The sequence below is a fragment of the Panicum virgatum genome, chromosome 2N, assembly GCF_016808335.1.
Source record: "Panicum virgatum strain AP13 chromosome 2N, P.virgatum_v5, whole genome shotgun sequence".
In the NCBI taxonomy this organism is placed as follows: domain Eukaryota; kingdom Viridiplantae; phylum Streptophyta; class Magnoliopsida; order Poales; family Poaceae; genus Panicum; species Panicum virgatum.
This window is the reverse complement of record NC_053146.1, coordinates 1,150,626-1,207,428: the sequence shown is the minus strand read 5'-3', so window position 1 is coordinate 1,207,428 and position 56,803 is coordinate 1,150,626. Positions and strand designations below refer to the sequence as shown.

The following is a 56,803-nucleotide window of genomic DNA, read 5'->3' as shown; positions in this document are numbered from 1 at the left end:
CAACTAAAATTTCATCTCGGGTGCAAACCAATGTAAACGTCACGTGTACAGAGCCATCTCGATCACGTGTTCCATTGATTGAGAAATAAGAAATAAATCGCTTTCGTTTCTTTTTTTGAAATACTGAAATAAATCAATTTCTACATGTTAGTTTCATACTTCTTATGCGCATCTTAATTGTGAGTTTAATTAAGTTATTGTTCTCATGATTTTCAGTGAACACTGTGACGGGCTACCTGAAATCCATTGAGCCCCTGAATGGCACCAACTACCCCAGCTGGTATAAAGATGTTCAGGTGGCCATTGCTGTGTGCGAGTATGATCTCGCCTTACGTCAAGACAAGCCAGCAGAGCCCGCTGATCCCAATGGTGATCGTACTGCCATTGAGAAGTGGGAGAGATCAGACAGGATGGCCAACATGATCATTAAGAACACGATCACTCCGGCCATCTGTGGTGCTACTCCTGATAAGTACAAAGATGGTAATGATCTGAGCGCCAAGGCATACCTTGCCAAGGTGGAGGAGAACTTTAAGAGTTCTTCCAAGACTTATGCTAGCACCCTGATCATGAAGATGCTGACTTCACAGTATGATTGGCAAAGTGGAATCAGGGAGCACATTATGAGCATGTGTGACATGAAAAATAAGCTGAAGACACTGGATATGGCTATCTCTGATGGTTTTCTGGTGCACTTCATCATGACTTCTCTGCCAGTACAGTACAATCCCTTCAAAATAAGCTACAACACTCAGAAGGCGACTTGGAGCATGGCTGAGCTCATTAGCTACTGTGTTGAGGAAGAAGAAAGGCAAAAAGCTGAAAGGATGAAGGATGTTGTCAACATGGTCAGCGAGCGCTTTGGGCGTGTTAGCATGAGCAACACTCCTAAGCATCAGGCTGAGTCTGGCAGCAGCAGGCAACATAAGAGAAAGTTTAAGGGCCATAAGAGCAAGGCCGTGTCACATAAAAGACCTCTAATGAGAGGCTGTGCAAGTTCTGCAAGTCACCTAAACATGAGCAGAAGGATTGCCATGGATTTAAGGAGTGGCTTAAGAACAAAGGTACAATTACTGATTATGTATCTTTTATTGATGAATCATTCTTAGTGAATTTTTCTCCTAATACTTGGTGGATTGACTCAGGTGCCACTGTGCACATTTCCAATTCACTGCAGGTATTCAGTTCGATCCGAACTATAAGAGAGGGGGAGCGAAGCCTAAGAGTGGCTGATGGCAATGAAGTGAAGGTTGAAGGCATTGGGAGCTTCAATTTGGAGTTACCAGGCGGCTTCAACCTTAGTTTGCATGATGTTCTTTATGTTCCCAGTTTGAAGAGAAACCTTATTTCTGTTTCGCGTGTCGGGACATATTTGTGAGTTTGGCAACTCAGTGTGCAACATTAAATTTCATAATTTAAGTGTGGGCCTTGGTCATTTGCAAGGCGCTCTTTATTTGCTCTCTCTTGATAAAGTTTATTCTGCAATGAATGTGGATGATGTATCGCATAAGCGTAAGCGTGATGATGAGACTTCTTCGAAATTGTGGCATTGTCGTTTGGGCCACATTTCAAGGGGGAGAATTGAGTATCTCATAAGAGAAGAGATACTCCATTCATTAGATCTCTCAGACTTAGATCAACAATGCGTTGATTGTATTAAGGGGAAATTCGCTAAGACAATTAAGAAAGGAGCTACTCGGAGTTCGGGCCTATTAGAAATAATTCATACTGATATTTGTGGCACGTTCCCAATAAAGCCTGTTGATGGTTTTGACTCGTTCATTACTTTCACAGATGACTTCTCTCGTTATGGTTATATTTACCCCATTCGTGATCAATCCGAGTCATTAGATAAATTCAAAATATTCAAGGCTGAAGTGGAAAATCAGCATAATGTCACTATTAAATTAGTGAGATCGGATCGAGGTGGTGAATATTATGGGAGACATGCTCCATTCGGCCAAGTACCTGGACCATTCGCCAAGTATCTTGAAGAGAATGGTATAAAGGCCCAGTACAGTATGCCGGGTGAACCACAGCAAAACGGAGTTGCTGAGCGTCGTAATCGTACACTGATGGACATGGTACGCAGCATGCTTAGTTATTCTACTTTGTCTGTGGAGCTGTGGATGGAAGCATTAAAAACAGCTGCACACATATTTAATCGTGTTCCTTCCAAATCCGTGCCAAAAACACCTTATGAGTTGTGGTTTGGGAAGAAACCATCGCTTAATTATTTGCGTGTGTGGGGCTGTCCAGCCGAAGCTAAGTTATTTAATCCACAGCAAAAGAAATTAGATGATAAGACGGTGAGCTGCTATTTCATCGGATACCCTGATAAGTCTAAGGGATACCGATTCTACTGTCCTGATCGTTTCACTAAGTTCGTTGAGACCAGGCAGGCTGTATTCCTAGAGGATGCAGGAATCAGTGGGAGCTTTCCGAGGAGGGAAATAAATCTTGAAGAAATACGGGCTGAGCTTCCCATCCCGGTGATTCAAGAAACAGTAACACCTCAGTTAGTGCCGCTGTTCGTTCCTTCCGTTCAGAGTATACCATCTGTTCAGATTACGCCTCCTGTTCAGAGTACTAGCGCTGCTCCGCCTGTTGAAGTAGCTCCTGAGCCTGTAAGCGAACAACAAGCTGAGCAAATGGCGCCTAATGCTGAAGTTGAGAACCCTGTTGAGGTGCCTCAGACTGCACCTCAACCAGCACCTCAGCCTGTTGAACCATTAAGAAGATCACAGCGGGCTAGGAAACAGATAGTTTTCCCTGATTGTGAGACATACTTAAGTGAAGACATGTATGATATTGGAAAAGCTGATGATCCTAACTCATTTAGAGAGGCAGTATCATGTGAGAACTCTGCCAAATGGGTTGAGGCCATGGAAGAAGAGCTTAAGTCCATGAGTTCCAATGATGTTTGGGATCTGGTAGATATTCCTAATGGAGTCAAACCAATAGGCTGTAAATGGGTCTACAAGACTAAACGTGATTCTAAAGGGAATGTCGAACGATTCAAAGCAAGGCTTGTAGCCAAAGGTTTTACACAAAAGGAAGGGGTTGATTATAATGAAACCTTCTCCCCTGTGTCTAAGAAAGATTCATTCAGAATCGTTATGGCGCTAGTGGCTCATTATGACTTAGAGCTACATCAGATGGATGTCAAAACTGCGTTCCTTAATGGTGACTTGGATGAGACCATCTTCATGGCACAACCGGAAGGTTTTGTTGTGAAGGGCAAGGAACATTTGGGATGCAGACTTAAGAAATCCATTTACGGGCTTAAGCAAGCATCAAGACAGTGGAACCTTAAATTCGATCAAGTGATTAAGAAATTTGGATTTAAGGAGAATGATGTGGATAATTGTATCTACACTAAGATAAAGGGTGGTAAATTTATAATTCTAGTGCTTTATGTGGATGATATCCTATTAGCGAGCAGCGATAAGCGTATGCTGCATGAGACAAAGGGATTTCTTTCATCCAATTTTGATATGAAAGATCTTGGTGAAGCCTCTTATGTTCTGGGCATTGAGATACACCGAGATAGGACCAAAGGAGTACTAGGATTGTCTCAAAAGGCATATATTGAGAAAATGCTTAAGAGATTTAATATGGATAAGAGTAAGGCCACACCTGTTCCATTAGCGAAGGGCGATAAGTTTAGTGAAGCCCAATGTCCTAAGAACCAATTGGAATCAGATGAGATGAAGGACATACCTTATGCTTCAGCTGTCGGAAGCCTGATGTATGCACAAGTCTGTACGCGTCCTGACTTGGCATTTGCTACCGGAATGTTTGGAAGATATAAGAAAAATCCCGGAAAGGTCCACTGGGTTGGTGTCAAGAAGGCATTACGTTACTGCCAAGGCACTAAAGACTTCATGCTCACATACAGAAGATCAGATAACCTTGAAGTTGTAGGTTATACTGATGCTGACTTTGCTGGATGTGTGGATAGTAGGAAATCTACATCAGGATATATCTACACGTTAGCTGGTGGAGCTATATCATGGAAAAGCTCTAAGCAAAGTTTAGTTGCAGCGTCGACGATGCAAGCTGAGTTTGTGGCATGCTATGAAGCAACTGGACAGGCTGTTTGGCTTAAGAATTTTATTCCGGGCCTCAAGGTAATTGACAACATTACGGAACCTATAACGTTATACTGCGATAATCAGTCTGCAGTATTCTTTTCGAGTAACAACAAGTCAAGTGGTGCTTCCAAACACATTGACCTTAAATATCGTGTTGTGAAAGAAAGATGCCAGGATCGAACCATTAAGATTGAGCACATAAGAACTAATTCTATGTTAGCGGATCCGCTCACTAAAGGCTTACCACCGAACGTGTTTAAGCAGCACGTTACTAATATGGGTTTGGTGGATAGTCTTTAGGTCCTGGTTTAGGGCCATTATGAACTCCCAACTAACGAATAAGCGTTCTACCGAGGTGTTTCAGTGAGACTGTGGGTAATGGGGTCCCAATAGTGCATCAAGCTACTGACGACGCATTGGTCCGGTACTTTCTGTTACTACTAAGGGTGAACATTAGTATGATACGAACATTAGCCTTAACCGTTCGATCAAGTGGGAGAATGTTGGAAATAAATTTCAGTTAAGATATTTGTGATCTTCACTATTAAGAAAGCGTTTAAACCATCTAAACGTGATTAAGGAAACCTAATGATAAAACCCTAATGGGCTGTGATCAGCAGGCCCATCAGGCCCGTTTCCAGAGGCCGGCCCCCAGCCCCACAGTGCCTATAAATATAAGGTCGTGGTTCACCTTAATAACCCATTCACGTCATTCTAAAACCCTAGCCACCGCTTGTCTGATCGCTAAAGGCACTGGAGGGGTTTGGAAGGCCAAGCACTCCCGTTTGGCGCCCGAAGGACGCCGATTCGCTGCTGCATCTTCTACACCAACAAGAACGCCTACTTCCTCTACGGATCAGGCGTAAATGGCTGCTGCAACTGCTAACGCTGGTATAATGTTTACCAATTTATTCCGCATTAGATTGATTTGTCATGAACTAGGTTATGTTAAGATCTTGGGTTATTAGCCTCTAATGTTTAAGCCTGGCTAATTGCTAACAGGAAACAGCATAGACTGCTTCAGACAAAAACATAAGGCTTCGAGGGACGCACAGATTGATTTTGTGCCTCATGTCACAGTTCCCCTTTTTCGCTTGGTCAAGTGTGTGCTGAGCAAGTACATGATTTGGCAACAGCTGACCCCTTTGTAGGGTTTCATGACTGGATCTGATTTCCTTCCAAAGGACAGGTAAAACTCTCTTCTCCTGATCAGTAAGCTATCCTCAGCAAGTCACTCACAGTTCTCAGCAGGCTGCTCACCAGTCCAGGAGATGGCGCCACAAGGCTGCGGCAGGACCTGGCAGTGGCGAAGCCAAGATAAGTTTAACCTGGTGCACTCTCCATTGCAATCAAGAAAGCTAGAGGAAAAATATTTTTTTACCATGGTGCACGTGCCCCAGGGAAGCTCCATGTAGCTTCGCCCTGGGACCTGGCGAGCAGCATGGAGGCTGTCAACAACCTGACGGGTATTTTTGAGTCTGACAGCGAAGCTGCCCAGCAACTGCAAGAACAAGCCCAGGAGATCCTGACAGAGTTAGCCTTTGATGATTCTTTCACAAAGACGGGCTCTGGTGAGTCTGCATCTGCATGCATGCTGAACAAGCTTTTTGAGACCCTGCGAAGCATCTTCCTTGAGGAGAAGGAAGGCATGGCAGAAGCAGACAGAGAGAAAGTCATCAGATTGAGGGGAAAAGCAGGAGAAGTGTAACACCCAAGTGTTAATTAATCTTAATTACACTTGACCAGGGTTATTAGTTTCGAGTTAATCCGCAAACCGTGAGATAGAAAAGTTTTTCCTGTCAGTCTGGGTCCGACCGGTCTGACCGGTCTGAGAAACCGGTCTGACCGGTCTAACCGAGATTTCAACGATTGGGTCCCATAGCATTTAAACCTCACTCTCTCCCTCTCACCAACTTCCTCAGTGTTTCCCCCGACGCCCAGCTCCTTCTCACTCTTTCCCGTGCTCTCTCTCTCGCCCCAAACCCTAGAGCCCAAAACCTCCCCTTCCATTTGATTCCAAGGCCTAGAACGGATCAAATCGGCGTGGGGAAGCTTCATCTCCTCGATTTCCTTCCCTAGGGTGCTGCGGATTCAAGCTCTCCTCGAGGAAAAGCCTCTCTCAAGGTATTTTGCTTGGTACGAGTCGATCTCCTTTTCTAGAAGGTGTTAGGTGATATCCTCTGGTCAAAAGCATCCCCATGAAACCATGAACTAGTGCCTAGAAGAGTTTTAGGAGTTGTGGACGATTTTCGCCGCGTTGTGGATTTTAGGTTTGGACTGGGTAGGACCGGTCCGACCGGTCGGGTGTACCGGTCTGACCGGTATGGGCCCGGACAGTCCGGCCATTGGATCGGATACTCCGGGTTTGGGGTGAGCTAAGCATTCCGGGTATAGGTCCGGATTCTCCGGACTTGAGGGGGGGGCGGATACTCCGATAATACGTCCAGATACTCCGGAGTTTGGTCTTGAGTTGCACCCATGCCAGACCGGTCTGACCGGTATGGTCCTGGCTGGGAGGAGTTGATGAGTGGGTGTGGGTGCAAACAATTGGGAGCTAATTTGGGTATGGGTTAGTTATAGTTTTCATAAATCATGCATGCATTCTCATGTCATGTGCATATACACACGTGTAGCAGCCGCGGCGGAGGGGGTCGTTTACGAGGTGGTTGTTGAGCCACAGGAACCCCAGGGCAAGCCCCGCCGCAGGAGGTTCGCGAGGAGTCGGCCCAAGGCCCAACTCACCCCAATGTTGAGCAGCAGACATAAGGCAAGCCCCGGTGCACATCCTTTATTTCAAATTATGACACTTATGATTATGTTTCTATTATTTGTGTATTAGGTTTAGGAAATTGCTTGGAACCCTAGATGCATGACCCCTAGGTTTCCTTGAGTTATACTAGTATATAGAAGACGATAGAAATGCTATGCTTAATAGAACTCGGTAGAAGTCGAGTGATTTCTGTCACTCGCGAGATATAGGTTGTCCTTATATCACAGCATAAGAATTATTACATTTAAGACGGAAGATATGGGTGGGAAGACCGGATGGGAAAATGTGTAGCCCCATCTATGCCGTTTAAGGACCGTTCCGTTGTCGGCTGTGCTGATCGGGGATTGAATTGTACTAACCGCATACCAGGAGTAGGAGGTAGTCGAAACCGGTAAGCCGAGTACTGCTTTGCTTCGAAAGTACAGAACTTCTACCCACCCCTTAGAGCGAGTCGAGTGGCCGCGGAGAATTGGGATGCATAAGTTTACTTTTGATGGTCTCTCGTAGGGCTCGGCTGACTATATGCAGGTGGGGTAGTTCTGTAGTCCGAGGTGGGGAGGGGAAAGGTTGGTGCGTGGGGTCCGACGGGGCTTTTGCGTGCCGTGTTGGTTAGGTCCACCTTGCAAGGTTAAATCGAATCGATTCGCCGTGTCTCGCGGTCATAAGGGCCTTGATCTCTTGGTCACATCGTAGAAAGGAAAATGAGTAGAATGAGAAAAGATGAAATGTGGGTTGTTGATATCAAATCAATGTTTGGATCACCCTGATTGTTGTAGTTTGGCAAATCATAGATGTTTAGAAATTCTAATGATAGAAGGGTGAGCAAAAACTTTGAAAATAAGGACTCACTATTAGTGCATTTTCTGCAAAATAACCACCAGCCAAAAGCCTTGCATGTCTAGATACGTGGGCTAAGTTATATCCACTGGTCGGGTAAGCCTTTCTGAGTATTAGAATACTCAGGGTTTGTTGCCACCAATTTTTGTTACAGGACACCCGGACGTCGATTTCTGCCCCTGCTGCATTAAATTCATCCGCAGAGATGCAGAGGGGTGGGAAGTGGTGGAGAGAGACCCTTCCGGTTAGAGCGTCGTCGGGTTGTACACTCGAGGGCTGAGTGTTCAGCCCCTCTGTTTTGCGCGGACCGGTCTGACCGGCCCATAGGACCGGTCTGACCGATGGAGTCGGCAGGCAGTGCCGACCGGTCCGACCGGTTGGTAGAACCGGTCTGACCGGTCTTGAAGGAGCAGAACTGGTGAAAGATAGAGTAGTTGTAGGATCGTTTATATTTGAACTTTAGTCGTGTCTATTGTAAAGTTAGGTTTGTAAATTATTTATGTATTTGAACTCGGTTTGTAAAACTTGTTGTTTCGTCTTCTCGGAGTTTATATTTTCAAGTATTACGCCGTGCTTGTACCATCTGCGCCCACCTTCGCGTGGGACTACCGGTGTTGTTTCGATCGGGCCGTGGGTTGAGAAAGGATCGCCAAATTAAGCCGTTAAGCTAATGCGCCCGATGTGTTCAAATGACGGCCATTACGCTTAATTAGAGTTTTAATTTGGTGGTTCCGTCACAGCTGGTATCAGAGCCGAAATACACTGGGGGTGGTACGAGCATGACTAATTTTCAGAAAGTACAAATTTAAAAATGAATTTCCGACTTAGGGTGAGAGTGGTTTTCAAATAAGGGTGGGGATTATTCGTACCATGCCCTATATATAGTCTACGTTCTGGTAATGAATAGGTGCTTAGTTTGGTGGAGAGATTTACGTAAGACGATCATGCATCATGTCGTTGTACTTTTAGTGCATTGCCAAGTTGCCATAGGTATTCATGTATTATATCATGCATCATGACATTTATATTTTTCAAACTTGCAATTAAGAGTATTGGTTTAAGGGGGGTTTGTGCACAGTTAGGACTTAGAAGTTTATTTCTGCTGGGGACCGGTCTGACCGATTTCGGCCACCGGTCTGACCGGTTGATCCACGTAGACCCCATGCAGATCCATGCAGACCGGTCTGACCGGTCGGTTGCACCGGTCTGACCGGTTGAGCGCAGACAGAGACCCCTAACTTGTGTTCAAACAATTGATTTTCGGCAATTTCTTCCATGATTTGGGTGTTAGTTGCAGTCGAGATTTTTCTTAAGTAATCAAAAAAATGTAACTAACCCAGTCATGGTTGAATGCAGAATGGGAGAGCCACCAAACCCTCCTGAGTTAGCCCAGGCCATCACGGCCATGCTCACTGGGCGCGATGAGCAGACGGCACTCCTCCGTGAGCTTGTGGCGTAGGGCAGAGCGCCGCAGCCTGAACATCACCACCAGCCGCCTGCTCCTGGTTATCCAGAGTTCCTGGCTACTCAACCACCGCTCTTCCAGAAAGCGGACGAGCCATTGGAGGCGGATAGTTGGCTCCGGACCATAGAGTCCAAGTTCACCCTGCACCCGTACCAGGATGGGGACAAGGCGGGATTTGCAGCCCAGCAGCTCAGGGGTCCCGCACGCACGTGGTGGGACAATCATGTAGCCATGTTTCCTGAGGGCACTCGTTTCTCTTGGGCACAATTTAAGGAGGCTTTCAGAGCGCACCATATTCCGGCAGGGGTGATCAGAAGGAAGCTCACAGAGTTCTTGGCCCTGAAACAGGGCAATAACAGTGTACTACAGTACTCCCAGGCCTTCAACACCTTATCACAGTATGCGGGGTACCATGTAGACACAGATGAGAAGAAGCAGGCGTGTTTCCGGCAGGGGCTTAGCAGCAAGCTCCAAGACCGCCTGGCTATGATTAAGTTTGATACCGTTAGTGAGCTAGTCAATGGGGCTATCATTCAGGAGGACGCCCATCTAGCTCACAAGGTGGAGAAAAAGAGAAAGGCACCGGCTGTGGGATCTTCTAGCAGCACTCCTCAGAGGTTCCGCCTAGTACAGTCGGGCCCACAGAGAGCCCCTTTTCAGCGCCAGACATAGCAGCAGTGGGGATACAGGCCCCCCCAGTACGCTCAGCCATAGGGGACAGTCAGGCCTCCTGCTCCTCAGCAGAATGAGCAGAAGGTCTGGGTGCAGCAGCTGGGGGTGCGCCCCAATCTGTTACCTTGCTACAACTGCGGGTAGCCTGGTCACTTTGCACGGAACTGCCCAATGCCATCAAAGCAGGGCCAGCAGTCCGGTCGGCAGAGTCAGAAGCAGCAAGTGGCTCACTTCAAGCCAGGACAGGTGCACTATACCACTCTCGAGGCCATCCCGGAGGGAGCACCAGTGATGACGGGTACGTTCTCTATCAACGGGCACCCAGTTACTGTACTATTTGATTCCGGGGCATCGCACACATTTATTAGCAAGGAATGTGTAAGCAGGCTGGGGTTAGAAGTTGGGAGCATGTCTAGGCCGTATAATATTCACTCACCCGGGGGGGGCACTTGATTTCAAATCAACTTGTTAGACAAGTTCCCTTGCAGCTACAGGGGAGGGTTTTTGCCACCCAGCTCATAGTGTTGCCAACCCAGAAGATGGATATTATTCTCGGCATGAATTGGCTGGGAGTTCATGGAGTTATTCTTGACACTGTTTCGTCATCTGTGCACATAAATTCTCCCGATCATGGTTCGATGACCTTGTCTCTCATGAGCACTCCGTCGACCCATACGGTGAATCATGTTGAGAACAAGAAGCTTGAGGACACATCAGTAGTATGTGAATACCCGGACGTCTTTTTGGATGATCTGCCAGGAATGCCACCTGACCGTGCTGTGGAATTTGCCATTGAATTGCAACCGGGTACGGCACCGATCTCTAGGAGGCCGTATCGGATGCCACCTAATGAGCTGGCGGAGTTAAAGAAACAATTACAAGAACTACTGGATAAAGGCTATATCCGTCCTAGCACGTCACCTTGGGGTTGTCCTACACTCTTTGTGAAAAAGAAAGATGAAAGCCTCAGGTTGTGTGTGGACTATAGACTTTTGAATGCTGTCACCATCAAGAATAAATACCCACTTCCCCGGATTGATATTCTGTTTGACCAGCTATTCGGGGCCAAGGTATTTTCCAAGATTGATCTCCGCTCTAGCTATTATCAGATAAAGATTAGAGCTGAGGATATTCCCAAGACAGCTTTTTCCACCAGATACGGACTTTTTGAATATCTGGTCATGTCTTTCGGGCTAACGCATGCCCCTGCTCATTTCATGTATCTCATGAACTCGGTGTTCATGCCTGAGCTGAATAAATTTGTTATGATTTTCATTGATGACATTATGATATTTTCCAAGAATGAGGAAGAGCATGCAGAGCATCTCCGCATTGTGCTTCAGCACCTGCGGGAGCACAAGCTGTATGCCAAATTCAGCAAATGCGATTTCTAGCTCAAGGAAGTCCAGTTCCTGGGCCACATCATCTCAAATAAGGGGATTTCTGTTGATCCTAGCAAGATTCAGGATGTCCTGAATTGGAAGACCCCAGAGTCTGTTTCAGAGATCCGGAGTTTCCTTGGGCTAGCAGGTTATTATTGCCGGTTTGTACCGGAGTTCTCAAAAATTGCTAAACCCATGACTGAGCTACTCAAGAAAGGGGTGAGATTTAGTTGGGACGACAAATGTGAGCAGGCTTTTCAGACTTTGAGGAAACTTTTGACGTCTGCCCCTGTCCTTGCTCAACCAGACATTACCCGGCCTTTTGATGTGTATTGTGATGCATCAGGTACGGGCCTAGGCTGCGTCCTTATGCAGGATCAGCGTGTGATTGCCTATGCCTCCAGAGCCCTCAAGCGGCACGAAGGGAATTATGCCACACATGATCTAGAACTAGCAGCGGTCGTGCATGCATTAAAGATCTGGCGCCATTATCTTCTGGGCAACCTTGTTCATATATACTCAGACCACAAGAGTCTTAAGTATATATTCACCCAGAGCGAGCTGAATTTGTGCAAGAGGCGGTGGTTAGAGTTGATTAAGGACTATGATCTGGAGATTCATTATCACCCCGGCAAGGCTAATGTCGTCGCCGATGCACTGAATCGGAAGGCGAGTTGCAGTTGTGTCTCAGCTACACTTCTGCAAGAAACTTTGTGCCAAGAAATGGAGAAGATGAATTTGGCTATTGTGTCTGAAGGCACCATTGCTAATATTACCCTCATCCCTACACTTCGAGATCAGATCACTGTCGCTCAGAAAAGTGATGTGGGCATGGGTAAGATCAGACAGAGGCTCAGTGATAATGATCCCAGAGTTCAGTGTTTTCATCAAGATAATGAGGGGGGTGTTATGGTTCAAGAATCGGTTAGTAGTACCTAAAGATTGGGAGCTTCGGAAGCAGATTCTTGATGAGGCACATCTCTCTAGGTACTCTATCCATCTTGGCAGCAACAAAATGTATCAAGATTTGAAACAGAGGTTTTGGTGGACGAGGATGAAGCGAGAAATTGCAAAATATGTGTCCGAGTGTGACACCTGTAGAAGGGTTAAGGCAAGCCATTTAAAGCCCGCCGGTATACTCCAGCCTTTGAGTATTCCATCAGGGAAATGGGAGGATGTCAGTATGGATTTTATTGTCGGCTTACCCAACACTTCCAAAGGGTATGATTCTATTTGGGTAATAGTTGACCGATTTACAAAGGTAGCTCATTTTCTTCCGGTCAAGACCTCCTATACGGCAAGGCAGTATGCCCAGCTATACCTGGACCGTATAATGAGTCTCCATGGGATTCCTAAGACCATTATTTCTGATCGTGGGGCACAATTTATTGCACGGTTCTGGGAACAATTTCATGCCGCTTTGGGTACACAATTGATCCGCAGCTCAGCGTATCATCCTCAAACTAATGGTCAGACTGAGAGAGTTAATCAAATTTTGGAAGATATGCTACGAGCCTGTGTACTCTCTTATAGTAAGAAATGGGATGAGTGTCTGCCGCTCGCTGAATTTTCCTACAACAACAGCTATCAAGAAAGTATCAAAATGGCTCCCTTTGAAGCCTTGTATGGACGGAGGTGTAGGACTCCACTGAACTGGTCGGAAGCCGGGGAACGGAATTTCTTTGGGCCCGATATGGTTAGCGAGGCTGAGGACCAGGTTCGTCTCATACAGGCAAATTTGAAAGCCGCTCAATACTGCCAAAAGAGCTATGCTGATAAGAGGCGCTGGCCTCTGCTTTTTGATGTTGGTGATCATGTTTATCTTTGGGTGTCTCCGATGAAAGGCGTGCAGCGGTTTGGCATGAGGGGCAAATTAGCACCCCATTATGTTGGGCCTTTTCCTATCACTGAGCGTTGTGGGCCGGTGGCATACCGTGTGGAACTTCCCCCGCATTTGTCGGCGGTCCACAACATCTTTCATGTGTCCCAGCTCAGAAAATGTCTTTGAATTCCAACTGATGTCGTTGAGATGGAGAGATTACAGTTGGAGCCGGATCTCGTTTATCCTGAGCACCCGGTCAGAATTATTGATTTCAAGACTCGGGTTACCCGTAATCAGACTAGCAATTTCTATAAGGTGCAGTGGAGCAACCACTCCGAGCGAGAAGCCACATGGGAAACTGAAGAGTTTCTTGAATCCAAATATCCGGAATTATTACAAACCTATCAAGGTACTCACCAATTTCTGTCTTTTCAAATTAGCACTCCATTAAATCTCGGGACGAGATTTCTTTTAGGGGGTAGGATTGTAACACCCAAGTGTTAATTAATCTTAATTACACTTGACCAGGGTTATTAGTTTCGAGTTAATCCGCAAACCGTGAGATAGAAAAGTTTTTCCTGTCAGTCTGGGTCCGACCGGTCTGACCGGTCTGAGAAACCGGTCTGACCGGTCTAACCGAGATTTCAACGATTGGGTCCCACAGCATTTAAACCTCACTCTCTCCCTCTCACCAACTTCCTCAGTGTTTCCCCCCGACGCCCAGCTCCTTCTCACTCTTTCTCGTGCTCTCTCTCTCTCTCTCTCTCTCTCTCGCCCCAAACCCTAGAGCCCAAAACCTCCCCTTCCATTTGATTCCAAGGCCTAGAACGGATCAAATCGGCGTGGGAAGCTTCATCTCCTCGATTTCCTTCCCTAGGGTGCTGCGGATTCAAGCTCTCCTCGAGGAAAAGCTTCTCTCAAGGTATTTTGCTTGGTACGAGTCGATCTCCTTTTCTAGAAGGTGTTAGGTGATATCCTCTGGTCAAAAGCATCCCCATGAAACCATGAACTAGTGCCTAGAAGAGTTTTAGGAGTTGTGGACGATTTTCGCCGCGTTGTGGATTTTAGGTTTGGACTGGGTAGGACCGGTCCGACCGGTCGGGTGTACCGGTCTGACCGGTATGGGCCCGGACAGTCCGGCCATTGGATCGGATACTCCGGGTTTGGGGTGAGCTAAGCATTCCTGGTATAGGTCCGGATTCTCCGGACTTGGGGGGGCCGAATACTCCGATAATATGTCTAGATACTCCGGAGTTTGGTCTTGAGTTGCACCCATGCCAGACCGGTCTGACCGGTTGTGTATACCGGTCTGACCGGTATGGTCCTGGCTGGGAGGAGTTGATGAGTGGGTGTGGGTGCAAACAGTTGGGAGCTAATTTGGGTATGGGTTAGTTATAGTTTTCATAAATCATGCATGCATTCTCATGTCATGTGCATATACACACGTGTAGCAGCCGCGGCGGAGGGGGTCGTTTACGAGGTGGTTGTTGAGCCACAGGAACCCCAGGGGCAAGCCCCGCCGCAGGAGGTTCGTGAGGAGTCGGCTCAAGGCCCAACTCACCCCAGTGTTGAGCAGCAGACACAAGGCAAGCCCCGGTGCACATCCTTTATTTCAAATTATGACACTTATGATTATGTTTCTATTATTTGTGCATTAGGTTTAGGAAATTGCTTGGAACCCTAGATGCATGACCCCTAGGTTTCCTTGAGTTATACTAGTATATAGAAGACGATAGAAATGCTATGCTTAATAGAACTCGGTAGAAGTCGAGTGATTTCTGTCACTCGCGAGATATAGGTTGTCCTTATATCACAGCATATGAATTATTACATTTAAGACGGAAGATATGGGTGGGAAGACCGGATGGGAAAATGTGTAGCCCCATCTGTGTCATTTAAGGACCGTTCCATTGTCGGCTGTGCTGATCGGGGATTGAATTGTACTAACCGCATACCAGGAGTAGGAGGTAGTCGAAACCGGTAAGCCGAGTACTGCTTTGCTTCGAAAGTACAGAAGTTCTACCCACCCCTTAGGGCGAGTCGAGTGTCCGCGGAGAATTGAGATGCATAAGTTTACTTTTGGTGGTCTCTCGTAGGGCTCGGCTGACTATATGCAGGTGGGGCGGTTCTGTAGTTCGAGGCGGGGAGGGGAAAGGTTGGTGCGTGGGGTCCGACGGGGCTTTTGCGTGCCGTGTTGGTTAGGTCCACCTTGCAAGGTTAAATCGAATCGATTCGCCGTGTCTCGCGGTCATGAGGGCCTTGATCTCTTGGTCACATCGTAGAAAGGAAAATGAGTAGAATGAGAAAAGATGAAATGTGGGTTGTTGATATCAAATCAATGTTTGGATCACCCTGATTGTTGTAGTTTGGCAAATCATAGATGTTTAGAAATTCTAATGATAGAAGGGTGAGCAAAAACTTTGAAAATAAGGACTCACTATTAGTGCATTTTCTGCAAAATAACCACCAGCCGAAAGCCTTACATGTCTAGATACGTGGGCTAAGTTATATCCACTGGTCGGGTAAGCCTTGCTGAGTATTAGAATACTCAGGGTTTGTTGCCACCAATTTTTGTTACAGGACACCCGGACGTCGATTTCTGCCCCTGCTGCGTTAAATTCATCCGCAGAGATGCAGAGGGGTGGGAAGTGGTGGAGAGAGACCCTTCCGGTTAGAGTGTCGTCGGGTTGTACACTCGAGGGCTGAGTGTTCAGCCCCTCTGTTTTGCGCGGACCGGTCTGACCGGCCCATAGGATCGGTCTGACCGATGGAGTCGGCAGGCAGTGCCGACCGGTCCGACCGGTTGGTAGAACCGGTTTGACCAGTCTTGAAGGAGCAGAACTGGTGAAAGATAGAGTAGTTGTAGGATCGTTTATATTTGAACTTTAGTCGTGTCTATTGTAAAGTTAGGTTTGTAAATTATTTATGTATTTGAACTCGATTTGTAAAACTTGTTGTTTCGTGTTCTCGGAGTTTATATTTTCAAGTATTACGCCGTGCTTGTACCATCTGCGCCCACCTTCGCGTGGGACTACCGGTGTTATTTCGATCGGGCCGTGGGTTGAGAAATGATCGTCAAATTAAGCCGTTAAGCTAATGCGCCCGATGTGTTCAAATGACGGTCATTACACTTAATTAGATTTTTAATTTGGCGGTTCCGTCACAAGAAGCACTGGCCAGATTGCTTGCCGTTCATGCTGCGAGAGGTCTGAATGTTGCTGATATACTCTCCAAGCAAGAGGCGATCAAGCTATTGACCAAGGTAATTCGCTACCTCTGCTTGTTTCTCTTTAGAAAATTTTCTTCTTTTTTGAGAACAACTCAGCCCCCTGCCTCTGCATCATGTTCCTTTTTGAGATTTTTCCTAGATCTTGTTCCCAATTTCTCAGATGTAAGTTAATTTCTCTTACTACTGTATGTAGTATACAAAAATTTCCACTGCACCGACAGTCCAGACACATATAGTCGGTCAGCATATAATATCCCTAGCTTCCCTTCTAATCCAAATTATACGTCATTTAGTAAGAGTTTTATAATTGCAATATTATTTTTTCCAGTCAAATTTGTCACAATAACCAAATTAACAAAATTAAACTATGCTCTGTTGTTGCAGGTGCTCGATGAAATAAAATCTAGTAAAATGGGAACAAGTGCAGGTGCAGCAACAAGAGCTGGTGCAAGCAATAGTGATGGTGCAGCAGATAATGTTGCAGGAAGCCAGACCCCAGAGGAAGCTGACAGTGAACAGCCTCGCACTCAGAGAAACGAAAAGCAATCTGACAAAAGAAGATTTGTGGCAGCCATGCTATCCCTCGCCATGGCGATCCGCAATAGCAATGTGATGAGCAAAGAAGATTTTGCTGATGATATCCACGAAGATGCAGAACTGGTGGAGAAGCTCGCTGAGATACTGAAGGTAAACAAGCACAGCAAGGCTGAATGTTTGAGGGCGGTGAAGCTTACCTGCCAGGTGGTGATTGCAATGACTCAAGACGAGCCCAGCTGCATCCAACGTTTCAATGGGCATAGCTTCAAGGAATCACTGACAGAGGTTTCGAAAAACATGGCGGAGGTTGATGGCTGCGTGCTCTTTGCTGGGAACGATCGTGAGGTGATCAAGCCTGCCAGGTCTCTCGCTTCTCTTGTGAGGGAAGCACAGGGACACCTAGGGACAGCACAAGAACAGGGTAACTGATATCTCTGCCTGATCAAGGGGCTATCATTCAGCACGTATACGTTTGTTATTGTTATACTGTATCCTATTATATTTGTGAGAAAAAAGCGTGTATTTCTGCTCTCATTTGAAAACTAGGATTTCCAATTCATGTTAATGGTCCACATAGTCATGTGGTATCAATGTCGCTACTACAAGATAGCCAGTGACTCTGTAATTGTGTTTGGTACTGCAAAAGTCAACTAGGATTGTCTTTGAATTTGATTACACATCTTCATGATAGATGTGTTCAGTTCAGTTTACTCAATAAAGAGTTCGGGGTTCCAATGTTCAGTTCAGTTCAGTTCAATTTCCTTGAGACATTGTTCAGATTTAGAGCTATGTTTTTCAGCAACCGGCTTCCAAGATGCAATACCTGAACTATATGTCTTGGTTGCGCGTCAACGGTATGCCACTGCATCTCAGTTCACTTGTCATTGCAGCTATTCGTCAGAAGTGGGAAGTTTCAGGTACTGAAAATTGGAAAAATGCTCACCCAACAACCCAGAAGGCAGAAGTCGTACCTGTTGAGGTGCCACGACTGAAGCTTGTTCTGCGTGTTCTGGAACACGACCTCGACGAACTCGAGCAAGTTGAGCCTGGTGACGGCCATCCCGGCGTGCGGCGGCGCCCACCGTCGGACCTCGCTGGGAGCTTGAGCAGCATGTTTGGTATGACGAACGGGAAGCCGTTCACGGCACACCGCCGCCGTCCGGCGAGGAGCTCGCAAGCACCAGCATCCTCGACGTCACAATGCTCGGGAGCTCGCCGGAGGCCGACGAGGCAGCGCCGCGGGACGACGACTCGGCGATGGGGCACGGGGAAGTCGCTTCGCTGAAGTCCGAATCGGACATATCCTGGCCATCAGTTCCGGATCGGACGGTCCAAGACTGCCCAGGGGTGGACGGTAAATGAAATACCGTCCAGCCCGGACGGTAATTGGGATGCCGCCCAACCCCTGGTCGTCGTGTCCGGCGACAAGGCCGCCAGCCGGCGAGCCGAGAGCCCGCCCGCGAGGCCGTCAAGGGGATAATGCTCTAGACTGAATGCTAGGAGCGCTGGCGAGGCATCCGCCGGGCGCCGCTAACAGCTAACTGCGTCGGCACCAGGCACCGCAGCTGCTGGCTGCCGTTCGGGGGCTGGTGCAAGTGGCCAGCCGCCATGGCGTCCCGTCGCACGGTGTGCCATATGCCAAACAGCTTCAGGAGGTGTTTAGCATTTAAATCTGCCCCTCTCCATAAACAATGTTTCTTGAACTTGTCAATATGCTTGATAACTGTTTTATGTAGCTTAAAGGTGCACATATAGAAAGTTGGCAAGGCTGAGAAGATTGCATTGGTGAGTTGTAACCTCCCTGCTTGAGATAAAAAAATTGACGTGCTGGCCAATCTTTGTTCACATCTGGAGATTAGTGGCCAGAAATCTATCACCTTTGGTTTGCTCAGACAGAGTGGAAGACACAAATAGGTGAAGGGGAGTGAGCCCAAAGAGCAACCAAATGTCCGAGCCAGCAAATGAGCACTTTTTGTGGTCATGTTTATGGGCACAAGCAGTGATTTAGAGAAATTGACCTTGAGACGAGTGGAAAGTGAAAAAAGCCTGAGGACATCTTTAAGAGCTGCCAACTGATCATATTTTGCTTCCATAATTATCAAAGTATCATCAGCATATTGTAAGATGGGGAAGTCTTGAGAATGATTTAAAGGTATTGGGAGGGAGAGCAGACCATTATTCTTTGCAACACTTAATGTTGACTGAAGCAAATCTGCAGCTAAAACAAATAGGAGTGGTGAAAGTGCATCACCTTGTCTTACACCTCTTTTGCAATGGAAGGTTTTACCAGGTACACTGTTTAGCAAGACAGCAGAAGTACCAGAAGAGAAGATTGATGCCATCCACTGCAGCCATTTTTCACCAAAGCCCAAATGTTCCATGATCCGCAAAATGGCTTGATGTTCCACTTTATCAAAAGCCTTCTCAAAATCCAGTTTGAGGAAAATAATTTCTTTCTTGGAATGATGGCAGAGATGCATGTATTCAAAAGTCTAAGCAACACAATCTTGAATGGTTCTTGTTGATAAAACCATATTGATTTTTATGAATGATATTCTGGATCACTGTCCGCAGGGCAGCTCTGGCCGTGAGGTTACCCGGGACCACTCGTGGCGGTCTGGCTGGCGGCGGCTCTCGCCATTGCGCTGGCGTAGTGGAGCATCCCCACTACCGTGAGAGGTTGCCGGGGGCGAAGCGCGTGGACACGACGACGACGGTGTAGTCCAGTCACCACTGGCTGCTGGTCGATCGAGTGCTCGCCGCGCGCCGCCCCCATGAACAAGCCGAGTGCTCACCTCGCCGTCGCTCCGCGTTAACAGACCGCGCTAACGCCTGAATGCCTGCCTGGTGACGGACGTCCTGGTGCACAAATTGGTGTCAATGGAGGGTAAAACATCTCAGTGGAGGTAAAGGGTTAAAAAAAGAGATGTTGGAGCAATGTTTTTCCCCCACTCAATTCCAAAATAAAAAAGAAGAGAAAAATAATGAAACAATAACATATTGTTTGTGTTTTCTTGCAATTTTTATACCTTTATCTATCTATCTATCTATCTAGCTAGCTAGCTAGCTATCTATACTATAAAAATTAAAAATAATTAAAAATACTTCACATCTATATTGGGTCCGCCATACCCCTCACAAAGATGAAGATTGAAGATGAGGATGTACTAGCAGAAGGTGGACCCTACTAATCTTAGAAAATTGTATGCTTTGCTGAAAACTGAAATTTTCGGTATGCTATTTAGGAATTAGGTTATCCTTCCATATTTTGTTTGCAATGTCTGGAATATATGGAAAATAGTTGATAATAAATTTTGGGAACCATTGCAATAAGTCTTTTTCAGTTCACACGATGAGCTTGATCTCAAATGGTGTTGATGTCTTATTCTCATCCTGCAAATCGAACAATAGTAAAACAGCATAGATGGAATATCAATACCTAAGTCATTAATACTCACAATTTTCATTTCAACATATTGGAAAGTTTGTATGTATGAATCATAGGAGACAAGAGTTGTTTCTGTGCATCTCTAAGCATAGTCTGACTTGTGAGATAAATACTGTCAGTAATACCCTTTTCCATATGTAAAGCTTGATATGCTAAGAGCAAGTATAATAAAACCAACAAGGCGGGCCCTTGGCCCCAGGGGCACCGCCGGCCTGCTGTGGCTGCATCCCCTGGGCGCGCTGGCCGGCGCCGCCCGCGCCGTTGTTGCTGTTGCCGCTACTGCGACGGTTCAAGGACTTGGCACTAGAAGAATTGCCCCCCCCCCCAGCCGGAAGCAGCCTGCTGCTGCTGAGGGGCAGAGGCCGCAGACTTGGTGGAGGCGGTGAGGGCGGCGGCAGGGGTTTGCTGATTCTCCAGAGAGATTTCCTCAAGGACGAGGTCATCACGGGCCTCCAGGAAGCTGGGGAAGGGACGGGCGCGTCGGAGAAGTGTCCCAATGTGGGTGAAGCGCTCGTTGAGGCCTCGGATGACGTTGAGGACGAGTGTCCGATTGGTGACGATCTCACCGGTGACGACGAGGTCGTCAGCCATCTTCTTCATGCGGCGACAGTAGTCGGTGACGGAGAGGTCGCCTTGGACGAAGTTGCGGAACTTCGTCTCCAGTTGGATGGAGCACGCCTCCCGGTTGCCGAGGAAGAGGGACTCGACGGCGAGCCAGGCATCCTTGGCAGAGGCGCCTTGGGAGGAGATGATCTCGGCGAGGTCGTCGGTGAGGGTCCCGAGGATCCAGGACTTGACACCGCAGTCCATGCGTGTCCAGTCCGGGGAGGCAGCAGCAGAGGCGTCGAGGTAGACATGATCCTGGAGGGAGAACTTGCCGAGGGTGAGCAGAAACTGATCACACCAGCGCTTAAAGTTACCGGAGTCGACGTCGAGGATGATTGAGACGAGACTGCGGATGTTGGTGACGGCGACCGCCTGGGCATGCAAATTCAAGAGGGCAGCAGCCTCGTGAAGGAGCATGGCCGCGTGAAGATCGGCGGGGGCGCTGTCGGTGACGAACCGCGACGACTTTGGAGGGACGATCGCGGCCTCGGCGGCGGCGCACTCGAGGGCAGCGTCGCGGGAGCGGGTGGTGGCGGCGGCCTCCTCTTCAGCCTTGAGGGCGCGCGCCAAGGCAGTGTCATGGGCGTCTTGCCGCTCCTTGGCAAGGCGCTGGGCTTCCAGGGCGGCGGCGTTGGTGGCTTCCTGAGCCGTGCGCCGGGCGATCTCGTCGTCCTGGGCAGCCTTGGCAGCGGCGGCTTTGGGAGATGGCGGCGGGGTGCAGGCCATGGGTGCAACGCGACAGAGAGTCGGCGCGCAGGGGTGGGCGCGCACGGCGGGAAGGCTTCGCGCAGGGGAGGTGGGCGTGGCGCGGCGGAGGGCCGACGCGCTAGGGCAGTGGAAGATGGATCCGGGAGAGAACCCGGACTCTTGATACCATGAAAGCAGAGAAAGGCTCGGGAATTGGATGATTGATTAATGAGGGTACAATGTACAATCATTTAGGATTAGGGTTTATAGAACACACCATAATCAACCATGATCCTTGCCTAATACGAATCAATCTATTACAAAGCCCAGCAGCCAGGCCAATAGGCCGGCGCCCCACAGCCCAATAGGGCGGCCCAATTTATCACGCTAACATGTAGGAACATGTCAGCTCCATTTTACATGGCAGAGAGAGAAAGCTAGAGAGAGAAGATAGCAAGCGACTCGCTCATCGCCGACTGGAAGCGGGCGTGTGCACTGTTTGGCAGCTCAAGGCTATCCCCCACCTCCACGTTGCTACTAAATTTGCAGAACATTGATTGCTACGTGGGGTCCGTGGACTCCGTGCTTGCGTGAGACCTAGCGTCCTCTCAGCTAGCAGAGCTGGCGTTTCTATTAGTCTTGCTCAGCTTAAATCATCCTTTTTGCAGACATTGTAGTAAATGGGTTCTTAAAGCGATGCAAACTCCAAGTGAACCCCAGTCAGAAAGTTTCAATTTATGATGTTATTATTCTCTTTAAAATTTATAGCTCTGCTATTCAGGGCAGAATTTGGGTGGGTGCAAACTCTGCAGTGCAGACCAAAATTATCACTGCTTTTCATTCCAGTGACATTGGTGGGCACTCTGGACAACATGCCACTTATCATCGAGCAAAAAGGTTGTTTTCTTGGAAAGGACTTAAACAAGATGTGGCCACGTTCATTTCGCAATGCCCTACTTGTCAGCAAGCTAAGCATTTGCATACTCATCCTCAAGGGCTGCTCCAACCTCTGCCCATTCCTGAGGGGGCCTAGCAAAATATCTCGCTGGATTTCATAGAGGGGCTGCCCAAGTCTGAAGGTTACAATGTTATATTGGTGGTGGTTGATCGTTTCACCAAGTATGCCCATTTCTTACCCCTCAAACACCCTTATACTGCACTGTTTGTGGCTCGGTTGTTGTTTGACACAGTGGTGAAGCTTCATGGCCTTCCTCAGTCTGTGGTGTCAGATAGGGACAAGGTCTTCACCAGCGCTGTATGGAAGGAGTTATTCAGGTTGTTTGGCATCCAACTCCATCTCAGTACAGCATATCATCCCCAGACGGACGGTCAAACTGAGCGAGTAAACCAGTGCTTGGAAATGTATTTACGATGTTCAGTTGGGGACTCTCCTGCTCAATGGAAATCTTGGCTCCCACAAGCCGAATTTTGGTACAATTCCTCTCATCACTCTTCTCTGGGATGTTCTCCATTCAAAGCATTATATGGCCATGATCCTTTTGTGGGTGTTCCTGTGGCTGCCTCTTCGGATACACCGCCATTGGTTGCTGACTTCATCGCTGATCATCAGTTGCATTCAGTCCTTCTGAAGCAACACTTGGAGCGTGCACAGAAGCGCATGAAATTCACAGCTGACCGTTTGAGAACGGATACAGAGTTTACAATCGGTGACAAGGTCCTACTGAAACTATAGCCATATGCACAGTCGTCAGTTGTGAACAGACCTTTTCCTAAATTGGCCATGAAGTACTATGGTCCTTTCACCATCACTCAAAAGATTGGTCAGGCAGCTTATACTCTCGATTTACCTGCTCACAGTTTAATTCATCCTACTTTTCATGTCTCACAGTTGAAGGCTTTTACACCTGATCACACTCCGGTGTTCTCCGACTTGCCCCCGCTGGTCCATCTTGATGGATCCGATGTGCAGCCAGAAGCCATTCTGGACCGACGCTTGGTGAAGAAAGGAAATCGGGCCGTGCCTCATGTGCTGATCAAGTGGACGAAGCTTCCAGCCACGTCTGCAACTTGGGAAGACTTCTATGTTCCGCAGCAGCGCTTTCCGACGGCGCTCGCTTGGGGTCAAGCGACTTCTCCAGGGGCGGCTGATGTTGTGACTCAGGGTCACACCGGCGGCTAAAGACGTCTTCGTGAAGGCAAAGCGTAGTCTAGTGGGTGTGTGGGTCCGGTTGGCCAGTGAGTGCGTGAGGGAGGGATATATTCCCCTAAGCTTGTAACAGAAGTAAGAATGTTTTTATCTGATATCGAATAGAACTCGCGAGGCCAAGGTCCTCTGCCTGGTTCCTCCCTAACTCCGATCCGTTGCTAGTGTATGTCACGTCGCCGGCGATCGCCGCGGCCATGGGGCATTACAAGGGCTTGCTGGCGGCGAGGGAGGGGTGGAGGAGCAAGAGGAGATCGGCGCGGACCTGTAGGTGGCCTCGGAGCGCGAGGAGGTGGTCCGTGGCGGTGGTTCCACGGCGGGCGGCGGGCGGCGGGCGGCGGCAGTACTGTGCCACTGCGGCGGCGTTCCGGCGAGGCGTGGAGGTGATGGCCGGGCCCGGGAGCTTCCCGGGAGCTTCGTTGGGACGAGAGCAAGCGGATTCGGGGGTTGGTGGAGGGCGGGGCGAGCTCGGTCGACGGCTCGGCGTGGAGGTGCGACTGGCGGCCATGGCGAGCGCTCGCAGGCAGGCGGCGTAGGCAGGCTCAGCCGGCGCGGCCTTGGTGGCATCTGCACACGAGAGAGAGGCGATGGAGGGGGAGAGAGGGCAGCGGCAAGTAGCAGCGCGAGACGCGCGGCGCGGGCGTGCGCGAGCGGCGCCGTGGCCAATTTGGCCACGGTGACCACGCACGGGAGAGAGGGAAACGGATCACGTGGGCTTGATATATTTGACCCATTTGTGAGCAATTTGAAACTTCAAATTTTCGTGTGACACTCGCCGCCTCCGCGGTGCCCCTCCGTTACCTCCTCGTCGATGGCCTGCGGGGCGCACCGGCCGGATCCGCTGCGACATGGCTCCCCGCCGCCGCGCGCCGCCTCGCCGGAAATCTCATCCTCGTAGGCGTGGGTCCAGGGGGTTACGCCAGGGGCGATGGCGGCGGAGGGCAGTCCGAGGAGAGGGGCGCCATTGAGCTGCCCTGCTTCGACAAGGCCACCTCCATCTTTCTCCACCTAGGGTTCCTCAGTCTCTCCGTGCCGCCCGCCGGGGTCTTCGCCCGGCTCACCGAGCTCTCCCTGTCTCTTCGCCGCGGTGCCCGTGCCTGCAGAAACTCACAGTAGATGACTCCTGGGGGCTGGACAATCTCGCCATCAATTCCGAGTCTCTCGAGCTGATGGAGCTTGTCAACCTGCGTGCCTTGCGGCAGCTCACCGTCGTGGCGCCGGTGCTCAAAGAGTTAATCATGGTGAGGTGCTTGTCTTATCAGACTCAAACAGCAGGTCGCAAATATCTCGGCTCCTCAGCTGGAATCGCTCTGGTGGGCGAATGCAATTTATCCAAGCTCCGTGCATCTTGGCAAGATAGAGGATCTCAAATCTCTCACCACCATTTTTTCTGTATATGGACCAGAGGGCATTCCACAAAACCTTGCGTGTTTAATGTTCATGTCGTGTGTTAAGGTCATCGAAACTCTTACTCTCACACTGGGCTATCCGCAGGAGAGTTCACTCTGGCTCTTGTTACAAACTGTCATTGTGCGCATTATGTTTGACTTGGATGGCACATATTTGAGAATTGGACAGGATTATTCATCCGACTGTCCTGTGTCTATGTGGCATGGCAGACAAAATTGAATCACTGCTATTAATAAAGTAACTAAGGCAAACTGAATTCTTTATTTTGAAAAATAATAGCTTCACCGTGATATTGAAACAAGTGTTCTAATCAAGTAAGTTGGACTGCTCATCCAAGACAGCATGTGGGGATATACATTTCTCTGGATTATGCTGCTATCTCGGAGTAGCCATGAAACATTCTCAATTGTTTTGTTTTGCTTTAGTCTCTGCAACATTGCTGACCTGACCATATTCAATCTTTCATTATTTTTCCTAAATTCAATGAGATATGAGATCCAGAACATTTTCTACAGAATTACCAGTATACTTCTTCTAAGCTCGCAGTGGCAGGTTTTATTATCATATAAATTTTCAAGTGAGCTTGTTAGCTTAATAACAACCATTCCCTTCGTGCTGGCACCATTAGCCAATTAGATGTTTTAGCCTCTTTCCAGCTGTCATATAGAACACTATTTTTTTATCTGATGTTATACTGGTACACAGGAGATAAATAACTTCCAATACTTGATGGAAGACATGACAATACTCCCTGACATTACATCTTTGCACTTTATTCTTCATGTGCAAGGACATTCCTTTGGGGCCTGCTCATTCCATATTCTCAGGATGTGTTCTGGTATAAAACAGCTGATAATGGACTTATCTAAGCATTTCATCTCAGAGGTATGGCTATCCTTTATCTGTCTAAACTTAGGTTACCAGGGAAGTAGCGAAAAGCTACATGTGTTTCCATTCACCAAGGTGTCATGTGCTAATGGTGCTAACTGTTGGTTACATAATTAGTTTTTTTAGTTCCGAAATTTTTTGTTCTGTGCTAAGTATGGCCAGTATCTCCTAAAAATTCCTAATGACAACACTTTGTTGTATCGTTTTGAGATTGGAGTGTACTTTCTGGGTTACAAATAAATTCTTTGAATTGTTGTCAGCCTTTTTCAAAAGTATGGCTCTGCACAGCAAGTTGACTCAGTTGTTGCATGGGAGGCTCTATCTTGATATAACACCCAGCAGATAATAGCTAGTAATCCCTGGGCATGTAATACATTAAAGGTTACATCCTTCCAATTGATAACCTAAATTTCTAAAAGGCTCCATACTTCGAATCAATAACCGAAGCCCTAAGGTTGATTCAAAATCTTACTGAATATGGTGTATGGATAGCTCAATGCTCAAGGATCTGTGGAATTTTAATAACCAAGGAAATATCTGATGGAAAAGCAATAATCAGTGAACATGTGCACAAACTAATTAGGGGCCATTCGCCTCTTATGCTACAGCTTTGATGGAGAAAATTGGGGAGAAACAGTGTCAGCGATTATAACAAGGAGTAGGCATGTTCAGCAGCGGCCCAATGGCGTGATAGCCTAACAGTCTAACACTAGCTCAGCTTCTTTGTTCCGCAGTGTAGATGTGGGGTTGCACTATGCTGATGAAGAAGCTGGGGCTTTTTTGCAAAACTTATGTGTACTTAAAGCTAGTAAAACATAAAAGGCGGGCTATCGAGACTGCCAATTTAGGATTCAATTGCTTCTACCTTCAGCATCTGATATTTCCCCTTATTGATCAATTCATATATGTTCATTGTACCACTTTCTCTTAGCACAGAATAGTGATATTTCTGCATCAGTAGCTTCCTTATTTCCTGGTAGAATCCTGTAGCTAATGTTGATGTCTTTTTTGAATACCTCTAAGGCTCTGAGTATTCAGGCTATCCTCTCTCTTTGTGTCATCCAACAATATCAGTTAATCTTAAATGAGTTAATTTGCTTCTGGTTTCAGGCACAAGCTGAATGCCCACAGGGCTGCATTTGTGATCAGCCATCAAACTGGAAAACTGAGGAGCTCAAGTTGAATTGTCTCCGTGAAATGGAAATCCGAGAGTTCAGAGGGTCAGATCATGAACTTGTTTTTTTGAAGCGACTATTCACTTGGGCAACAGGCCTAAAAAGAATAGCAGTAGCTTTCAATGTTTCAGTTGCTGAAAGCACGACAAAGGAGTTGTGCAAGATGTTGCGAACCTTCTCCAGGCCAGAAATATGCATGGACTTTTATGTGTACCAGAACATGGTTAAGGTGTTGTATGCATATGAAGACTAAGGCGCTTCTTCAAGACACTTAACGCACTAGACTTTTTTTTTTACTTTCCTGCATGGCATGTACTCGGAATGCTTGAGGACATCAAAATGTTATCGGATCCTTATAAAACTGTTAAGATCCATCATTCTATGTTTTCCATTGCTTTATGTCTGGTTCTTACTCATGAAGGTGTAAGCGAGCATTCTTTTCACGAGCTGAAAGTGCCTAAGATCTTAGTGTTGGTATTCGGAAGAGTGGAAGGGACCATCTTTGTTCGAATGGTCTCTCATGTATCTCTGTTTGCTAATCCATCTTGCCGTTGAATTTAATTACACATCTTCATGATGTGCTCAGTTCAGTTTCCTTGATACAGTGTTCAGATTTAGAGCTATGTTCTTGAGCAATCTGCTTCCAAATTGCAATACCTGAACTGTATGTCTTGCTTGCGCGTCAACCAAGTTGCAATACCTGAACGCTTCCAAATCTGCTTCCACTGCATATCAGTCCACTCTCCATTGCAGATGTTCTTCAGAAATGAAGAGCAGGTGAAGTTTCAGGTACTGCACATACTCTGAAATATTGTATGCGTGCAACTATCTCTCATCTTCCAGCGATGGCTGAGCCAACGATCAGTGTGGAAGCCAATGGCTCTACTGCAGAGTATGGCGTCGAACGGGTTGCCGTACTCGTCGGAGGAGCCCTGCTCCGGCGTCTATACCCTGTGGTAGAGCTGCTGGCCGAGGTATTGGCGAGCCTAGCTCGCAGACCTCTCCTTCCACATCCTCTGATCGCCAACCATCTTTCACAGTTGCACATGATGTTTCACGGTTGCCTGCCAGTGTTATTCAGTCTAGATTTTTCAGCAATGTTCAGAATTCAGAACTTGGACTTCTATCTTGTTTTTTATGGTAGAACTTATGTCTTTTTTTTTGGACGGAACATAAGCGAATTTTTTTAACCTTTTTTTTTAAATAATACAACCGGAATAAAAAAATCAACATAAGCAGATCAGAACAGGTGGCATGGCATATTCCCCTTATCCCCTATTCCTGATTTCAGAACAACTGTAGTGTTTCAATATCTTGGTTTCAAAACTGATGTATGCGTGGAATCTTTTTTGCAATATGATACTCCATTGTTTTTATTCCATTGAAAAGGATCATTTAACCTTACAGGCTAATGTTCGTGCAGATCTGGTTGCATTTTTGGTCATCAATGAACAAACTGCACCAGCGAGGAACTTGTCTGTAAAGCAGGTTACACCTGGATGTTTACTCCTTAACTTCAACTTGCAATGCAGGTGAAGAATCGATGCGATCCCTTTCTTGTTTAGGAAGCAAATGAGAGGGCATTTGAAACTGAAACAGACAAACAGTACAAACCACTAGCCTTTCTTGTTTGCCTAAGCTGAAACCTGCTGACTTATGTTGATAGTATCACACAATCTGGTAAACATGGAAATCTATGTTTGCGAATTCTGAATCAACAATGCATTAATTAGGGAAAAGATCATTGGACAGATTCAGCCTGATACCTCCTTTCTCTCTCTCAGGCAAATCACAAGTAGAAATAAATTACTGACATCGCCATCAAAGAATAGCAAGTTCATCTAAGCTTTTGGCTACAACAAAACACTCTCTCAACTATCATCTTGATTTCAGATATATAAGTAGAATGATTTATCCTATGAGACATTATAAGTAGTACCACGAATCGACCGTGTATGCTCTCTGCATCTCGCTCATCAGTGTGGGAGGCCAGCGGCCCTGCCACAGAGTATGGCGTTGGTCGGGATGCTGTACTCGTTGGAGAAGCTCTGCTGCGGCGTCCAGACCCTGAGGTAGAGCTGCTGGCCGAGGTACTGCCGGTCCCAGATCGCCGACCTCAGGTTCCACATCCCCTTGTTGTCCAGCGACACCAGGATCGCCGACCATCCGTTCGGGTACACCTGATGCCAGCAAACAATTGCCAATGTTCAGTTAATTAAGTTTCCTCAATACAGTGTTCGATCAGGAGTCCAATGTTCAGTTCAGTTCAGTTTCCTTGAGACAATGTTCATGATCCAGAGTCATGTTCTTGAGCAATCTACTTCCAAGTTACTAGTAAGTTACAATACCTGAACCGTATGTCTTGCTTGCGCGTCGACCAAGTTGTAGGTTCGCCGCTGCATCTCAGCCCACTGGCCATCGCCGTAGCTGAACACATTCAGATGATGATCAAGTGTGTGAGTGAGTCTCTGTTTGCAGATGATGATCTTCAGAAGTGAAGCGAAGAGCAGGGCAAGTAGGTTGAGCTGCTGAAAAGGGGCAAATGCTCACCCAACAACCCAGAAGTCGTATCCGTCGAGGTGCCACGACTGCAGCTCGTTCTCGGTGTTCTGGAACACGACCTCGACGAACTCGTGCAGGTTGAGCCTGACGACGGGCGTCCCGGCGCGCGGTGGCGCCCCGCCGGCGGGCCTCGCCGGGAGGCTGTCCCACTCGATGACGTTGGCGATGTTGTAGTTGTCCGCGAGCTTTAGCGGCGTGTCGGGGACGACGAAGGACACACCGTTGACCGCGCACCGCCTCCGGCCGGCGAGGGCCGGCGACGAGCTCGCGAGCACCAGCGTCCTGGACGTCGGGATGGCGCCGTAGTGGAAGGAGCCCTGCGGGTTGGGGCGCGCCGCGCTGGCCGTGAGGTTCCACCGGAACGAACGCGCCTGGTTGACGGACCAGTCGTACTGCCCCGGCGGGCCGGGCGGCAGCGGGCCCGGCGCCCTGGCGGTGGCGCCGGCGTAGTGCAGCGTGGCCACCGCCGTGAGGTTGGCGGGGGCGAAGCGCGTGGACACGACGACGGCGTAGTCGAGCGGCGGCTGGTCGAGCGCGACGAGGAACGCGAGCGACTGGCCGGCGTGGACGTCGAGGGAGTCGTACGCGTTCTGCACGGGGTGGGTGCCCTCCACCTCCACCAGCCGGAGCCGGTGGCCCTGGATCCGGACGTTGACGGAGGCCCTGAGCCCGACGTTGGAGACGCGGAAGAGGTAGGTCCCGCCGCGGGCGCCGACGAACGCCGGCGGCGAGCGGGCGCCATTGATGAGCAGGCCGTCGGGCGGCGGGAGCGGGGCGCCGGCGTCGAGGCTCTGCCTGAGCTGGCGGTGGCCGGCCCTGTACCAGTCCCCGACGAGGAGCGTGAAGTCCCCCGCGGGCGGCGGGTAGGGGACGGGGATGCGGGGGCGCTGGTAGACGTTGAGCGCGCCGAAGCCGCCGGCGGCGCGGTGGAGCGCGAGGGAGGGGAAGTAGGTGAAGGTGCCGATCTGGTCCTTGGCCTGGAACTTGTAGGTGTAGTTGGCGGCGGGCGGGATGGGGCAGTTGGTCCCGGCCACGCCGTCCTGCCACGAGTTCTTGCGCTGCTTGATGCCGTTCCAGGTGAGGAGGAAGGGCTCGTCGAGGTTGTTGACGACGGTGACGAGGAGGTTGTCGTTGGTGACGCAGTCGATGCGCGGGCCCGGGAACTGGCCGTTGATCAGGATGCCCTGCGCGCGACGGTTGCTTGAAGTTGTTGGATTGGATGCTGCTGGAGAATGGAGACAGAGCAGAGATGGCAATGTATACCTGCTGGGTGGTGCCGAGCGGGCTGATGGGGCCGTAGGTGACGGTCCAGGTGAAGTAGCGGTAGGGGTCGTCGGCGCCGGCGAGGGGCGCCGCAACGGCGAGCAGCAGCACCAGCAGCGCTGCCATTGCCGGCATGGCTCCGGCCGGCCGGCGTTCCTCTCGCTCTCTCCAGATAGCAAGCTAGATCTGGGGTGGGGACGGAGGAGCAGCAGTGAGTGAAGAGGGCAGCAGGTGCCTGGCTTTATAGCACGGGCAGGGCAGCTGCGTTTGCTTTCTCTTTTCGCGGCTTCCCTGCGGATAAAGCGGCGGGGACGAGGACGAGAGGACGACCACCCCCACCACCATTCCGCGTCGCCGCCGCACCCGAGTAAAGACAGACACGCCGGGACAGCGCCGGACAACCTGTCTGCTGTCGAGTCTCTCCCTCCGCTCCCGCCACACAGGCACACAGTATTCAAGTTTTGCATAATTTTTGCAAGCACTATGCCTTTGTAGTGCCAAAACTTTTGGCCAATAGTTTTTGTACCAAATCTTTTGGCCCACAAATTTTACATCTTGGTTTAGATGCATAGAAAAATAGCAAAATATTTGGTAAATATTAAAAATTATTCTCTTCACTCGTCCCCCAATGTGTTTATGGTGTTTTTGGGACTCCCGGCTCTCAGAGCAAGTATTATAGTGGGATGTGAGTTAGCTAAATGTTGAGGTGGACGAGAGAGAAAAGGAAAGAAAAAAGAGGTGGGCTAAGCCTGCTTATGTATAAGAATTAAGAAAATTTGTGAGAGTGACAAATGAGTCATGAATTAATAGTGAAGAGCTCAACTACTATATGAATGGGCTGAGAGAAAGTTATAAAGAATCCTTGTAGCCAGCAACTGACTATATTATTAGCCTTGCTTTCAGATGCCAAGAGTTTTGCAATCCAACTTTTGCTACTTTTTGCTCATGGTGTTTAGATCCGTTTTGCCAAAAAAAAAGAAAGAAAAATACAAGTTTTAGCAAAAAATAGAGAACTAAACACACCTTAAAATGAAATGGAAAAATGGTGGTAGACACTCCTACGAAGGGAGGGTGTGATTGGTCATGGGAGAATCTTGCCTCGTGCAGCAGCTACGATACGAGCACAAAACAATGGACGGAGGCCAACCACAAGCAGAGCTGAGAGCCAGAGACAATTGTGTCTGCTATACATTTTGGCAGCGCACGCCGAGACGAGACGCGAAGTAGGCAACTTCACTTCATCTTCACCCAACCATTCTCTGTGTACGCTACGATTTCTGCAACAAAAAAAAAGTGCCCCCATCGTGGCCAGTCAGCCATTCTCGGCCATCGGATAGGCCAGGCGAATGGTTTGGATCATGCAAATATTAGAAAATTTGTGAAAAAAAACTCTCAAATTTTAGATAAATGAACCCCCAGTCTCACATCCTCTCTTAGCTTTTTTTTAAAAAATAAAACCTCTCCCTTCAGCGAAATTAATATGTATTCTGATCTCCTCTCTTATGTAAACTTTTGACAGGGTTTAACCCCCCAAACTAAATTTTGGCTTAATTAACTTCCTCCTTCTACACATACTGAATTAATTTACCCTCTAAGCGGTATTTGCACCTAGTTTTGCCCACTGTCCAACATTCCTGATTCAAAGAAATTTGCAAATAAAATCTTAAGTTTTTGTTGAATCAATCCGCCATCCAGATCCTCTCACAACAAATTTTTAAGAAAAAACCCTTGTATTTCAATTAAATCAAACCCACAACCCGTTCCATTTGTTACTTCTACACAAGCAAAATTATACGTACAATTTTGACACCAAAACATGATGGAATCAAAAGTTGTTCAATATAAAACTTGATCTAATATTCAAAGACTATAACTTTATTATAGAGCAAATTTTAAAATTCAAAATACTTTCACAATTCATTTGCATAAATCTTACATATGACCCGTTGTACCTACAATTTAGATACCAAAACATCTTCAAATAGAAAATAATCAATACAAAAGTTGCTTAAAATTTCAAAATCTACATCCTCACTATATATAGTGAAATTCAATTTTGAAATATTTCTAAAAAATTCAAAAACAAAAATAACTCAAAATTTCAAAACCTAAAACTTTGATATCCAAAATATTTTTGTAATTCGTTCAACATAACATCTCATTTTACTAAAAAAATATAATGTTGTACTAACATTCTATATGGCTTCTCATGCGACCTCCATAATAATGTGAAATATTTTAATACAACCACTACTTCCTTTTAAAAAACCATCATGTCTATTAAATGCCTCGTGATTTCAAAATACATTAAATAAGCAACTAATTATGATGCCCTCCCAAATAAATTATTTTACCTCTTCTTTCACCGCAATAACACACAGCAATAAATGTCATACCTCCATTTCGACACCTAAAATAATTTACTACTTAAATAATAGCGTCAGACTCAAAATATATACAAGCACAATAGCGTGTTGCACATCATGACACCTATGCAAAGATAACGAAATGATAAATTTATTTTAACTATATTGCTTAAAAATTGCATATTTTCATGTGCACTACTACTATAAGTATGGACTAAAGTCCGCAACTACAATGCTACAACGTGGAATACAGATCCACGTAGCAAAACCGCCGACCTTTTTAGCTAGTCCGTGGATGGAGGATCCACCCCGCTCCCCAAATGGACGACGTCGATGGCTTTTTTTTCCCCTCATTGATCGATCCTTCTCCTCCGATTTTTTTCAAAAAATAAAATATAAAATAAAAATAGTGCACCGGTACTTTCGAAAGAAATTTTCATAAGAGCGTGTGCATACTGTTTCTTTGCAGCAGCATTTAAAACTAAAGCTCGGCTGCCGCTCGCAGCACTGTAGCCAGTGTCATGTGAGAGGAGAAAAAGCGGCTGCAGGCTGCAAATATAAGTCTAAGGGTGTGTTTAGTTCACTTTGAATTTTGGATTTTGAAATTTTAGAAGAGAATCTTTCAACATTTGAAGTATTAAATGTAGACTAATCATAAAATTAATTATAAATATCGTCTGTAAACTACGAGACGAATCTAATAAGCCTAATTAATCCATTATTAGCATATGTTTACTGTAGAAATTTAGTGTCTAATCACATCCTAATTAGGCTCATTAGATTCGTCTTGCGATTTACAGTCCATTTATGTAATGCGATTTATTTTTCGAATATATTTAGTACACCATGCAGGCGATTTACAAAAAATTTGGATTTTGAGATTTTGGATTTAAACACGACCTAAGCCTAATTTTTACGTACGGCTGGATATCTAAAATTTTATTTTGTTTGACACTACTATATATATTTAGAAATTTTTTGACAATATGCAGATGTTTTCGTTTTTAATAAAATATATTTTTATTGATGTTACAAGCTAAATTGTCATAACCAAACACTGCATATTTCCGGTGGAGAGAAGCACATGGAAGCACATGTATCTCTACACCTTTTTGGGCTAGTGCGAGATAATTTTCTCGATGACCCTGGGTTCTCCATGTACGTGTCTCGGACCAGGAAACGTACCTTAGCATGGAAGACAATGGACTCAAGAGTGTCCAAGGCATGCATGGATACCCAGCAGCAGTAAAATATAAAAAAAGGGGAACAAATGATTAAAGGCGGATAAAAGAAAAGTGACCCGCCTTATTCACACTCCATTCATGGGCATAACACGTAATCTAAGGAATGAACAACAGTATTTCGTCACAATAGTGATTTTTTTCTTTCCTTTCTTTCTTTCTTTTTAAAGAGAAGACTGATAAATACTGGATTCTTCTTTTTAAATAAAAAGGATAATGCTGAATTCTTCTCTCCCTTTGGTCGACCTTGGAAGTAGTACCGTACCTATATTTGTTCATCTGTCTCATAAGTAGACCTGATCATGGGCCATCCGACCGATAAATCTGACCCAACCCAACCCGACCCAACCAAGTCACGGGTCGGGTATGGACCGAAATATTTGACCCGAAACTCAAAAAACCAGATCCAACTCAAAAATTACACACAAGATTGCGGGCCAACCCGAACTCGACCCGACCCGACCATGTCATGGGCCGGGCATGGGCCAATATTTTTTGACCCGAAACCCAAAGTGACCCGAACCCGCGACCTCCCCCTCGCGCGTAACCTTCTCAACCACTGGACCACACTCTCACTTGTATTTATACTCCATTTTCTTTCCCCTTAAATTATACTAAACTGAGTGTAAATTGGTTGTTTGAGACCCTAAATAAATTCAAATTTAAAATTATCAACTATAAAATTTCATAATTTTTCGAGATCTACAACTTTCATTTTGACTGTCTCCCCATCCGAGATCATTTATAAAATTTAAAATTTACTTTGCCGTGTGCCAAATCAAGGGCACATGGCAAAGCCTAGTTATTTGCCGTGTGCCCTGAATTTGGCACACAGCAAAGTGAATTTCAAGTTTCAAATAACCCATTTTTAGGTGACAGACCGTCCGTCGTTCAAGACGTTCGGACATCCGAACGTCTTGACATGCGGACGACACCATTTGGAGTGGACGTTCCGCCACCTAAAAATGGATAATGACAAATTCAAAGCACATATTAAAGCAGTAAATTAATTCAAATAGAAACATTTTCAACTACAAAGCTATATAACATCTAAAGATCTACAACTTTTATTTTGGTCATTTGTTCATCTGAAATAGTGGTAGTAACAATGTTCATAAATCTTATATATCTTTTTTTTATAGTTTTGGAAAACTATACGAGAGATGTTTCCATTTGTAAGCATCGTACATGACAAAATTGTGAAACACACTTCAATTTTTACCATAACCTCCACGTATGGTATCATGATATATTGACAAATCTCATAATTTTCATACTTCATTTGCTTTTTTAGAATTTTAAAATCGTTTGGACTCATGTACGTGGTCATATTTTCTAGACAAGATATTCGATTTTTTTTCATTTGATACGTAAGGCCTTTCCACTCATTTTATTTTATTATTTGAATCACTTGCCATTCAAATTTGATTTGATGAAAAAAATTGCTTGAAATGCATTTAGTTAGTTAAATATAGAAAATAAATATAGAAATGTATCAAAACTTAACATAGAGTAGCACATGTTGTATGTTGTATGTGAAGAGTAGAAAAAGTTTCAAGATACGAAAAGAATTTTTTTTATTACTTTGCAATCTTCAAAAAGCGCACACAGTAATTTTATTATTTTTCGTGTGCTAGAAAAAAGCACACGGCAAAGTACATGGCAAAGCTTTAAAGCTAAATTTTGTCGTATGTTATATCTTTACCGTGTGTTTTTTTGTCGACACTTGGCAAAGTGTGTTTTACCGTGGGACGAAAAATGACATACGGTAAATAATAAGGCACACGGCTTATAAGCAATTTCTGGTAGTAGCAGCAATGGTTGCCGGCAGGACCTGCAGCGTGGTGAAGCCAAAACCTGCACCGTCAAGAATCGAAGCAGGAGGCAGCCACCCGCAGCGCTAGCCTAGAGTCCAACCGGCAGGTGATTTTTTTTTTTGAGCATAACCGGCAGGTGATCTAACAGGAATCTCGCGAAATGGAAATGTAAGAAAATGCTTAGATTTTTTTTTGCGAATATAAACGCTTCGAGCGTTGACTTGCAGAAGTGTGACAGGCAGGCCTTCAAAAGCATGATTTTGACCTTCAAAAGTCCACTTGCTCGGTGAGCTTGTGTGCTCTCTGTGCAGTTGCACAAGCTGCTGCTGCACTCCCTCCCAGATGCCCGGGCCTGACCAGGGTTTACAAAACCGGTGGGAACCGGTTCGGTTTGACCGGTTACCGGTCCGGCTCGGTTCCGGTTTAGGTCGGTATCAAACTGGTCCAAATTCAAAATTCAAATTTGAATTCAAAAAAATGAAAAAATTTCTAAAAAATTCTTAAAAATACTTCAAGGTGCGACGAATCTAATGGTGTCAAATTTTCTCAAAAAATCGTTCGTTTAACATACTTTTCGGACATTTAAAGTTAACTCAAAAAAGAAAAGGAAAAAATGAGACGGCCCATTATGGCCCACTTGGTAAACCGGTCAAACCGGCCGGTATACCGTTCCAAACCGATTACACATGCGATTTTGAATTTAGATTTGAATTCAAACCGGTCAAACCGGCCGGTATACCGGTCCAAACCGATTACACATGCAATTTTAAATTTGAATTTGAATTCAACCGGTTTCCACCGGTTTCCGGTCAAACCGGTCTAGTAAACCGCTACCGGAGGGCGGCGGTTTGACCGGACTTTAACCCTGGGCCTGACACTGGCCTCCGGAGACAGTATGAAACCAGTGGGCAGTGGCTCATCATCAGCACAAAACTGATGGTTATAATAATATCAGCAGTGTCAAACATATGCATGCATGCATGCATACATCTATAAATATATAATTATATATGTTGCCTTACTAGTTACTGTACTACTACTAGGATGATCATTTCGTTTGCAGCACGCTTTATTTGTTGACTAAACCACCATCATGTGGGCGCTCAACTGCTGCTGCTCGTCGATCCGAATTGAATGCATGAATTAATGCTTGAGAGCTAGCTAGCATATTAGAGAAAATATTATATTTGGCTGTAAGCCGGCTAAATGATGAGGTGGAGAAGAGAAGAGAAGAGAGATAGAAGAAGCGGACTGTAAAGTTATAGCCGGCTTAGACACAAGAATCAAGAAAATCTGTGTGAGAGACATGTGAGCCATGCATTAATTGTGAAGAGCTAACTATTATACAAGTAGGCTGAGAGAAGGCTGCAAGGAACCTTACAGCTAGCTTGTTGGCTGTATTATTAGCCTTGCTCTAACCATGCTAATTAATGCTGTACTCCCTCTGTCTCCGCGTGCTTAATTAGGTAATTAGTTTCATGCTTTTCTTTGGTTTGATTTGTTTTTGGGTGGTTCAGCGCAAACGCCGCCCGCGTGATGAGCCTGAATCTTTATCGCGTCCCCTGGCCATTCGATATATCGATCGTGTGCCTCTTTAATTTACCTCTCCCTCTCCTCGAACAGAACAGATGGGCCGAGTAAACAATGCAAGTTTCACCGTAAGGCCACTCTTAACAGGAGTGTCATAAGCATGGTAGAAAAGAAAGAAGAAGTGTCATCACCGTAACACTCCTCCAGATTGATTATTTAATTAGTTCCCAGCCTAGATAACCACCGATAATATTCCCACTAAAACTAGCCTAATCAAGCAACTAACCGTACGCCGTCCCCGGCCCGGCCAGCCTTTCTCATGATTACGCGCTGCACGCATGCATGTATTATGATGCACGCTCGCTCTTTGGACATACTATATACTAGCATCTATCCGTTAGGCTCCGCTGCCATTTGAAATTTTGCAGCTGCATCAGCTTACCAAATACTCATTACCAAAAAAAATTCTGGCCATATGTATATGGAAGCAAACAGCACCATATGTATATGGGCCTGAGTCATACCATACGTGGGCTTCCCTGATAGGTAGTAGTGTTGATTGGGCTTCCCTGGCCTCACTGACATCCTAGCTATTTTTTTTTTGAGAGGACCGTCTTAGCTAATTCTGACCTGCATGGGCCTGTGTTCCCTTCAAATGCAGCCCGTCTACCCTACACACAGGCAGCACGGACACACATCTTCCTTCCTCCCAAACTTTCAAGAATCAAGATGAAAATAAGACGAAAAGGAAGCACAAGGAAAGGAATATTCAGAGCGCGCGCCCGTTTGGTTTGATGACTAGAAAGGCTGGGGCCAGGTTGCCGCGCCATGACGACCAGTGATTGTTACAAATACTAAAGATGTTTCTAAAAAGTTTTGGACTATGGGTTAATTACTAAAAAATTTAGGGTCTTTTTAGTAAGAATGCAGTGATCGCGGGTTTGTTTTTGCAAAGATGTGGGACTTTTCTATAAAATTTTGAACTGTAGGTAGATTTTAAAAAAGTTTAGGGTCTTTTCCATAAAAAAATATGAACCGCGGGTTAATTTATGTAAATCTTAGGATCTTTTTGTAAAATCTACATACAATCCTATGGCTCAAATCTTACATCGGGTCGATCAGACGCCTCATGTTTTTGGCCAGAGCCCGTTTAGTTACCAAAATTTTTTGTCCAAAATTTTTTGCCTCCCCTTTACACACATGCATGAAGCATTAAATGTAGCTAAAAAATAAAACTAATTGCACAGTTTGGATGTACACGACCAGACGAATCTTTTGAGCCTAATTAGTGCATGATTAGCCATAAATGCTACAGTAATTCACGTGTGGTAATGATGCGTCAAAGGCCTCAAAAGATTCGTCTCGCGGTTTCCAAGCGAGTTCTAAAATTAGTTTTTTAATTAGTGCCTGAAAATCCCTCTCGACATCTAGTCAAACATTCGATGTGACTTTTGGGCCAAAAATTTTCACTAACTAAACGGGCTCATCCCATGGGCCAGCGGTGAGTCACTCTTTTAGCCCATAAGGTTCACGTGGGGACCTAGACACCTCTGCCGCGCCGCGGCAATTATCATTTTTTTTGCTACATTTATTGTGGAAAAGGAAGGGGTAAAACTCTTTTTAATGAGAAAAACCAAAAGATATTATTATAAGCTCATAATTGTTTAATCGACATTTAGATATTATTGTTAGAATGAAATCATTAATTACTGTAATTTAGAAACATAATTGAATAGTGCTCTTGAAATTATGGGTCCGTTATGTAGTGTAATCTTTGTTGTAGCAGAATAACTATATAAATATAGCGTTGCATAATAATTTTTCAGTTTAGTTGTCTCGAAATGGCGCACCGTAAGAAATTAGATATCGGAAATTTAATAATAGTAGTTGGGGCAACTTTATTGCTTGAGGAGTCTAGCAATGTTAATTTGGAGAATGAATGTATTGGTTACATCAAATTACACGATTGATATTCGCACTAAAAAGGTAAATTGACCATTGAAAAAATTGAAACTAAAGCATTGCATCTGGTCTTCATAAATAACCAGGGGCTATATCGTAATAATGTAAAAATATCTGATCTCTATCTCTCTCGAATTCTCTCTGCTTTACCTATCTCTCTATCTCTCGAACTCTCTCTCTGCCTCTCAATCTCTATCGCTCTCTCTGTCTCTCTGCTGCTCCGCCCGGCACGGGAGCGGCCTTCTTGAGGTCCGCGGAGGCGCGCGGGCTGGGCCCGGATCCGGCTGTCTCAACATCGTCGGTAGGTGCGCGGCCGGCGTCAAGCAGGTGACCGGCTACGACTGCAAGGGGGGAGAAGAGAGGAGGGTGCCGCTCTCATGGCCGGGGTGAAGTGAGGCACGACCAACCTGGCCACCGATGGCTCGTGCCGTGACGGACGCTGTCGCAGCGCAGGCAAGGCGGGCCTGGAGGAGATCTGCGGTCCGCCGCTCCCGTCCCTCCTCCGTCGCCATCATAGCTACCCTGTGACGCCGGTTCTGCCCCTTTTCCTCTCCTCTCGGGGGTCATTGGCGGCTCACCGGTGGCGTGTTGCTCAGATCCGACCAGCCGCGATGAGAGAGGCGGAGGAGGGCGACCACAAAGTGGGGGGCCCGGGCATGACGGAAGACAGCAGAGAAGGCAAGGGATGGCGGAGCAACCGTACGATGAAAATCGGACGGTCCTCATTTACTGTAGACGTGGCACAAAATCGCCCCCCATTTAGGTCTTTAGAAGATTAGGTAAAGTTGCACTCGCCAGAGAGCGACAGAAACGAAATTCGACGAATATTCAGAATACCTTTTCGAAAAACAAACGGATATTCAGAATTGCCCCGCGCATCCGAATAACGATTCCCCGCTGCACTGGGCCCTCTCTCCTGCTGTCATTTCATCCTCCGTTTCTTTTTCAATTTTTTTTACAGCTTGCAACAACCCTGGTAAAAAAATAAAAACTGACTGAAAACTGACACTCACACACGTCCTTGCAAGCACTGTACTAGATCCCAACTACCTCGGTTGTGTTTAGTTCCACGAAAAATTTGCAAAATTTTTCACTGACGCACGTCACATCGAATCTTACGATACATGTATGGAGTATTAAATGTAGTTTAAAAATATAACTAATTGCACAATTTGGTTGTAAATAACGAGACGAATCTTTTAAAACTAATTATTTCATGGTTGGACAATAATTGCCAAATAAAACCGAAACGTGCTACAACAACTTTTTCACGAACTTTTCGCGATTAAACACACCCCTCGATGAACAGCCATTATTCTTTCATCAATCCTTAAGCTGCAATCTGTCCTGACCACTCTTTGATTCTGCGCCAGGACCGACTGAAAGCACGTCCGAATGTTGGAAAAACCACGAACACACACAGTCAGCAGCGACTAATCAACCGTTCGTCACGGAAGCTACTATGAACGACTGAAGAACCGCGAGCAGGGCCGGCCGAGTCAAGGCGAGCAGCGTGCGTGTTCAACTTCAACAGGGAAGAACAAGAATCGAACGCATGCCTTGAGAGCATATACTCCGTCTGGCTCTGGATAAGAGCGAGCAGGACTGGACCCAGCGATTACTGAGCTAGCAGCACTTGCAATTGTCTGACCGGCCGCGACAGCGACGCCGCCATTGTTAATCATATCGCCGAGCTCCGGCGGCATGCAACGCAACGCATGCCATGCAGCGGCAGGTCAGGTCATGAGGTCAGGGCGTCCAAGAACAGGCTCATCGGAAACGGCCGGATTCGGGAGCTTTTTTTTTCGAGAATACGCAGGAGAGCTGTGTATCATTGCATTAAGAAGAAAAAAATTATTAAAAGCTTACAACACGGGTCAAAAGGGACGCACGCACACCCCAACCGAACTGACTATACGGCCCTAGGAAACAACCGAAGATTCGGGAGCTATTCTTGCCGTCTGCCGCGGCGCCCGGTCTTCCGACTTCCGGCCGGCGGCGACGGGTCAGTTTCTTGGTGCCGCCCGGTTGCAACAGACTGGCGGGATGATGGTTGGGGGAGAAGGGCTTCTTCTTGCCTCTTCCTACTTGTTGGGGGTGAGTCATGCTTTGCCTGACAAAGAAGATGAGTGAGTTCAGCTGAATAGAACAGAGGGATTTCAGTCTGTTGGTTACTCAACAGATGGTACTCCAGATGGCTTCTTGTCTTCTTGATGATTGGGGAACAGCCTGTTGGTTGGTTACTTGGTTATCTGAATTTCAGCAAGGACCACCTCCGTCAAGTTCCAAGAAAAAAGGACAGCATCCAAAGTATATATATATATATACACACACACACACACAAGATCTTTTTCTTTTTCTGACATCTCTGAATCGGCCCTGAATGAATGATATGCATCTGGAAACCACATTACAGAAGTAAAACCCGGATAATAAGAACATAGAAGCACAATCAAAAGTTGACCACATATACTTGCAGAAATTCATCTGTACTGCTAGTTTGTTCCATGAAAAACAGCAAAACAATATTTATTCAACAGAAAAAAAAGGAGAAGATGTTATAATCGACAACAGATATAGGTAGATAAACTCTCTCAGGGCGAAAATTGTAGCTCTGCCCGGAACATGGATTAACAAACCGCAAAACTGTAACTAGTATCATCTCTTTCTGATGTACAACCCAACGCCGACGCACCATCAGTTCCATCTCGAGCGCTCAAGGCCCGATCTCCCCTGTATTGTATACAGATAGACTACACTACAATCTCCTCATGTCATGGCTCCCACCTGAAGCTGTAACAGGCAGCATCGCGGTCCACCAAAGTCTCTCTCTGAACACCGATGATTCTGAACACTGATGATGCAGCCACCTCTTCATCATTTCCAGCCATAGCTCTCGGACCGGCCATCTTCCTCCTCGCAGCTGACGGTGGCCGCCGATGAGACGGCGATGCCAGATGTTGAGAAGTGGAGAGGGCCCTGGGGAGATCCAGACTGTGAGCTGCTTTGCTCCTGGGAAATCCAGAGCCCTCCCACAAGCACAATTGGCTGGCTTACAATGCCGGATCCAGGCGCTCTTCGGTTGTGCAGCCGGTACTTCTGAACAATCAACATCACATAATCCAAGTTAGTAAAGTATCCTCACAGGTCACAACAACAACAACAACAACAACAACAACAACTGAGTGAATGTTCTTTAGGTGGAACACTGAAAGATTGTGACGAATTGCTCACCTGAAGATGGCTTTTGACCTCATCGTTCGTCAGGCCATCCACCTTCATCAGCTCCCTGATTTGCTTCGGAGTGGCAACTGCAGTCATGCCATGGAACTCATTAATTTCAAGTTTGTGCTTGCTTCTGTGACAATGAATTAGGACACCTGAACAAATTTTGTGAATTATCATCAGGATTCAGGAGAAGGCTCACCCTGGGCACCGCCGAGTTGATTCAAGGCTGCGACGAACTGGCGGTGAAGCTCCGGCGACCAGGTGCGCCTGGCCTTCCTCGCCGCCTGTTGCTGCTGCTGCTGAGATGTCTGCTGTGGTTGAGACTGGAGGCTAAGAGAAGGGCCAGCCGGCGCCATGGCGACCGCCCTCGCCGCTGCCTGCGCGAACCCCACGACCTGGCGACGGCTTTCCTGGGCGGCGCCGGCAGCAGCTGGAGCGCTCTTGATCGCCGGCGGTGACAGCAAGGACAGATCCGGCGTCCCGGCGTTCGCGGCCTTGTCATCCGCTCTCAAGCACAGCGGCGCGAACGCCGGCGCGCCGGAGCCCACAGCCTTGAACGGCAAGAAAGCGCCGGCTCCGCCGCCGCCGTGGGACTTGGCCTCCGGCGAGCTCCTCCCCTTATCTTGCTTCTGCGACCGCAAAGCTCCGAGTTTTAGGCCCACCGACGCGCTCAAAATTTCACAAATCGACCAAGCCGCTGAAGCATCGAATCGTACCTCTGATTCCGCATCCTCCCGGCCGGAATCGCCGGTCCAGAGCTGCGCCGTGCTCATCCACTTGCTCTTGTCACCGGCGGCGCCGTCCTCCTCCACCGCCACCGCCGCCTTGCGATCGCCCTTCGTCTTCGTCCCCGCCTCCGCCTTCATGACATCGATCACTGCGCACACGCCGCCGCATCGCTGCATAAAAAAACCGCCCCCAAAAAGGAAAGGCACACGAACGAAAAAAACAGAGGGTAAATTTCCTCACCTTCGGCGAGGAGGCGCGCGCAGAGCGGGAGCTCCCGCCTGAACATCTCGATCTTGCCGCGCTCCTCCTCGAGGCGGCGGATGCAGGCGTCCACGTCCGACGCCGCCGCGTCCCTGGCCTGCCGGACGGCCTTGGAGGCGAAGTACCTCAGATCCAGGCTCAAATCGGAGCCCATCCCGATCTCCAAGACGTCGAGCCCCATCGGAATGGATGGATTGAATTGAATCTACGCTGTCCTGCGTGTTGGAAGGGGGAGGGAGCTGCGAGGCGGATGGGAACGGAAGGAGGTGGGGGAAGGTGAGCTCCATTTATAGAGCCCCGCGGAGAAGGAAAAAACTGAAGATGGGAGTGGTAGAATCTCCGCATCCACAAGGACGAGTTTTCACGTCCATTCGTGCTTTTACATCCAAACCCTTTATATTTATGATATTTCTAGTTTGCTATAGGTGTATCTACTCCTATTATTGTGTAGTAATAAATGGGATTGGCTAAAGATTTTGTAGACGAGGCCTGTGCCTCTAGCCAAGTTAGATTGTTAATTTCTTTTGTAAATCTCACATATGTTAGTGTTGATATCTTTTGTATATTGCTAATAGCTTCGTAAGGGAGGACCCTTTGGAAGGTCTGGATTTTGCATAAATTTCGCAGAATATAAATTCAAATTTTGCATAATTTGGTAAAAGAAATAGTTATCCCTCCTAATGGGGACCCAACTGTACCGTATAAATATTTAGGTTGCTATTAGTGACTTACAGGTATTAATTTTTGATATGAAAGAGGTAGTAATGTCCAAACCTTTGTGCCTAGAGCGTCTATCGAGAAGCATCCGAGTTCATAAGACAATGACAATACGTTTACAGTTTTCAGCCTTTTCATAAAATGGAGGATATCAATTTTTGGATTCCCTATTGAGGTTAGATATGAGATAATTGGTAGCAAAACGGATCCAAATGAACAGTATGTCGCATAAGTTTCGTGAAGATATGTACATATTCATTGCATAGATTGCTTTTCTATTTTTTTCCATCAAATCATTATATTAGTTGTTCGGATACGCATTTTCGGGAATGATACCACCATTGTTGCTTCTTGTATTGATTGAATTGTGGTACCTAGCACCGAATGTTTTTCATGTTTTCTTTGATGTTTGCAAGTTTGGTTTATTCTTTCTATAAATCATATACAAGTGTTATGCATATTGGATTTTATGTTGAGTTGTAAATTGAACTTGGTGAAATTTCCAGCTATACCTGACTAGTAGCAATAGATACTAGAATTATTATTGTCTTTGACATACACAGGAAATGTGATGCTCATACTCGTTGTGAGAACATCATAGTTGTCTCCATTGCTTGTTATCAATTTGCACGTTCATCGTTCAACATCATGTGACATACTTCTCTAACATCGTGACAGTCTATTTATCCAAATCTAATGCACCCTCAAGGCCTCAATTAAAAAAGTTATAACAATCAACATGTAAGAATATGTAGATGCATCTCATGAACAATGTGTTTAAGATTTCTTCAGACCCTCTCTTGTTTTTTGATTTTTTTTACCATTTGGAACACTCTATTGAACCATGTCTTTGAAACTAGAGCTTCCATTGCAAACATCGCACAAATTTGGTCACGCAAATGGAATATACCTGCTATTTCTGCAAGCAAAAGGAGGTTCCATGACAACATGCACGATGGTTAAAATTAAGAAGCTTCTTCACTAAAAAGAAAAGACATGATAGGTTGCCCCTTTGAGGATAGGCATTGGCCTGTTCACCTTTGTCTTCATTGTGGTAGTGACATCATTTCAATATGGCATATGCATATGGGGAATTGGAATATCCTTGTACAAGATATCTTTTGTTAGGGAAATACCAAGAAATAGTTGGGTCCATCTTAATTTGCTATGTAGACTAGCTGTGCTGCTGTATGGTGTCACCCCCACTATTGTTGTGCTACCATTATTTCCGGTATTCAAAAAGCACAGTACTAAGTACGGGCACGGGCGGTTCGCCACGTACGTAACTAGTACGCCGTTCTGGAACCAGCATAGGGCAAGGCCACTCTTTTACAACTCCGTTCCGTGCACCATGCAGCAGCAGGTACAAGCAAGTGCTACTAGGCATGCAGCTTGCTTGTATATGCTACAGGATATAGAGGATGAACGGGTGTACTAAATCTCTTCTGTTAGCTCTCTGAGTTCACATTCCATTTCCCTCTCCCTTAAATTAGAGTAGAGTGAATGGGCAAAAGTCAAAGATATATAAAATAGTTATTGTGCACGGGAAAAATAGTAGAACGAAAGCGATACTGGTGTACTCTGTCCTTCCTCGACCTCGGTATAGAAGCGACATCGAGAAAGTTTCGATATATATGAAATCGGAGAAATAAATTTGGTCTTGTATAACTGGTGATGAATGAACTCATAAATAACGGCCCGCGCCATCAAAGCATATATGAGACGATAAACTAAATATACAGTCCCTTATAGCAAATAATTGGAGTGGTGAACATATATGAAAATAGCAAATAATGTGGTAATAACCGGTGGTGTACGTATTCATCATTGTATACATATGGCCGGGCTACCTTATAATTAAGCTGTTACATCAAATAATACAATCTTATTATTTAGAAGACTAAAATCTAATTGTAAAACTTTAAATCGTCTATCTAGCTGCTTGATTATCATCATCTAGTTTATCTGGGCATGTCGTACGTTCGAGGCGGGCGCCCCAGCCCCCAGTTGTAGGTACGTACGTACAGAGTCTGTTGCCAATAAATGATCCAGCGTCGTACGATGCGATAACATCACACATGAGATCTCTTGTCAACTCTACCCCAGCCGTACCCGTATACGTTTTTTATTCTTTTATTTTTTATTTTTGGATTGGGGGCGTAGCTAGTACAGGACGGACTTTGTAGTACGAAATGTGGCAGGTACGTGTTGGAGGCCACATATTCATCAGTTGGTGCGTACGTGTCCACCAATTATACTAGTATTATACTATATAGTACATACTATATATATACACGTACTCGTCTTAACACCGGTCCATTTACGTACTTTTGTATCCACTACTGAAGAGTACTCGAGCGATATGATCCCTCTATCCCGGAAAATAAGTCACTAGTTTAATTTTCTTGTAACTCATTTGTTTAATGAATTTGTAGAGCTCTGTCTATTTAGCTGTTTATGTGTGTTAAGTAGACAGCAGCTGCCAATACATACCCTTAGGTGACACTTGAGAAAAATCTATCCTTTATTTGGTTCACTTTACTCTTTTACTTCCGGCGCAAGATCGGAGTGCTCATCATATGATTGAGCGAGGTCCGGACAACATCACACCTCATCACTATACTTTACCGTGTCTAATCTCCTCATCTCAATCAAACAAGCAAGCTATAAAGGGGAACGTTGGTTGGCTTCCTATCGCAGCTAGCACGAATAGTGGGCAAGTCACTCCTTGAATGTTCCTCGCTTTCTTGAGACAGGTAAGAGAGAGAATGAATGGTCCGGTGGATACAACGGAGCCATCATCATATTCATTCATATGTACCTGCACGGCTGCACTGCCTTATCCACACCCTAGGATAGATGTGGACATTGCTCTCATCAATGAGGACATGGTTGCTCAGCTCATACGTGTATGTCATCTTCAAGTTGTGTGTATGTGTGTGTGAGAGAGAGATTGGCATGGACCATGGTATTGATGCAAAACTATGGGGGAAGCATATATTATTTGCTTTTCAAACAAATAAATATTACGCTTAATTTAGCATGACAAATAAAAGGCATATATATATGTTATTGCGTAGAAAAAACAACATTCTCTTTTTAAAAAACTTTGAGGAAATTAAAAATGCAACCCTTTCAATAACAAATAAAGACATGTATGTTTTCCCAGGTTCTCCAAAGGACATCGACTGCATTTATTCTATTCTGTGATTGATTGTAGAAGAAAAGCAAGTTGCCGCCGTGTTGGAATAATATGGAGTAGAAACATTAGTACCTGCTGCGTGAATTCAAAATTTCGTTTTTGATAATGTATCCTAGTCTTGAAGTCAATTAATTAAAATCCGGTTGTTCCCATAAAAAAATCAATGTGCGTGACAAAACAGAGGGGAAAATAAAGAAATTGCAAGGCACTACCTACAAAGACTACTATTTATGAATTAAAAAAACCCAATATTGACCCATTGTGCAGTTTGGGTGTCTCCCAACCAAAAGAGAGAATCCTGGACAACATGATGGTATCTTTTGCCACCTTTCAAAGTGGTGGATTCTAAGGCAAGCAAAGGATGCCAGAGGATATCAACACTTTAGAAATTGGATGTGTGTGCACTTGCTGAGGAATCTCTCCCATCCCACCACACCCAAAAGCTAAGGAAGCCATTTGCAAGGAGAAAGCCACCATCAAGGGCACACTGCATATATGCATGTGTGGACTACTGTGCCCACAGGAAGCAGGGAGGAAAGCAAAAGCAACACACCATTGGATAGACTAGTGGTGAATTAGATTCCCACTGCTGGTTAGTATGTAAAAAAAGGCCACCTTTCCGTGATGCCAATTGCAGTGATGCATGGGAGAGGAGCCGGTGGTTTTGATGCCCCTCCTCCTCCTTTGTGGCGATGGCAACCCCTGGGCTGCACTGGTTGGTGCCTTTCTTGCTAGTGCAGCCGGGGATTCGATCCCTCCTCTCTTCCACCCACATGATGCTCTGCCTCTCATGGTTAAGGCCAAAGAGACAAACTTGTATGGATTTGTTGCAATATCTTCCATTTCAAGCATGTCGCCACTCAACTGTATTATTCCGCTACTACGAAAAAGATTTTTAGGGACAGGTAACGTGCCCGACCCTACAAATGCATTTCCATTTGCTACAGTAACCCTGATCCATTTGTATGAGCGGGTTAGCTTTTGGGCCGCCCTTACGACCCTGAAATCGTTTTTGTAGTAGTGTTCTAATCCTGATAAAATGTATATAGTATGTGGAGACACATTTTCCATGCTGTGATGTGTGTTTATGTGATCTATCCACCACAAGATGCACACCGAAAATTGGAGCTGAATATGGCTTAAACTTATGCGGCAGGTTTTGATCGACCAATCGGGTATTGAGTTTGATGCATCAAGGGACAAACATAAAATTGTGACTTTGGCATGATACTGAAATCTCTGAGCGTGGAATCTAAAACCCTTCCAACCGAAAACTTGTCAAGGTAGGTATTCCTTTTCCTTTTTTTTTTGAAGTGAACTGGAGGGGCGCACCCCTACAGGAATTTTATTGAAAAAGGTTTGAAATTACAAAGCAGAAGGAAAGAAAGAAAGGAAAAGAAGAGAAAGAAGCTAAAACATAAAACAAAAAAAAGCAAAGGTTACAGACCCTGAAGCCATGATTCCAAAGCAAAAGCAAATTCTCCACTGCAGGATCAATATCTTTGAAGAACCAATCATTCCTTTTCTTGTTCATGGCGATGCTGATTGCACAATGGATTTTTGTTGCCTTATTTGCTTTTTTTATGCGAGGTGATTTTTGTTGAGGCTTGATGGAGAAACATATATATGACTCAATATCAACCCAATAATTGAGCCCCCCCCCCCCCCGGAATATTCATCATGAGTGAATCATTCTTATCTTCCTTCATGAGGACCTCAAAAATAAATATACAAAATCCAAGGAATATTATGCATATGGATGCTATATATGCTAGCTGCCAGTCCAGGAGGCGTGTTTGTTGGCAGGTTTTGGGCTGGGTTAATTAATCGTAATTAGGTTAGAGGTCCACATGAATATTTCAAACGGTTCCTCGGCGCCTCGAGGAGGCAGAGGTATCTTTGAGTATCTGACCCCTCCACGTCGCCAAAATTGTATCCATGCATCTTGTACGACTTGTACTAATCTCTTTGCATTGTTTCTTCTCTCTCTCTCTCCTCACTTCTCTCTCTCTCTCTCTCTCTCTCTCTCTCTCTCTCTCCTCGTTTGTCTTGATTGCCTCTCCTGCTTGTGTCGTGTTCCACAATTGAGCCACTCTTCCTATGGGATGAGGAGAGAAGCTTCTCCTTGACAGCTATAGCTGCCTTTGATCATGATAGTTTATTGTTATCACTCTTGTGCACTTTGTTCCAGGACCTAATTACCTCTTTTTGTGGTGTACTTTGTGGAAATTTGCAGTTAGAGTACAGAACCCACTTATCATCTAGCTATCGATTCATGTTCAACGCCCACCGTATTGTGGCGACCTGTTGGCTATTTTTCGATCACATTAATTAATATGCAGGAACAACTCATGCATGATACTCCATCCGATAGATTGAGATAAAAAAGGACAGAGAATAATAAACATAAAATCAGCTAATGGTTGTATATATATATATATCATGTTGTGCAACAATATTTTCCCCTCAATTTTCTCTTAGTTAAGGGAGGAAACACTGACACAGTACCCAAAAAGATTTAAATTTGAGTAAATTAAGTAGTATTTTGCATTGCACCTCATCAAAATGGTTTGGTTTGACGGTTATTAGGCCCTTGATAGTGAATAAGTAATTTTAAGAGGACTAGTAGGTTAAAACTAAAGTCTACTTTGGCACTGGTTGCTGATTGGCCCCCAGCTGCCCCAGAATCAGAATCCTTAGCTTCCATGTTGAAACTTGGAAGCTAGCTATGCTCCGGACGATCCGAGACACAAATGCCTCTTGTGCACTACTATATATTTTGGCCCCATCAGCTGCTTGAAGTGACCTTTAGAAACCATTTGAGTCATTCTCTCTTTGGAATTTCGGATGGCTGTGTTGACCCGGATGCTCGCTCTCGCTGCATTGTTAAACAGATCAGATGATCTCGATGCGAGATTCTGCGCAGCGACAAGGTGATAATCTAGAATTTTTGCGGGATAGAATCATGGGAATATCTTGTCGAGATTCAACCGAGGGCCACTGAAATTTTATTCATTAGTACCAAGGGAAGAAGATGAAGAAGCATCATGCCTTGTTTATCTGATCAAGAAAAAAGTCTGGCTCTTTGACCAGGCTCGGCACATTTTCCTTCTGTATGTATATACACTTCTCTGATCTCTGAACTTGCTAGTACTATAAATACAGTTAAAGGTACTCTAAAAAATAGTTTAGTGGCTGAACCACTCTTAGTTGTTAATTGACTGCCAGTGACACGTGTGCGCACGATCTTTGTTATATTAGCATTTTTTGGTTTCTTCATTTAGTAGATATCCTTCGGAGATGCGTATCTTCGAAATGACTTCGATTTCTTGATGCGCGAATGAATAACGAATGACTTCGATTTCTTGATGCGCGAATGAATAACGAATCAGCAAGGATATACATATCACTACCGGAAACGGCTAATATGCCGTGTGCCAAATAGTTTGCCGTGTGCTAAAAGACGGGCACACGGCAAACAGCCACTTTGCCGTGTGCCCAAAATAAAACACACGGCAAACCCCACGCACATGGCAAAATTGCCTCTTTGTCGTGTGCCATCCCCAGGAAAACACGGCAAAAACCAAACACACGGCATATTACTATCTTTGCCGTGTGCCATACTCAAAACACACGGCAAACCTCGTGCACGTGCCACTCACGTGCGGAGGTGGCGAACGGAGGTGGACGGAGGGGCGACAGAGGTTGACGGCGCTGAACTTTGCCGTGTGCCGCATGGGGCACACGGCAAACATGCCACTTCGCCGTGTGCTACAGCTTGGCACACGGCAAACAAGACACTTCGCTGTGTGCTTTTTCTTGGCACATGGCAAACAGTTTGAAAATTTTAAATTTTCAAACTCGAAACTTTTTCTACAATGCAGAGACATTGCTTGGTACTCTGTATTAAAGTTTGGTATTTTTGTCGTAATGTTCACTATATATAAAAATTGTGTATCTGTTAAACGAATTTTTCGGATGAGTCAAATTTTGAACTGCAAGTACATAAAATAATAGAAGAATTTTTTTGGAAAAATGATATTCGTGTTTCTGAGTGCACAGTAAGACCTCATGTCAAAGTTGACATTGTCATTTCAAAAATGGTGTTCACAAAAAGTTCTCATGAACGTAGAACCGAATAGTTGTAAAATTTTAAAAAATTCAAACGAAGTCTGAAAATTATGAGATTTGTCGATTTCTTATGCTATCATACATAGAATCTATGGTAAAAAATTGAGGGAGTTCCGCACGTGTTTGTCACGTACGCTGCTTATAAACTCAAATTTTCCCGAAGAAGATCTGGGTAACGGAGAAAGACGCGGTTAAGTTTGTAGGGGCAAACACGTTCAAATTTGAATTTGGTTTCTACACTTTTTATATAGGCAATAGAGAACATAAATGACTTCATGTTAATTTTTTGCATTTTTTTGATCTGTTTGATGATTTTAACGTATTAACTGCATTTATACAACTTTAATTGATATAAATTGAATTTGAAATATTAGTACATGAAATAATGATTTAACATGAGTGAAAAAATTATATTCATGTTCTTCAGTGAACTTTAAGGTCTTGTTTTCAATTTCAAAACAAATTTTCAAAAATGACATTGAAAATTTTAAAAGAATACAAGTTTCATTCATATGAAATATAGAAATGCCGTGTTCGCTGTGTGCCGGGATCTGGCACACGGCGAACTCATTACTTCGCCGTGTGCCCTAGATCTGGCACACGACGAAGTCTTAACTTCGTCGTGTGCCGTAGATCTGGCACACGGCGAAGTCTTCTACACTTAGCACTTTCAGACCGCTGCGTGCCTCTCTCACTCACTCTCTCTCACTCTCACTCTCTCCGGCCGCTGCTATCTTCCACCTCCCGCTCTCGGCACCCTCTCCCACCCCGACCAGGCCTCCGCAACCGGCGCCGATCGCGCCGCCGTTCACCGCCCCCGCCTGCCCTGCCGCCGCCGCACACCGTCCCCGCCGCCGTTGCGCCCTCCACCCACCGCCTTACCCACCGCCGTTCGCTGTCCCCGCCGCCCTCCGCCTTCCCCGCCGCCGTCCCCGGTAGCCGCCGCCCTCCGCTGTCCCCGCCGCCGTCCCGGCCGCCGCCGCCCTCCGCCTTCCCCACCGCCGTCCCCGGTCGCCGCCGCCCTCCGCTGTCCCTGCCGCCGTCCCGGCCGCCGCTACCCTCAGCTGTCCCCGCCGCCGCCCTCCGCTGTCGCGCCCTCCCTAGTTCCCAGATCCAGCGGCCGGCCTGGCGGGTACGGGCATGCCCACGGGCATTTGTTACCCGCGGGTAGCGGGCGCGGGTGTAAGGTGGTGCCCGTTGCGGGTGACGGGCGCGGGTGCAGGCACGGTTTTTGCTCCGTGGGTTCGGGTTTACAGAGTCACTATCCGCGCAGATAATATCCATTGCCATCTTTACTGGCGCGGCCCCCCTGCCACAGCCCCGTCCCGGCGCGGCCCCTACTGCCTTGCCCCGTCCCGGCCGTGCCGCTGCCCTGCCCCATCCCGGCCGGCCGTCGGTGCCCTCTGTGAGTGCATTCTCAACCTCTCTCTCTTTGTTCATTTAAATTAGAAATTAGTTACAAATTTTGGATAGAAAATTGTATTGCCTGTGATGATATATGCTATATATATTGACCTTGAGCTTGAGCATGAGTGTTAGTCGAAGTGTGTTATTTCTGTTCTATGGATATGCTTATCATGGTTGTCATGAAACCATGTGACACATCCATGCCTAGGCAACAACACGGATGCGATGATGTTAAGATTGGGCTGGATGTGTCACATGGTTTAATGGCGGTCATGAATTTATTTTAGGTTTCTTATGCTTCAAGTTCACGGTCAAATGAATGGGAACATATCTGAGGCATGTTTGTTGGTTGTCGACCACTGTGCTGTTTTATTTTTGCAGAATTTGAAACTGAAATGTTCAATTATTGATACTATGTAGTTGTTTTTTTAGGAGAGGTTGTGGCACCGTTCTTGACTCGTCACTTTGCAGGACAGTTAGGTGAGTCATCACAGACTTTCATTTACTTATCTTGTTTGTGCTTCACGTAACCTAGGCGTCTCCCATTCGAAAGAGATACGGTTCGAAATATGCAGCTCTTTGCATATATGGAACCGTATGTGTTTCGAATTGTCCACGTTATTTGGACAGCCCAAGGGTGCGTAGATATGGTTAGTTTTCATGGTCAACTCCGATCCGTGCCAGAGTTTCAGCATCACCTCCTTGTTGTTCTCCGGATACACAATCTCCTTGACAGGACGTGTATTTGGAGAGCAGCGGGGAGGTGCTGCCGAAATTCTATCTCGGCTAGGAGTGGATCATGGAAACCAACCATATCTACGCATCATCGGGTGGGATTAGGACCTATCTTCACCTATTAGAGTTTGTTAGATATCATGTATATGAAATCGTTTTTTAAATTTCTCGCTCGTATGTTAAAGGATGGATGACCGTGAGTGGATGTACAAGGGCTGGCAGAGCGAACAAGAGTATATTGAGTTTGCTCTAAAGGTCAATGACTTTTTGGAAAAGGCATTTGATAGAGGACAGAGTAGAATGCCGTATCCATGCACCAAGTGTCAAAATAGGATACATCAATCACAACTCACTATGGGTAAACATATTATCACAAATGGGTTTGTGGTAAACTATATCCGGTGGATCTGCCATGGTGAAGCCCATCGTGCGAGAGAAGAGGTAGTCAGACAACGCATCGATGATTATGATGCTGATGCCGGTTGCGCAGACATGTTAGCAGACTTTCATGAAGCGCACTTCGAAGAAGGACCTAGAGAGGAACCGCCAGAGCCTACGGCAAAGCAGTATTATGACATGTTGTCTGCGGCACAGAAACCACTTCACCAGCATACCAATGTTTCTCAGTTCGATGCTATTGCACGCGCATTGGCCCTAAAGTCTGAGTGTGGCATTAGTCGAGATGGTTTCGACAAAATGTTGACGGTTTTTGGTAGTCTGCTTCCGGAAGGACACATTCTTCCAAAGAGCATGTACGAGGCACAAAAACTTATTCGTAGTCTTAAGATGCCATATGTGAAGATACGTGCTTGTCCGAAGGGATGCATATTGTTTAGGAAAGAACATGCAGACGCAAATTACTGTACAAAATGTAAATCATCTCGGTGGCTGGAGGTAGATTCTGGTGATGGTCAAAAGAAATAGCTCAAAATCCCCGTGAAAATCATACGGTACCTTCCATTCATACCGAGAATCCAATGTCTGTTCATGACCGAGGATTCAGCACAACAGATGAGATGGCACAAAAACGGCAAACGCTACCGTCCTAAGAAGATGATACATCCATCCGATGGTGAAGCATGGAAACATTTTGACAGGCGTCACACAATGAAAGCTCTGGAGGCTCAAAATGTACGTGTTGCATTGGCAACAGATGGATTCAATCCTTATGGAATGACGGCTGCCCCGTACCGTTGTTGGCCCGTGTTTGTTATCCCCCTCAACCTCCCCCCTGGAGTTATCTTTCAATGGCAGAACATATTCTTGTCGTTGATAATTCCTGGATATCCGGGGGATAATATGAGTGTGTATATGGAGCCTCTTATTGATGATTTGCTCCATGCTTGGGAGGAAGGTGTATGGACATATGAACGAGCTACAAAGACAAACTTCAAAATGCGAGTGTGGTACATGTACTCCCTGCATGACTTGCCAGCGTATGCGATATTCTGCGGCTGGTGTGTGCACGGGAAGTTCCCTTGCCCAGTATGCAAGGCAGCTATGAGGTTCATCTGGTTGGCGAAGGGTGGCAAGTATTATTCGTTCGACAAGCACCGACAATTCCTCCCTATTGACCACCCATTCCGACATGACATCAAGAACTTTACGAAAGGTGTCGTGGTTGATGAACCTCCACCGCAGATGATGTCAAGTGTCGCGGTCCATGAGTGGTTACAGTCACTGAGGGTTAAAGAAGGTGGTGGTTTTGTGGGTTATGGCGAAGAACATGCCTGGACTCAAAAGTCGGGCCTGTGGAGGCTCCCCTACATGGATGATCTTCTTCTTCCTCATAACATTGATATGATGCACTCGGAAAAAAATATTGCTGAGGCACTCTGGGGTACAATCATGGACATTCTTGATAAAACAAAGGACAATGTTAAGGCCCGAGTGGATCAAGCTAGTTTATGCGATAGACCAAAACTGAATATTCCGCCACCCAAAGATGGTAAGAAATGGAAAAAACTTGCAGCTGAATTCATCCTGAAGAAGTACCAAAGGAAAGAAGTACTAGAATGGTTCCAGACTTTAATGTTCCCCGATGGGTATGTAGCGAATCTAAGGAGAGGGGTGAACTTATCTACTATGCGAATCAATGGGCTGAAGAGTCATGACTACCACATATGGATTGAGCGGCTTCTTCCGGTGATGGTTCTAGGCTATCTCCCTGACCATGTCTGGCAAGTGCTGGCGGAGTTAAGCAATTTCTTCCGCCAGCTATGTGCTAAGGTGTTGTCTCGAGCTGTAGTTGAACAAATGGAAAAATTGGCCCCTGTGTTACTTTGTAAGTTGGAGAAAATCTTTCCACCCGGCTTCTTCAATCCGATGCAGCATATGATTTTGCACCTCCCGTATGAGGCACGGATGGGGGGGCCTGTTCAGGGACGTTGGTGCTACTCGATTGAGAGACAACAAAAAATCCTTCGAACCAAATGCAAAAATAAATGCAAAATAGAAGCTTCC

The 56,803-nt window shown here is 46.0% G+C and overlaps 4 protein-coding genes and 1 pseudogene across 4 annotated transcripts; 2 read left to right on the top strand and 3 right to left on the bottom strand.

Moving 5' to 3' along the window:
* The first annotated feature begins 16,220 nt into the window (after window positions 1–16,220).
* On the top strand, window positions 16,221–17,552 carry LOC120658499. The gene is made up of 2 exons (XM_039936749.1): window positions 16,221–16,307; window positions 16,659–17,552. The coding sequence occupies exon 2, from the start codon at window positions 16,686–16,688 to the stop codon at window positions 17,238–17,240; it is 555 nt and encodes a 184-aa protein (XP_039792683.1). The 5' UTR covers window positions 16,221–16,307; window positions 16,659–16,685; the 3' UTR covers window positions 17,241–17,552.
* A 2,604-nt stretch (window positions 17,553–20,156) lies between these two features.
* LOC120659079 lies at window positions 20,157–21,591 on the bottom strand. Its single transcript, XM_039937141.1, has 2 exons — window positions 20,599–21,591; window positions 20,157–20,204 (listed from the first exon to the last, which is right to left on the bottom strand). The coding sequence occupies exons 1-2, from the start codon at window positions 21,589–21,591 to the stop codon at window positions 20,157–20,159; spliced, it is 1,041 nt and encodes a 346-aa protein (XP_039793075.1).
* Window positions 21,592–23,913: 2,322 nt separating this feature from the next.
* Window positions 23,914–27,632, top strand: LOC120659078 (annotated as a pseudogene).
* A 1,256-nt stretch (window positions 27,633–28,888) lies between these two features.
* On the bottom strand, window positions 28,889–31,264 carry LOC120659257 (L-ascorbate oxidase homolog). Its single transcript, XM_039937336.1, has 4 exons — window positions 31,015–31,264; window positions 29,740–30,935; window positions 29,538–29,616; window positions 28,889–29,369 (listed from the first exon to the last, which is right to left on the bottom strand). Exons 1-4 carry the CDS (start codon window positions 31,147–31,149, stop codon window positions 29,166–29,168), a joined length of 1,614 nt encoding a protein of 537 aa, XP_039793270.1. The 5' UTR covers window positions 31,150–31,264; the 3' UTR covers window positions 28,889–29,165.
* An 11,139-nt stretch (window positions 31,265–42,403) lies between these two features.
* On the bottom strand, window positions 42,404–44,475 carry LOC120659256 (transcription factor NIGTH1-like). The gene is made up of 5 exons (XM_039937335.1): window positions 44,128–44,475; window positions 43,875–44,035; window positions 43,358–43,787; window positions 43,165–43,241; window positions 42,404–43,029 (listed from the first exon to the last, which is right to left on the bottom strand). The coding sequence occupies exons 1-5, from the start codon at window positions 44,327–44,329 to the stop codon at window positions 42,808–42,810; spliced, it is 1,092 nt and encodes a 363-aa protein (XP_039793269.1). The 5' UTR covers window positions 44,330–44,475; the 3' UTR covers window positions 42,404–42,807.
* Between the last annotated feature and the right edge of the window lie 12,328 nt (window positions 44,476–56,803).

Coding starts and splice junctions, on each gene's coding strand:
- LOC120658499 (XM_039936749.1), top strand. CDS start 16,686: ATGGGAACAAGTGCAGGTGCAGCAACAAGAGCTGGTGCAAGCAATAGT.
- LOC120659079 (XM_039937141.1), bottom strand. CDS start 21,591: ATGGCCTGCACCCCGCCGCCATCTCCCAAAGCCGCCGCTGCCAAGGCT. Junction 20,205..20,598: donor CTGCCCCTCAGCAGCAGCAG/GCTGCTTCCGGC, acceptor TTCGATTTGCAG/GATGAGAATAAGACATCAAC.
- LOC120659257 (XM_039937336.1), bottom strand. CDS start 31,149: ATGCCGGCAATGGCAGCGCTGCTGGTGCTGCTGCTCGCCGTTGCGGCG. Junction 29,617..29,739: donor TACGACTTCTGGGTTGTTGG/GTGAGCATTTGC, acceptor GAATGTGTTCAG/CTACGGCGATGGCCAGTGGG. Junction 29,370..29,537: donor AAGCAAGACATACGGTTCAG/GTATTGTAACTT, acceptor TGCTGGCATCAG/GTGTACCCGAACGGATGGTC.
- LOC120659256 (XM_039937335.1), bottom strand. CDS start 44,329: ATGGGGCTCGACGTCTTGGAGATCGGGATGGGCTCCGATTTGAGCCTG. Junction 43,788..43,874: donor GGGAGGATGCGGAATCAGAG/GTACGATTCGAT, acceptor TTGCGGTCGCAG/AAGCAAGATAAGGGGAGGAG. Junction 43,242..43,357: donor TCAACTCGGCGGTGCCCAGG/GTGAGCCTTCTC, acceptor GCATGACTGCAG/TTGCCACTCCGAAGCAAATC.